This window comes from Dermacentor andersoni, chromosome 2 (assembly GCF_023375885.2).
Source record: "Dermacentor andersoni chromosome 2, qqDerAnde1_hic_scaffold, whole genome shotgun sequence".
Taxonomy (NCBI): Eukaryota; Metazoa; Arthropoda; class Arachnida; order Ixodida; family Ixodidae; genus Dermacentor; species Dermacentor andersoni.
In genome coordinates this window covers 215,700,685-215,772,773 of record NC_092815.1, presented here as the reverse complement: position 1 = coordinate 215,772,773, position 72,089 = coordinate 215,700,685, and positions in this window count along the sequence as shown.

Below are 72,089 nucleotides of genomic sequence, written 5' to 3'. Positions count from 1 at the left end.
CCGTGACGAGCATTTGTGTCACTGGAGATGGGCCACGAGGTATGTGCCCCTTTTCAATAAAGCTTGTGGACCCCAACATGTAGCGCTACGTATCAGCCGCACTTCAATGTAGTGAAATAGGAAGATCTGTCAAGTAGTCTATTATAGAAAAAGAAAGGTGTTCGTGCAACCTTGATTTGACCATTCCGTCTACTCTCACTGGTACGTAAGGTCATTGTTAGCCGCATGGGCCGATCGCTGTGGCAAAAAAATAGGCGTTTTTTTAACAAGCTCGAGAAAAGTATAGTTTCGGAAAAAACGGGGTAGAGTAACGATAGTTTTATCGCCAATAGGGGGGGGCGGTGGTTTTACGTCACAGGGACGCCGTAGTGGAGGTCTACGGAGAATTTTGCCCAACTGGGGATCTTTAACGTGCGCTACGATGCACACGGGCGTCTTCGCAGTGTGCCTCCATTCCAACTGCAATCTCCGGAGCCGGGGATTAGCCCGCAATTTCGAGCCGAGTATACTAGCGCCTTAGGTACTCGGCTACCCCGAAGGGTGACAGAGTAAGGTTATACAGGCATATGAATGTGATGAGTCCAGGTAGGTGGGCAGCGTTTCTCCAGCACTGCGGGTTTAATGTGTGCTTGGCCCAGGTTGTAGAGCTATTAGCTGAATATCTGGGGGTCGTCACGAAAGCGACGGTTTGACATCATTATGGGCAGTTCGTGGATTTTCTCTGCTTTCTGGCCTACATGTACCATCGGGCCATCCACTATCCCCTCACTATATCAGTAATGAGGGGCTGTTTTCATGGCGAAACGGCATTACTAGCCTATAGGCGGAACAGGTTGTGTCCTAGGTATGTGACATGCATATGCGCCTCTCTTAGCTGACCCATTTGACACGATACCTGCTTTATGGCTATATTTCGCTGATTACATGTAGATCTTTCATAAAGTCAATGTGACCTCATTTAAATGCGTTGCCGAGACGGTACGTGCCACAATTTAGTGAACGTATGTAACGGCAATCAGTGTAACTGAAAAGGAGACAGTTTTCATGTGCTTTTCTTCAAAAGACGGGCTCCGCCAGGCTTGCATCAGGGAATAGATGAAAGCAGGCTAGTTCCAGATTATTGTAACTCTTTGACGTAAATCTCGGTCACCGCATATGTGTCACTGCCATGTGCTTCTCTTCAACCAAGCTCATTTCCACATGCATAAATGGGTATACAAAACTAGGTGTGTACGAAGCTGAAATGAACTTCCGTGACGAGCATTTGCGTCACTGGAGATGGGCCACGAGGTATGTGCCCCTTTTGAATAAAGCTTGTGGATCCCAACATGTAGCGCTACGTATCAGCCGCACTTCAATGTAGTGAAATAGGCAGATCAGTCAAGTAGTCTATTATAGAAAAAGAAAGGTGTTCGTGCAACCTTGATTTGACCATTCCGTCTACTCTCACTGGTACGTAAGGTCATTGTTAGCCGCATGGGCCGATCGCTGTGGCAAAAAAATAGGCGTTTTTTTAACAAGCTCGAGAAAAGTATAGTTTCGGAAAAACGGGGTAGAGTAACGATAGTTTTGTCGCCAATAGAGGGGGGGGGGTGGTTTTACGTCACAGGGACGCCGTAGTGGAGGTCTACGGAGAATTTTGCACAACTGGGGATCTTTAACGTGCGCTACGATGCACACGGGCGTCTTCGCAGTGTGCCTCCATTCAAACTGCAATCTCCGGAGCCGGGGATTAGCCCGCAATTTCGAACCGAGTATGCTAGCGCCTTAGGTACTCGGCTACCCCGAAGGGTGACAGAGTAAGGTTATACAAGCATATGAATGTGATGAGTCCAGGTAGGTGGGCAGCGTTTCTCCAGCACTGCGGGTTTAATGTGTGCTTGGCCCAGGTTGTAGAGCTATTAGCTGAATATCTGGGGGTCGTCACGAAACCGACGGTTTGACATCATTATGGGCAATTCGTGGATTTTCTCTGCTTTCTCGCCTACATGTACCATCGGGCCATCCACTATCCCCTCACTATATCAATAATGAGGGTCTGTTTTCATGGCGAAACGGCATTACTAGCCTATAGGCGGAACACGTTGTGTCCTCGGTATGTGACATGCATATGCGCCCCTCTTAGCTGACCCATTTGACACGAACCTGCTTTATGGCTATATTTCGCTGATTACATGTAGATCTTTCATAAAGTCAATGTAACCTCATTTAAATGCGTTGCCGAGACGGTACGTGCCACAATTTAGTGAACGTATGTAACGGCAATCAGTGTAACTGAAAAGGAGACAGTTTTCGTGTGCTTTTCTTCAAAAGACGGGCTCCGCCAGGCTTGCATCAGGGAATAGATGAAAGTAGGCTAGTTCCATATTATTGTACGTCTTTGACGTAAATCTCGGTCACCGCATAGGTGTCACTGCCATGTGCTTCTCTTCAACCAAGCTCATTTCCACATGCACAACTGGGTATACAAAACTAGGTGTGTGCGAAGCTGAAATGAGCTTCCGTGACGAGCATTTGTGTCACTGGAGATGGGCCACGAGGTATGTGCCCCTTTTCAATAAAGCTTGTGGACCCCAACATGTAGCGCTACGTATCAGCCGCACTTCAATGTAGTGAAATAGGAAGATCTGTCAAGTAGTCTATTATAGAAAAAGAAAGGTGTTCGTGCAACCTTGATTTGACCATTCCGTCTACTCTCACTGGTACGTAAGGTCATTGTTAGCCGCATGGGCCGATCGCTGTGGCAAAAAAATAGGCGTTTTTTTAACAAGCGCGAGAAAAGTATAGTTTCGGAAAAAACGGGGTAGAGTAACGATAGTTTTATCGCCAATAGGGGGGGGCGGTGGTTTTACGTCACAGGGACGCCGTAGTGGAGGTCTACGGAGAATTTTGCCCAACTGGGGATCTTTAACGTGCGCTACGATGCACACGGGCGTCTTCGCAGTGTGCCTCCATTCCAACTGCAATCTCCGGAGCCGGGGATTAGCCCGCAATTTCGAGCCGAGTATACTAGCGCCTTAGGTACTCGGCTACCCCGAAGGGTGACAGAGTAAGGTTATACAGGCATATGAATGTGATGAGTCCAGGTAGGTGGGCAGCGTTTCTCCAGCACTGCGGGTTTAATGTGTGCTTGGCCCAGGTTGTAGAGCTATTAGCTGAATATCTGGGGGTCGTCACGAAAGCGACGGTTTGACATCATTATGGGCAGTTCGTGGATTTTCTCTGCTTTCTGGCCTACATGTACCATCGGGCCATCCACTATCCCCTCACTATATCAGTAATGAGGGGCTGTTTTCATGGCGAAACGGCATTACTAGCCTATAGGCGGAACAGGTTGTGTCCTAGGTATGTGACATGCATATGCGCCTCTCTTAGCTGACCCATTTGACACGATACCTGCTTTATGGCTATATTTCGCTGATTACATGTAGATCTTTCATAAAGTCAATGTGACCTCATTTAAATGCGTTGCCGAGACGGTACGTGCCACAATTTAGTGAACGTATGTAACGGCAATCAGTGTAACTGAAAAGGAGACAGTTTTCATGTGCTTTTCTTCAAAAGACGGGCTCCGCCAGGCTTGCATCAGGGAATAGATGAAAGCAGGCTAGTTCCAGATTATTGTAACTCTTTGACGTAAATCTCGGTCACCGCATATGTGTCACTGCCATGTGCTTCTCTTCAACCAAGCTCATTTCCACATGCATAAATGGGTATACAAAACTAGGTGTGTACGAAGCTGAAATGAACTTCCGTGACGAGCATTTGCGTCACTGGAGATGGGCCACGAGGTATGTGCCCCTTTTGAATAAAGCTTGTGGATCCCAACATGTAGCGCTACGTATCAGCCGCACTTCAATGTAGTGAAATAGGCAGATCAGTCAAGTAGTCTATTATAGAAAAAGAAAGGTGTTCGTGCAACCTTGATTTGACCATTCCGTCTACTCTCACTGGTACGTAAGGTCATTGTTAGCCGCATGGGCCGATCGCTGTGGCAAAAAAATAGGCGTTTTTTTAACAAGCTCGAGAAAAGTATAGTTTCGGAAAAACGGGGTAGAGTAACGATAGTTTTGTCGCCAATAGAGGGGGGGGGGTGGTTTTACGTCACAGGGACGCCGTAGTGGAGGTCTACGGAGAATTTTGCACAACTGGGGATCTTTAACGTGCGCTACGATGCACACGGGCGTCTTCGCAGTGTGCCTCCGTTCAAACTGCAATCTCCGGAGCCGGGGATTAGCCCGCAATTTCGAACCGAGTATGCTAGCGCCTTAGGTACTCGGCTACCCCGAAGGGTGACAGAGTAAGGTTATACAAGCATATGAATGTGATGAGTCCAGGTAGGTGGGCAGCGTTTCTCCAGCACTGCGGGTTTAATGTGTGCTTGGCCCAGGTTGTAGAGCTATTAGCTGAATATCTGGGGGTCGTCACGAAACCGACGGTTTGACATCATTATGGGCAATTCGTGGATTTTCTCTGCTTTCTCGCCTACATGTACCATCGGGCCATCCACTATCCCCTCACTATATCAATAATGAGGGTCTGTTTTCATGGCGAAACGGCATTACTAGCCTATAGGCGGAACACGTTGTGTCCTCGGTATGTGACATGCATATGCGCCCCTCTTAGCTGACCCATTTGACACGAACCTGCTTTATGGCTATATTTCGCTGATTACATGTAGATCTTTCATAAAGTCAATGTAACCTCATTTAAATGCGTTGCCGAGACGGTACGTGCCACAATTTAGTGAACGTATGTAACGGCAATCAGTGTAACTGAAAAGGAGACAGTTTTCGTGTGCTTTTCTTCAAAAGACGGGCTCCGCCAGGCTTGCATCAGGGAATAGATGAAAGTAGGCTAGTTCCATATTATTGTACGTCTTTGACGTAAATCTCGGTCACCGCATAGGTGTCACTGCCATGTGCTTCTCTTCAACCAAGCTCATTTCCACATGCACAACTGGGTATACAAAACTAGGTGTGTGCGAAGCTGAAATGAGCTTCCGTGACGAGCATTTGTGTCACTGGAGATGGGCCACGAGGTATGTGCCCCTTTTCAATAAAGCTTGTGGACCCCAACATGTAGCGCTACGTATCAGCCGCACTTCAATGTAGTGAAATAGGAAGATCTGTCAAGTAGTCTATTATAGAAAAAGAAAGGTGTTCGTGCAACCTTGATTTGACCATTCCGTCTACTCTCACTGGTACGTAAGGTCATTGTTAGCCGCATGGGCCGATCGCTGTGGCAAAAAAATAGGCGTTTTTTTAACAAGCTCGAGAAAAGTATAGTTTCGGAAAAAACGGGGTAGAGTAACGATAGTTTTATCGCCAATAGGGGGGGGCGGTGGTTTTACGTCACAGGGACGCCGTAGTGGAGGTCTACGGAGAATTTTGCCCAACTGGGGATCTTTAACGTGCGCTACGATGCACACGGGCGTCTTCGCAGTGTGCCTCCATTCCAACTGCAATCTCCGGAGCCGGGGATTAGCCCGCAATTTCGAGCCGAGTATACTAGCGCCTTAGGTACTCGGCTACCCCGAAGGGTGACAAAGTAAGGTTATACAGGCATATGAATGTGATGAGTCCAGGTAGGTGGGCAGCGTTTCTCCAGCACTGCGGGTTTAATGTGTGCTTGGCCCAGGTTGTAGAGCTATTAGCTGAATATCTGGGGGTCGTCACGAAAGCGACGGTTTGACATCATTATGGGCAGTTCGTGGATTTTCTCTGCTTTCTGGCCTACATGTACCATCGGGCCATCCACTATCCCCTCACTATATCAGTAATGAGGGGCTGTTTTCATGGCGAAACGGCATTACTAGCCTATAGGCGGAACAGGTTGTGTCCTAGGTATGTGACATGCATATGCGCCTCTCTTAGCTGACCCATTTGACACGATACCTGCTTTATGGCTATATTTCGCTGATTACATGTAGATCTTTCATAAAGTCAATGTGACCTCATTTAAATGCGTTGCCGAGACGGTACGTGCCACAATTTAGTGAACGTATGTAACGGCAATCAGTGTAACTGAAAAGGAGACAGTTTTCATGTGCTTTTCTTCAAAAGACGGGCTCCGCCAGACTAGCATCAGGGAATAGATGAAAGCAGGCTAGTTCCAGACGTCTTTGACGTAAATCTCGGTCACCGCATAGGTGTCACTACCATGTGCTTCTCTTCAACCAAGCTCATTTCCACATGCATAACTAGGTATACAAAACTAGGCGTGTGCAAAGCTGAAATGAACTTCCGTGACGAGCATTTGCGTCACTGGAGATGGGCCACGAGGTATGTGCCCCTTTTCAATAAAGCTTGTGGACCCCAACATGTAGCGCTACGTATCAGCCGCACTTCAATGTAGTGAAATAGGCAGATCTGTCAAGTAGTCTATTATAGAAAAAGAAAGGTGTTCGTGCAACCTTGATTTGACCATTCCGTCTACTCTCACTGGTACGTAAGGTCATTGTTAGCCGCATGGGCCGATCGCTGTGGCAAAAAAATAGGCGTTTTTTTAACAAGCTCGAGAAAAGTATAGTTTCGGAAAAAACGGGGTAGAGTAACGATAGTTTTATCGCCAATAGGGGGGGGGCGGTGGTTTTACGTCACAGGGACGCCGTAGTGGAGGTCTACGGAGAATTTTGCCCAACTGGGGATCTTTAACGTGCGCTACGATGCACACGGGCGTCTTCGCAGTGTGCCTCCATTCCAACTGCAATCTCCGGAGCCGGGGATTAGCCCGCAATTTCGAGCCGAGTATACTAGCGCCTTAGGTACTCGGCTACCCCGAAGGGTGACAGAGTAAGGTTATACAGGCATATGAATGTGATGAGTCCAGGTAGGTGGGCAGCGTTTCTCCAGCACTGCGGGTTTAATGTGTGCTTGGCCCAGGTTGTAGAGCTATTAGCTGAATATCTGGGGGTCGTCACGAAAGCGACAGTTTGACATCATTATGGGCAGTTCGTGGATTTTCTCTGCTTTCTCGCCTACATGTACCATCGGGCCATCCACTATCCCCTCACTATATCAGTAATGAGGGGCTGTTTTCGTGGCGAAACGGCATTACTAGCCTATAGGCGGAACAGGTTGTGTCCTAGGTATGTGACATGCATATGCGCCTCTCTTAGCTGACCCATTTGACACGAACCTGCTTTATGGCTATATTTCGCTGATTACATGTAGATCTTTCATAAAGTCAATGTAACCTCATTTAAATGCGTTGCCGAGACGGTACGTGCCACAATTTAGTGAACGTATGTAACGGCAATCAGTGTAACTGAAAAGGAGACAGTTTTCATGTGCTTTTCTTCAAAAGACGGGCTCCGCCAGACTAGCATCAGGGAATAGATGAAAGCAGGCTAGTTCCAGACGTCTATGACGTAAATCTCGGTCACCGCATAGGTGTCACTACCATGTGCTTCTCTTCAACCAAGCTCATTTCCACATGCATAACTAGGTATACAAAACTAGGCGTGTGCAAAGCTGAAATGAACTTCCGTGACGAGCATTTGCGTCACTGGAGATGGGCCACGAGGTATGTGCCCCTTTTCAATAAAGCTTGTGGACCCCAACATGTAGCGCTACGTATCAGCCGCACTTCAATGTAGTGAAATAGGCAGATCTGTCAAGTAGTCTATTATAGAAAAAGAAAGGTGTTCGTGCAACCTTGATTTGACCATTCCGTCTACTCTCACTGGTACGTAAGGTCATTGTTAGCCGCATGGGCCGATCGCTGTGGCAAAAAAATAGGCGTTTTTTTAACAAGCTCGAGAAAAGTATAGTTTCGGAAAAAACGGGGTAGAGTAACGATAGTTTTATCGCCAATAGGGGGGGGGGGGGTTGGTTTTACGTCACAGATACGCCGTAGTGGAGGTCTACGGAGAATTTTGCCCAACTGGGGATCTTTAACGTGCGCTACGATGCACACGGGCGTCTTCGCAGTGTGCCTCCATTCAAACTGCAATCTCCGGAGCCGGGGATTAGCCCGCAATTTCGAACCGAGTATGCTAGCGCCTTAGGTACTCGGCTACCCCGAAGGGTGACAGAGTAAGGTTATACAGGCATATGAATGTGATGAGTCCAGGTAGGTGGGCAGCGTTTCTCCAGCACTGCGGGTTTAATGTGTGCTTGGCCCAGGTTGTAGAGCTATTAGCTGAATATCTGGGGGTCGTCACGAAAGCGACGGTTTGACATCATTATGGGCAGTTCGTGGATTTTCTCTGCTTTCTCGCCTACATGTACCATCGGGCCATCCACTATCCCCTCACTATATCAATAATGAGGGTCTGTTTTCATGGCGAAACGGCATTACTAGCCTATAGGCGGAACACGTTGTGTCCTCGGTATGTGACATGCATATGCGCCCCTCTTAGCTGACCCATTTGACACGAACCTGCTTTATGGCTATATTTCGCTGATTACATGTAGATCTTTCATAAAGTCAATGTAACCTCATTTAAATGCGTTGCCGAGACGGTACGTGCCACAATTTAGTGAACGTATGTAACGGGAATCAGTGTAACTGAAAAGTAGACAGTTTTCGTGTGCTTTTCTTCAAAAGACGGGCTCCGCCAGGCTTGCATCAGGGAATAGATGAAAGTAGGCTAGTTCCATATTATTGTACGTCTTTGACGTAAATCTCGGTCACCGCATAGGTGTCACTGCCATGTGCTTCTCTTCAACCCAGCTCATTTCCACATGCACAACTGGGTATACAAAACTAGGTGTGTGCGAAGCTGAAATGAGCTTCCGTGACGAGCATTTGTGTCACTGGAGATGGGCCACGAGGTATGTGCCCCTTTTCAATAAAGCTTGTGGACCCCAACATGTAGCGCTACGTATCAGCCGCACTTCAATGTAGTGAAATAGGAAGATCTGTCAAGTAGTCTATTATAGAAAAAGAAAGGTGTTCGTGCAACCTTGATTTGACCATTCCGTCTACTCTCACTGGTACGTAAGGTCATTGTTAGCCGCATGGGCCGATCGCTGTGGCAAAAAAATAGGCGTTTTTTTAACAAGCTCGAGAAAAGTATAGTTTCGGAAAAAACGGGGTAGAGTAACGATAGTTTTATCGCCAATAGGGGGGGGGCGGTGGTTTTACGTCACAGGGACGCCGTAGTGGAGGTCTACGGAGAATTTTGCCCAACTGGGGATCTTTAACGTGCGCTACGATGCACACGGGCGTCTTCGCAGTGTGCCTCCATTCCAACTGCAATCTCCGGAGCCGGGGATTAGCCCGCAATTTCGAGCCGAGTATACTAGCGCCTTAGGTACTCGGCTACCCCGAAGGGTGACAGAGTAAGGTTATACAGGCATATGAATGTGATGAGTCCAGGTAGGTGGGCAGCGTTTCTCCAGCACTGCGGGTTTAATGTGTGCTTGGCCCAGGTTGTAGAGCTATTAGCTGAATATCTGGGGGTCGTCACGAAAGCGACGGTTTGACATCATTATGGGCAGTTCGTGGATTTTCTCTGCTTTCTGGCCTACATGTACCATCGGGCCATCCACTATCCCCTCACTATATCAGTAATGAGGGGCTGTTTTCATGGCGAAACGGCATTACTAGCCTATAGGCGGAACAGGTTGTGTCCTAGGTATGTGACATGCATATGCGCCTCTCTTAGCTGACCCATTTGACACGATACCTGCTTTATGGCTATATTTCGCTGATTACATGTAGATCTTTCATAAAGTCAATGTGACCTCATTTAAATGCGTTGCCGAGACGGTACGTGCCACAATTTAGTGAACGTATGTAACGGCAATCAGTGTAACTGAAAAGGAGACAGTTTTCATGTGCTTTTCTTCAAAAGACGGGCTCCGCCAGGCTTGCATCAGGGAATAGATGAAAGCAGGCTAGTTCCAGATTATTGTAACTCTTTGACGTAAATCTCGGTCACCGCATATGTGTCACTGCCATGTGCTTCTCTTCAACCAAGCTCATTTCCACATGCATAAATGGGTATACAAAACTAGGTGTGTACGAAGCTGAAATGAACTTCCGTGACGAGCATTTGCGTCACTGGAGATGGGCCACGAGGTATGTGCCCCTTTTGAATAAAGCTTGTGGATCCCAACATGTAGCGCTACGTATCAGCCGCACTTCAATGTAGTGAAATAGGCAGATCAGTCAAGTAGTCTATTATAGAAAAAGAAAGGTGTTCGTGCAACCTTGATTTGACCATTCCGTCTACTCTCACTGGTACGTAAGGTCATTGTTAGCCGCATGGGCCGATCGCTGTGGCAAAAAAATAGGCGTTTTTTTAACAAGCTCGAGAAAAGTATAGTTTCGGAAAAACGGGGTAGAGTAACGATAGTTTTGTCGCCAATAGAGGGGGGGGGTGGTTTTACGTCACAGGGACGCCGTAGTGGAGGTCTACGGAGAATTTTGCACAACTGGGGATCTTTAACGTGCGCTACGATGCACACGGGCGTCTTCGCAGTGTGCCTCCATTCAAACTGCAATCTCCGGAGCCGGGGATTAGCCCGCAATTTCGAACCGAGTATGCTAGCGCCTTAGGTACTCGGCTACCCCGAAGGGTGACAGAGTAAGGTTATACAAGCATATGAATGTGATGAGTCCAGGTAGGTGGGCAGCGTTTCTCCAGCACTGCGGGTTTAATGTGTGCTTGGCCCAGGTTGTAGAGCTATTAGCTGAATATCTGGGGGTCGTCACGAAACCGACGGTTTGACATCATTATGGGCAATTCGTGGATTTTCTCTGCTTTCTCGCCTACATGTACCATCGGGCCATCCACTATCCCCTCACTATATCAATAATGAGGGTCTGTTTTCATGGCGAAACGGCATTACTAGCCTATAGGCGGAACACGTTGTGTCCTCGGTATGTGACATGCATATGCGCCCCTCTTAGCTGACCCATTTGACACGAACCTGCTTTATGGCTATATTTCGCTGATTACATGTAGATCTTTCATAAAGTCAATGTAACCTCATTTAAATGCGTTGCCGAGACGGTACGTGCCACAATTTAGTGAACGTATGTAACGGCAATCAGTGTAACTGAAAAGGAGACAGTTTTCGTGTGCTTTTCTTCAAAAGACGGGCTCCGCCAGGCTTGCATCAGGGAATAGATGAAAGTAGGCTAGTTCCATATTATTGTACGTCTTTGACGTAAATCTCGGTCACCGCATAGGTGTCACTGCCATGTGCTTCTCTTCAACCAAGCTCATTTCCACATGCACAACTGGGTATACAAAACTAGGTGTGTGCGAAGCTGAAATGAGCTTCCGTGACGAGCATTTGTGTCACTGGAGATGGGCCACGAGGTATGTGCCCCTTTTCAATAAAGCTTGTGGACCCCAACATGTAGCGCTACGTATCAGCCGCACTTCAATGTAGTGAAATAGGAAGATCTGTCAAGTAGTCTATTATAGAAAAAGAAAGGTGTTCGTGCAACCTTGATTTGACCATTCCGTCTACTCTCACTGGTACGTAAGGTCATTGTTAGCCGCATGGGCCGATCGCTGTGGCAAAAAAATAGGCGTTTTTTTAACAAGCGCGAGAAAAGTATAGTTTCGGAAAAAACGGGGTAGAGTAACGATAGTTTTATCGCCAATAGGGGGGGGGCGGTGGTTTTACGTCACAGGGACGCCGTAGTGGAGGTCTACGGAGAATTTTGCCCAACTGGGGATCTTTAACGTGCGCTACGATGCACACGGGCGTCTTCGCAGTGTGCCTCCATTCCAACTGCAATCTCCGGAGCCGGGGATTAGCCCGCAATTTCGAGCCGAGTATACTAGCGCCTTAGGTACTCGGCTACCCCGAAGGGTGACAGAGTAAGGTTATACAGGCATATGAATGTGATGAGTCCAGGTAGGTGGGCAGCGTTTCTCCAGCACTGCGGGTTTAATGTGTGCTTGGCCCAGGTTGTAGAGCTATTAGCTGAATATCTGGGGGTCGTCACGAAAGCGACGGTTTGACATCATTATGGGCAGTTCGTGGATTTTCTCTGCTTTCTGGCCTACATGTACCATCGGGCCATCCACTATCCCCTCACTATATCAGTAATGAGGGGCTGTTTTCATGGCGAAACGGCATTACTAGCCTATAGGCGGAACAGGTTGTGTCCTAGGTATGTGACATGCATATGCGCCTCTCTTAGCTGACCCATTTGACACGATACCTGCTTTATGGCTATATTTCGCTGATTACATGTAGATCTTTCATAAAGTCAATGTGACCTCATTTAAATGCGTTGCCGAGACGGTACGTGCCACAATTTAGTGAACGTATGTAACGGCAATCAGTGTAACTGAAAAGGAGACAGTTTTCATGTGCTTTTCTTCAAAAGACGGGCTCCGCCAGGCTTGCATCAGGGAATAGATGAAAGCAGGCTAGTTCCAGATTATTGTAACTCTTTGACGTAAATCTCGGTCACCGCATATGTGTCACTGCCATGTGCTTCTCTTCAACCAAGCTCATTTCCACATGCATAAATGGGTATACAAAACTAGGTGTGTACGAAGCTGAAATGAACTTCCGTGACGAGCATTTGCGTCACTGGAGATGGGCCACGAGGTATGTGCCCCTTTTGAATAAAGCTTGTGGATCCCAACATGTAGCGCTACGTATCAGCCGCACTTCAATGTAGTGAAATAGGCAGATCAGTCAAGTAGTCTATTATAGAAAAAGAAAGGTGTTCGTGCAACCTTGATTTGACCATTCCGTCTACTCTCACTGGTACGTAAGGTCATTGTTAGCCGCATGGGCCGATCGCTGTGGCAAAAAAATAGGCGTTTTTTTAACAAGCTCGAGAAAAGTATAGTTTCGGAAAAACGGGGTAGAGTAACGATAGTTTTGTCGCCAATAGAGGGGGGGGGGTGGTTTTACGTCACAGGGACGCCGTAGTGGAGGTCTACGGAGAATTTTGCACAACTGGGGATCTTTAACGTGCGCTACGATGCACACGGGCGTCTTCGCAGTGTGCCTCCGTTCAAACTGCAATCTCCGGAGCCGGGGATTAGCCCGCAATTTCGAACCGAGTATGCTAGCGCCTTAGGTACTCGGCTACCCCGAAGGGTGACAGAGTAAGGTTATACAAGCATATGAATGTGATGAGTCCAGGTAGGTGGGCAGCGTTTCTCCAGCACTGCGGGTTTAATGTGTGCTTGGCCCAGGTTGTAGAGCTATTAGCTGAATATCTGGGGGTCGTCACGAAACCGACGGTTTGACATCATTATGGGCAATTCGTGGATTTTCTCTGCTTTCTCGCCTACATGTACCATCGGGCCATCCACTATCCCCTCACTATATCAATAATGAGGGTCTGTTTTCATGGCGAAACGGCATTACTAGCCTATAGGCGGAACACGTTGTGTCCTCGGTATGTGACATGCATATGCGCCCCTCTTAGCTGACCCATTTGACACGAACCTGCTTTATGGCTATATTTCGCTGATTACATGTAGATCTTTCATAAAGTCAATGTAACCTCATTTAAATGCGTTGCCGAGACGGTACGTGCCACAATTTAGTGAACGTATGTAACGGCAATCAGTGTAACTGAAAAGGAGACAGTTTTCGTGTGCTTTTCTTCAAAAGACGGGCTCCGCCAGGCTTGCATCAGGGAATAGATGAAAGTAGGCTAGTTCCATATTATTGTACGTCTTTGACGTAAATCTCGGTCACCGCATAGGTGTCACTGCCATGTGCTTCTCTTCAACCAAGCTCATTTCCACATGCACAACTGGGTATACAAAACTAGGTGTGTGCGAAGCTGAAATGAGCTTCCGTGACGAGCATTTGTGTCACTGGAGATGGGCCACGAGGTATGTGCCCCTTTTCAATAAAGCTTGTGGACCCCAACATGTAGCGCTACGTATCAGCCGCACTTCAATGTAGTGAAATAGGAAGATCTGTCAAGTAGTCTATTATAGAAAAAGAAAGGTGTTCGTGCAACCTTGATTTGACCATTCCGTCTACTCTCACTGGTACGTAAGGTCATTGTTAGCCGCATGGGCCGATCGCTGTGGCAAAAAAATAGGCGTTTTTTTAACAAGCTCGAGAAAAGTATAGTTTCGGAAAAAACGGGGTAGAGTAACGATAGTTTTATCGCCAATAGGGGGGGGCGGTGGTTTTACGTCACAGGGACGCCGTAGTGGAGGTCTACGGAGAATTTTGCCCAACTGGGGATCTTTAACGTGCGCTACGATGCACACGGGCGTCTTCGCAGTGTGCCTCCATTCCAACTGCAATCTCCGGAGCCGGGGATTAGCCCGCAATTTCGAGCCGAGTATACTAGCGCCTTAGGTACTCGGCTACCCCGAAGGGTGACAAAGTAAGGTTATACAGGCATATGAATGTGATGAGTCCAGGTAGGTGGGCAGCGTTTCTCCAGCACTGCGGGTTTAATGTGTGCTTGGCCCAGGTTGTAGAGCTATTAGCTGAATATCTGGGGGTCGTCACGAAAGCGACGGTTTGACATCATTATGGGCAGTTCGTGGATTTTCTCTGCTTTCTGGCCTACATGTACCATCGGGCCATCCACTATCCCCTCACTATATCAGTAATGAGGGGCTGTTTTCATGGCGAAACGGCATTACTAGCCTATAGGCGGAACAGGTTGTGTCCTAGGTATGTGACATGCATATGCGCCTCTCTTAGCTGACCCATTTGACACGATACCTGCTTTATGGCTATATTTCGCTGATTACATGTAGATCTTTCATAAAGTCAATGTGACCTCATTTAAATGCGTTGCCGAGACGGTACGTGCCACAATTTAGTGAACGTATGTAACGGCAATCAGTGTAACTGAAAAGGAGACAGTTTTCATGTGCTTTTCTTCAAAAGACGGGCTCCGCCAGACTAGCATCAGGGAATAGATGAAAGCAGGCTAGTTCCAGACGTCTTTGACGTAAATCTCGGTCACCGCATAGGTGTCACTACCATGTGCTTCTCTTCAACCAAGCTCATTTCCACATGCATAACTAGGTATACAAAACTAGGCGTGTGCAAAGCTGAAATGAACTTCCGTGACGAGCATTTGCGTCACTGGAGATGGGCCACGAGGTATGTGCCCCTTTTCAATAAAGCTTGTGGACCCCAACATGTAGCGCTACGTATCAGCCGCACTTCAATGTAGTGAAATAGGCAGATCTGTCAAGTAGTCTATTATAGAAAAAGAAAGGTGTTCGTGCAACCTTGATTTGACCATTCCGTCTACTCTCACTGGTACGTAAGGTCATTGTTAGCCGCATGGGCCGATCGCTGTGGCAAAAAAATAGGCGTTTTTTTAACAAGCTCGAGAAAAGTATAGTTTCGGAAAAAACGGGGTAGAGTAACGATAGTTTTATCGCCAATAGGGGGGGGCGGTGGTTTTACGTCACAGATACGCCGTAGTGGAGGTCTACGGAGAATTTTGCCCAACTGGGGATCTTTAACGTGCGCTACGATGCACACGGGCGTCTTCGCAGTGTGCCTCCATTCCAACTGCAATCTCCGGAGCCGGGGATTAGCCCGCAATTTCGAGCCGAGTATGCTAGCGCCTTAGGTACTCGCCTACCCCGAAGGGTGAGAGAGTAATGTTATACAGGCATATGAATGTGATGAGTCCAGGTAGGTGGGCAGCGTTTCTCCAGCACTGCGGGTTTAATGTGTGCTTGGCCCAGGTTGTAGAGCTATTAGCTGAATATCTGGGGGTCGTCACGAAAGCGACGGTTTGACATCATTATGGGCATTTCGTGGATTTTCTCTGCTTTCTCGCCTACATGTACCATCGGGCCATCCACTATCCCCTCACTATATCAGTAATGAGGGGCTGTTTTCGTGGCGAAACGGCATTACTAGCCTATAGGCGGAACAGGTTGTGTCCTAGGTATGTGACATGCATATGCGCCTCTCTTAGCTGACCCATTTGACACGAACCTGCTTTATGGCTATATTTCGCTGATTACATGTAGATCTTTCATAAAGTCAATGTAACCTCATTTAAATGCGTTGCCGAGACGGTACGTGCCACAATTTAGTGAACGTATGTAACGGCAATCAGTGTAACTGAAAAGGAGACAGTTTTCGTGTGCTTTTCTTCAAAAGACGGGCTCCGCCAGGCTTGCATCAGGGAATAGATGAAAGCAGGCATGTTCCAGATTATTGTAAGTCTTTGACGTAAATCTCGGTCACCGCATAGGTGTCACTGCCATGTGCTTCTCTTCAACCAAGCTCATTTCCACATGCACAACTGGGTATACAAAACTAGGTGTGTGCGAAGCTGAAATGAGCTTCCGTGACGAGCATTTGCGTCACTGGAGATGGGCCACGAGGTATGTGCCCCTTTTCAATAAAGCTTGTGGACCCCAACATGTAGCGCTACGTATCAGCCGCACTTCAATGTAGTGAAATAGGCAGATCTGTCAAGTAGTCTATTATAGAAAAAGAAAGGTGTTCGTGCAACCTTGATTTGACCATTCCGTCTACTCTCACTGGTACGTAAGGTCATTGTTAGCCGCATGGGCCGATCGCTGTGGCAAAAAAATAGGCGTTTTTTTAACAAGCTCGAGAAAAGTATAGTTTCGGAAAAAACGGGGTAGAGTAACGATAGTTTTATCGCCAATAGGGGGGGGGGTGGTTTTACGTCACAGGGACGCCGTAGTGGAGGTCTACGGAGAATTTTGCCCAACTGGGTATCTTTAACGTGCGCTACGATGCACACGGGCGTCTTCGCAGTGTGCCTCCTTTCAAACTGCAATCTCCGGAGCCGGGGATTAGCCCGCAATCTCGAGCCGAGTATACTAGCGCCTTAGGTACTCGGCTACCCCGAAGGGTGACAGAGTAAGGTTATACAGGCATATGAATGTGATGAGTCCAGGTAGGTGGGCAGCGTTTCTCCAGCACTGCGGGTTTAATGTGTGCTTGGCCCAGGTTGTAGAGCTATTAGCTGAATATCTGGGGGTCGTCACGAAAGCGACGGTTTGACATCATTATGGGCAGTTCGTGGATTTTCTCTGCTTTCTGGCCTACATGTACCATCGGGCCATCCACTATCCCCTCACTATATCAGTAATGAGGGGCTGTTTTCATGGCGAAACGGCATTACTAGCCTATAGGCGGAACAGGTTGTGTCCTAGGTATGTGACATGCATATGCGCCTCTCTTAGCTGACCCATTTGACACGATACCTGCTTTATGGCTATATTTCGCTGATTACATGTAGATCTTTCATAAAGTCAATGTGACCTCATTTAAATGCGTTGCCGAGACGGTACGTGCCACAATTTAGTGAACGTATGTAACGGCAATCAGTGTAACTGAAAAGGAGACAGTTTTCATGTGCTTTTCTTCAAAAGACGGGCTCCGCCAGACTAGCATCAGGGAATAGATGAAAGCAGGCTAGTTCCAGACGTCTTTGACGTAAATCTCGGTCACCGCATATGTGTCACTGCCATGTGCTTCTCTTCAACCAAGCTCATTTCCACATGCACAACTGGGTATACAAAACTAGGTGTGTACGAAGCTGAAATGAACTTCCGTGACGAGCATTTGCGTCACTGGAGATGGGCCACGAGGTATGTGCCCCTTTTCAATAAAGCTTGTGGACCCCAACATGTAGCGCTACGTATCAGCCGCACTTCAATGTAGTGAAATAGGAAGATCTGTCAAGTAGTCTATTATAGAAAAAGAAAGGTGTTTGTGCAACCTTGATTTGACCATTCCGTCTACTCTCACTGGTACGTAAGTGCATTGTTAGCCGCATGGGCTGATCGCTGTGGCAAAAAAATTGGCGTTTTTTTAACAAGCTCGAGTAAGTATAGTTTCGGAAAAAACGGGGTAGAGTAACGATAGTTTTGTCGCCAATAGGGGGGGGGGGGGTGGTTTTACGTCACAGGGACGCCGTAGTGGAGGTCTACGGAGAATTTTGCCCAACTGGGGATCTTTAACGTGCGCTACGATGCACACGGGCGTCTTCGCAGTGTGCCTCCATTCCAACTGCAATCTCCGGAGCCGGGGATTAGCCCGCAATTTCGAGCCGAGTATGCTAGCGCCTTAGGTACTCGGCTACCCCGAAGGGTGAGAGAGTAAGGTTATACAGGCATATGAATGTGATGAGTCCAGGTAGGTGGGCAGCGTTTCTCCAGCACTGCGGGTTTAATGTGTGCTTGGCCCAGGTTGTAGAGCTATTAGCTGAATATCTGGGGGTCGTCACGAAAGCGACGGTTTGACATCATTATGGGCAGTTCGTGGATTTTCTCTGCTTTCTCGCCTACGTGTACCATCGGGCCATCCACTATCCCCTCACTATATCAGTAATGAGGGGCTGTTTTCGTGGCGAAACGGCATTACTAGCCTATAGGCGGAACAGGTTGTGTCCTAGGTATGTGACATGCATATGCGCCTCTCTTAGCTGACCCATTCACACGAACCTGCTTTATGGCTATATTTCGCTGATTACATGTAGATCTTTCATAAAGTCAATGTTACCTCATTTAAATGCGTTGCCGAGACGGTACGTGCCACGATTTCGTGAACGTATGTAACGGCAATCAGTGTAACTGAAAAGGAGACAGTTTTCGTGTGCTTTTCTTCAAAAGACGGGCTCCGCCAGGCTTGCATCAGGGAATAGATGAAAGCAGGCTAGTTCCAGATTATTGTAACTCTCTGACGTAAATCTCGGTCACCGCATAGGTGTCACTGCCATGTGCTTCTCTTCAACCAAGCTCATTTCCACATGCACAACTGGGTATACAAAACTAGGTGTGTGCGAAGCTGAAATGAACTTCCGTGACGAGCATTTGTGTCACTGGAGATGGGCCACGAGGTATGTGCCCCTTTTCAATAAAGCTTGTGGACCCCAACATGTAGCGCTACGTATCAGCCGCACTTCAATGTAGTGAAATAGGAAGATCTGTCAAGTAGTCTATTATAGAAAAAGAAAGGTGTTCGTGCAACCTTGATTTGACCATTCCGTCTACTCTCACTGGTACGTAAGGTCATTGTTAGCCGCATGGGCCGATCACTGTGGCAAAAAATAGGCGTTTTTTTAACAAGCTCGAGAAAAGTATAGTTTCGGAAAAAACGGGGTAGAGTAACGATAGTTTTATCGCCAATAGAGGGGGGGGGTGGTTTTACGTCACAGGGACGCCGTAGTGGAGGTCTACGGAGAATTTTGCACAACTGGGGATCTTTAACGTGCGCTACGATGCACACGGGTGTCTTCGCAGTGTGCCTCCATTCAAACTGCAATCTCCGGAGCCGGGGATTAGCCCGCAATTTCGAGCCGAGTATACTAGCGCCTTATGTACTCGGCTACCCCGAAGGGTGACAGAGTAAGGTTATACAGGCATATGAATGTGATGAGTCCAGGTAGGTGGGCAGCGTTTCTCCAGCACTGCTGGTTTAATGTGTGCTTGGCCCAGGTTGTAGAGCTATTAGCTGAATATCTGGGGGTCGTCACGAAAGCGACGGTTTGACATCATTATGGGCAGTTCGTGGATTTTCTCTGCTTTCTCGCCTACATGTACCATCGGGCCATCCACTATCCCCTCACTATATCAGTAATGAGGGGCTGTTTTCGTGGCGAAACGGCATTACTAGCCTATAGGCGGAACACGTTGTGTCCTCGGTATGTGACATGCATATGCGCCCCTCTTAGCTGACCCATTTGACACGAACCTGCTTTATGGCTATATTTCGCTGATTACATGTAGATATTTCATAAAGACAATGTAACCTCATTTAAATGCGTTGCCGAGACGGTACGTGCCACAATTTCGTGAACGTATGTAACGGCAATCAGTGTAACTGAAAAGGAGACAGTTTTCATGTGCTTTTCTTCAAAAGACGGGCTCCGCCAGGCTTGCATCAGGGAATAGATGAAAGTAGGCTAGTTCCATATTATTGTACGTCTTTGACGTAAATCTCGGTCACCGCATAGGTGTCACTGCCATGTGCTTCTCTTCAACCAAGCTCATTTCCACATGCACAACTGGGTATACAAAACTAGGTGTGTGCGAAGCTGAAATGAACTTCCGTGACGAGCATTTGCGTCACTGGAGATGGGCCACGAGGTATGTGCCCCTTTTCAATAAAGCTTGTGGACCCCAACATGTAGCGCTACGTATCAGCCGCACTTCAATGTAGTGAAATAGGAAGATCTGTCAAGTAGTCTATTATAGAAAAAGAAAGGTGTTCGTGCAACCTTGATTTGACCATTCCGTCTACTCTCACTGGTACGTAAGTGCATTGTTAGCCACATGGGCTGATCGCTGTGGCAAAAAAATTGGCGTTTTTTTAACAAGCTCGAGAAAAGTATAGTTTCGGAAAAAACGGGGTAGAGTAACGATAGTTTTATCGCCAATAGGGGGGGGGCGGTGGTTTTACGTCACAGGGACGCCGTAGTGGAGGTCTACGGAGAATTTTGCCCAACTGGGGATCTTTAACGTGCGCTACGATGCACACGGGCGTCTTCGCAGTGTGCCTCCATTCCAACTGCAATCTCCGGAGCCGGGGATTAGCCCGCAATTTCGAGCCGAGTATACTAGCGCCTTAGGTACTCGGCTACCCCGAAGGGTGACAGAGTAAGGTTATACAGGCATATGAATGTGATGAGTCCAGGTAGGTGGGCAGCGTTTCTCCAGCACTGCGGGTTTAATGTGTGCTTGGCCCAGGTTGTAGAGCTATTAGCTGAATATCTGGGGGTCGTCACGAAAGCGACGGTTTGACATCATTATGGGCAGTTCGTGGATTTTCTCTGCTTTCTGGCCTACATGTACCATCGGGCCATCCACTATCCCCTCACTATATCAGTAATGAGGGGCTGTTTTCATGGCGAAACGGCATTACTAGCCTATAGGCGGAACAGGTTGTGTTCTAGGTATGTGACATGCATATGCGCCCCTCTTAGCTGACCCATTTGACACGAACCTGCTTTATGGCTATATTTCGCTGATTACATGTAGATCTTTCATAAAGTCAATGTAACCTCATTTAAATGCGTTGCCGAGACGGTACGTGCCACAATTTAGTGAACGTATGTAACGGCAATCAGTGTAACTGAAATGGAGACAGTTTTCATGTGCTTTTCTTTAAAAGACGGGCTCCGCCAGACTAGCATCAGGGAATAGATGAAAGCAGGCTAGTTCCAGATTATTGTACGTCTTTGACGTAAATCTCGGTCACCGCATAGGTGTCACTGCCATGTGCTTCTCTTCAACCAAGCTCATTTCCACATGCATAACTAGGTATACAAAACTAGGCATGTGCGAAGCTGAAATGAACTTCCGTGACGAGCATTTGCGTCACTGGAGATGGGCCACGAGGTATGTGCCCCTTTTCAATAAAGCTTGTGGACCCCAACATGTAGCGCTACGTATCAGCCTCACTTCAATGTAGTGAAATAGGCAGATCTGTCAAGTAGTCTATTATAGAAAAAGAAAGGTGTTCGTGCAACCTTGGTTTGACCATTCCGTCTACTCTCACTGGTACGTAAGGTCATTGTTAGCCGCATGGGCCGATCGCTGTGGCAAAAAAATAGGCGTTTTTTTAACAAGCTCGAGAAAAGTATAGTTTCGGAAAAAACGGGGTAGAGTAACGATAGTTTTATCGCCAATAGGGGGGGGTGGTTTTACGTCACAGGGACGCCGTAGTGGAGGTCTACGGAGAATTTTGCCCAACTGGGGATCTTTAACGTGCGCTACGATGCACACGGGCGTCTTCGCATTGTGCCTCCATTCAAACTGCAATCTCCGGAGCCGGGGATTAGCCCGCAATTTCGAGCCGAGTATACTAGCGCCTTAGGTACTCGGCTACCCCGAAGGGTGACAGAGTAAGGTTATACAGGCATATGAATGTGATGAGTCCAGGTAGGTGGGCAGCGTTTCTCCAGCACTGCGGGTTTAATGTGTGCTTGGCCCAGGTTGTAGAGCTATTAGCTGAATATATGGGGGTCGTCACGAAAGCGACGGTTTGACATCATTATGGGCAGTTCGTGGATTTTCTCTGCTTTCTCGCCTACATGTACCATCGGGCCATCCACTATCCCCTCACTATATCAATAATGAGGGTCTGTTTTCATGGCGAAACGGCATTACTAGCCTATAGGCGGAACACGTTGTGTCCTAGGTATGTGACATGCATATGCGCCCCTCTTAGCTGACCCATTTGACACGAACCTGCTTTAAGGCTATATTTCGCTGATTACATGTAGATCTTTCATAAAGTCAATGTAACCTCATTTAAATGCGTTGCCGAGACGGTACGTGCCACAATTTAGTGAACGTATGTAACGGCAATCAGTGTAACTGAAAAGGAGACAGTTTTCGTGTGCTTTTCTTCAAAAGACGGGCTCCGCCAGGCTTGCATCAGGGAATAGATGAAAGTAGGCTAGTTCCATATTATTGTACGTCTTTGACGTAAATCTCGGTCACCGCATAGGTGTCACTGCCATGTGCTTCTCTTCAACCAAGCTCATTTCCACATGCACAACTGGGTATACAAAACTAGGTGTGTGCGAAGCTGAAATGAGCTTCCGTGACGAGCATTTGTGTCACTGGAGATGGGCCACGAGGTATGTGCCCCTTTTCAATAAAGCTTGTGGACCCCAACATGTAGCGCTACGTATCAGCCGCACTTCAATGTAGTGAAATAGGCAGATCTGTCAAGTAGTCTATTATAGAAAAAGAAAGGTGTTCGTGCAACCTTGATTTGACCATTCCGTCTACTCTCACTGGTACGTAAGGTCATTGTTAGCCGCATGGGCCGATCGCTGTGGCAAAAAAATAGGCGTTTTTTTAACAAGCTCGAGAAAAGTATAGTTTCGGAAAAAACGGGGTAGAGTAACGATAGTTTTATCGCCAATAGGGGGGGGGGGGGTGGTTTTACGTCACAGGGACGCCGTAGTGGAGGTCTACGGAGAATTTTGCCCAACTGGGGATCTTTAACGTGCGCTACGATGCACACGGGCGTCTTCGCATTGTGCCTCCATTCAAACTGCAATCTCCGGAGCCGGGGATTAGCCCGCAATTTCGAGCCGAGTATACTAGCGCATTAGGTACTCGGCTACCCCGAAGGGTGACAGAGTAAGGTTATACAGGCATATGAATGTGATGAGTTCAGGTAGGTGGGCAGCGTTTCTCCAGCACTGCGGGTTTAATGTGTGCTTGGCCCAGGTTGTAGAGCTATTAGCTGAATATCTGGGGGTCATCACGAAAGCGACGGTTTGACATCATTATGGGCAGTTCGTGGATTTTCTCTGCTTTCTCGCCTACATGTACCATCGGGCCATCCACTATCCCCTCACTATATCAGTAATGAGGGGCTGTTTTCGTGGCGAAACGGCATTACTAGCCTATAGGCGGAATAGGTTGTGTCCTATGTATGTGACATGCATATGCGCCTCTCTTAGCTGACCCATTTGACACGAACCTGCTTTATGGCTATATTTCGCTGATTACATGTAGATCTTTCATAAAGTCAATGTAACCTCATTTAAATGCGTTGCCGAGACGGTACGTGCCACAACTTAGTGAACGTATGTAACGGCAATCAGTGTAACTGAAAAGGAGACAGTTTTCGTGTGCTTTTCTTCAAAAGACGGGCTCCGCCAGGCTTGCATCAGGGAATAGATGAAAGTAGGCTAGTTCCATATTATTGTACGTCTTTGACGTAAATCTCGGTCACCGCATAGGTGTCACTGCCATGTGCTTCTCTTCAACCAAGCTCATTTCCACATGCACAACTGGGTATACAAAACTAGGTGTGTGCGAAGCTGAAATGAGCTTCCCTGACGAGCATTTGTGTCACTGGAGAGGGGCCACGAGGTATGTGCCCCTTTTCAATAAAGCTTGTGGACCCCAACATGTAGCGCTACGTATCAGCCGCACTTCAATGTAGTGAAATAGGAAGATCTGTCAAGTAGTCTATTATAGAAAAAGAAAGGTGTTCGTGCAACCTTGATTTGACCATTCCGTCTACTCTCACTGGTACGTAAGGTCATTGTTAGCCGCATGGGCCGATCGCTGTGGCAAAAAAATAGGCGTTTTTTTAACAAGCTCGAGAAAAGTATAGTTTCGGAAAAAACGGGGTAGAGTAACGATAGTTTTGTCGCCAATAGAGGGGGGGGGGGTGGTTTTACGTCACAGGGACGCCGTAGTGGAGGTCTACGGAGAATTTTGCACAACTGGGGATCTTTAACGTGCGCTACGATGCACACGGGCGTCTTCGCAGTGTGCCTCCATTCAAACTGCAATCTCCGGAGCCGGGGATTAGCCCGCAATTTCGAGCCGAGTATACTAGCGCCTTAGGTACTCGGCTACCCCGAAGGGTGACAGAGTAAGGTTATACAGGCATATGAATGTGATGAGTCCAGGTAGGTGGGCAGCGTTTCTCCAGCACTGCGGGTTTAATGTGTGCTTGGCCCAGGTTGTAGAGCTATTAGCTGAATATCTGGGGGTCGTCACGAAAGCGACGGTTTGACATCATTATGGGCAGTTCGTGGATTTTCTCTGCTTTCTGGCCTACATGTACCATCGGGCCATCCACTATCCCCTCACTATATCAGTAATGAGGGGCTGTTTTCATGGCGAAACGGCATTACTAGCCTATAGGCGGAACAGGTTGTGTCCTAGGTATGTGACATGCATATGCGCCTCTCTTAGCTGACCCATTTGACACGATACCTGCTTTATGGCTATATTTCGCTGATTACATGTAGATCTTTCATAAAGTCAATGTGACCTCATTTAAATGCGTTGCCGAGACGGTACGTGCCACAATTTAGTGAACGTATGTAACGGCAATCAGTGTAACTGAAAAGGAGACAGTTTTCATGTGCTTTTCTTCAAAAGACGGGCTCCGCCAGGCTTGCATCAGGGAATAGATGAAAGCAGGCTAGTTCCATATTATTGTACGTCTTTGACGTAAATCTCGGTCACCGCATAGGTGTCACTGCCATGTGCTTCTCTTCAACCAAGCTCATTTCCACATGCACAACTGGGTATACAAAACTAGGTGTGTGCGAAGCTGAAATGAACTTCCGTGACGAGCATTTGCGTCACTGGAGATGGGCCACGAGGTATGTGCCCCTTTTCAATAAAGCTTGTGGACCCCAACATGTAGCGCTACGTATCAGCCGCACTTCAATGTAGTGAAATAGGAAGATCTGTCAAGTAGTCTATTATAGAAAAAGAAAGGTGTTCGTGCAACCTTGATTTGACCATTCCGTCTACTCTCACTGGTACGTAAGGTCATTGTTAGCCGCATGGGCCGATCGCTGTGGCAAAAAAATAGGCGTTTTTTTAACAAGCTCGAGAAAAGTATAGTTTCGGAAAAAACGGGGTAGAGTAACGATAGCTTTGTCGCCAATAGAGGGGGGGGGGGGGTGGTTTTACGTCACAGGGACGCCGTAGTGGAGGTCTACGGAGAATTTTGCACAACTGTGGATCTTTAACGTGCGCTACGATGCACACGGGCGTCTTCGCAGTGTGCCTCCATTCAAACTGCAATCTCCGGAGCCGGGGATTAGCCCGCAATTTCGAGCCGAGTATACTAGCGCCTTATGTACTCGGCTACCCCGAAGGGTGACAGAGTAAGGTTATACAGGCATATGAATGTGATGAGTCCAGGTAGGTGGGCAGCGTTTCTCCAGCACTGCGGGTTTAATGTGTGCTTGGCCCAGGTTGTAGAGCTATTAGCTGAATATCTGGGGGTCGTCACGAAAGCGACGGTTTGACATCATTATGGGCAGTTCGTGGATTTTCTCTGCTTTCTCGCCTACATGTACCATCGGGCCATCCACTATCCCCTCACTATATCAGTAATGAGGGGCTGTTTTCGTGGCGAAACGGCATTACTAGCCTATAGGCGGAACAGAATGTGTCCTAGGTATGTGACATGCATATGCGCCTCTCTTAGCTGACCCATTCACACGAACCTGCTTTATGGCTATATTTCGCTGATTACATGTAGATCTTTCATAAAGTCAATGTTACCTCATTTAAATGCGTTGCCGAGACGGTACGTGCCACAATTTCGTGAACGTATGTAACGGCAATCAGTGTAACTGAAAAGGAGACAGTTTTCATGTGCTTTTCTTCAAAAGACGGGCTCCGCCAGGCTTGCATCAGGGAATAGATGAAAGCAGGCTAGTTCCAGATTATTGTAACTCTTTGACGTAAATCTCGGTCACCGCATAGGTGTCACTGCCATGTGCTTCTCTTCAACCAAGCTCATTTCCACATGCACAACTGGGTATACAAAACTAGGTGTGTGCGAAGCTGAAATGAACTTCCGTGACGAGCATTTGCGTCACTGGAGATGGGCCACGAGGTATGTGCCCCTTTTCAATAAAGCTTGTGGACCCCAACATGTAGCGCTACGTATCAGCCGCACTTCAATGTAGTGAAATAGGAAGATCTGTCAAGTAGTCTATTATAGAAAAAGAAAGGTGTTCGTGCAACCTTGATTTGACCATTCCGTCTACTCTCACTGGTACGTAAGTGCATTGTTAGCCACATGGGCCGATCGCTGTGGCAAAAAAATTGGCGTTTTTTTAACACGCTCGAGTAAGTATAGTTTCGGAAAAAACGGGGTAGAGTAACGATAGTTTTATCGCCAATAGGGGGGGGGGGGGTGGTTTTACGTCACAGGGACGCCGTAGTGGAGGTCTACGGAGAATTTTGCCCAACTGGGGATCTTTAACGTGCGCTACGATGCACACGGGCGTCTTCGCAGTGTGCCTCCATTCCAACTGCAATCTCCGGAGCCGGGGATTAGCCCGCAATTTCGAGCCGAGTATACTAGCGCCTTAGGTACTCGGCTACCCCGAAGGGTGACAGAGTAAGGTTATACAGGCATATGAATGTGATGAGTCCAGGTAGGTGGGCAGCGTTTCTCCAGCACTGCGGGTTTAATGTGTGCTTGGCCCAGGTTGTAGAGCTATTAGCTGAATATCTGGGGGTCGTCACGAAAGCGACGGTTTGACATCATTATGGGCAGTTCGTGGATTTTCTCTGCTTTCTCGCCTACATGTACCATCGGGCCATCCACTATCCCCTCACTATATCAGTAATGAGGGGCTGTTTTCGTGGCGAAACGGCATTACTAGCCTATAGGCGGAACAGAATGTGTCCTAGGTATGTGACATGCATATGCGCCTCTCTTAGCTGACCCATTCACACGAACCTGCTTTATGGCTATATTTCGCTGATTACATGTAGATCTTTCATAAAGTCAATGTTACCTCATTTAAATGCGTTGCCGAGACGGTACGTGCCACAATTTCGTGAACGTATGTAACGGCAATCAGTGTAACTGAAAAGGAGACAGTTTTCATGTGCTTTTCTTCAAAAGACGGGCTCCGCCAGGCTTGCATCAGGGAATAGATGAAAGCAGGCTAGTTCCAGATTATTGTAACTCTTTGACGTAAATCTCGGTCACCGCATAGGTGTCACTGCCATGTGCTTCTCTTCAACCAAGCTCATTTCCACATGCACAACTGGGTATACAAAACTAGGTGTGTGCGAAGCTGAAATGAACTTCCGTGACGAGCATTTGCGTCACTGGAGATGGGCCACGAGGTATGTGCCCCTTTTCAATAAAGCTTGTGGACCCCAACATGTAGCGCTACGTATCAGCCGCACTTCAATGTAGTGAAATAGGATGATCTGTCAAGTAGTCTATTATAGAAAAAGAAAGGTGTTTGTGCAACCTTGATTTGACCATTCCGTCTACTCTCACTGGTACGTAAGTGCATTGTTAGCCACATGGGCTGATCGCTGTGGCAAAAAAATTGGCGTTTTTTTAACAAGCTCGAGTAAGTATAGTTTCGGAAAAAACGGGGTAGAGTAACGATAGTTTTATCGCCAATAGGGGGGGGGGGGTGGTTTTACGTCACAGGGACGCCGTAGTGGAGGTCTACGGAGAATTTTGCCCAACTGGGCATCTTTAACGTGCGCTACGATGCACACGGGTGTCTTCGCAGTGTGCCTCCATTCCAACTGCAATCTCCGGAGCCGGGGATTAGCCCGCAATTTCGAGCCGAGTATACTAGCGCCTTAGGTACTCGGCTACCCCGAAGGGTGACAGAGTAAGGTTATACAGGCATATGAATGTGATGAGTCCAGGTAGGTGGGCAGCGTTTCTCCAGCACTGCGGGTTTAATGTGTGCTTGGCCCAGGTTGTAGAGCTATTAGCTGAATATCTGGGGGTCGTCACGAAAGCGACGGTTTGACATCATTATGGGCAGTTCGTGGATTTTCTCTGCTTTCTCGCCTACATGTACCATCGGGCCATCCACTATCCCCTCACTATATCAGTAATGAGGGGCTGTTTTCGTGGCGAAACGGCATTACTAGCCTATAGGCGGAACAGGTTGTGTCCTAGGTATGTGACATGCATATGCGCCTCTCTTAGCTGACCCATTCACACGAACCTGCTTTATGGCTGTATTTTGCTGATTACATGTAGATCTTTCATAAAGTCAATGTTACCTCATTTAAATGCGTTGCCGAGACGGTACGTGCCACAATTTCGTGAACGTATGTAACGGCAATCAGTGTAACTGAAAAGGAGACAGTTTTCATGTGCTTTTCTTCAAAAGACGGGCTCCGCCAGGCTTGCATCAGGGAATAGATGAAAGCAGGCTAGTTCCAGATTATTGTAACTCTTTGACGTAAATCTCGGTCACCGCATAGGTGTCACTGCCATGTGCTTCTCTTCAACCAAGCTCATTTCCACATGCATAACTGGGTATACAAAACTAGGTGTGTGCGAAGCTGAAATGAACTTCCGTGACGAGCATTTGCGTCACTGGAGATGGGCCACGAGGTATGTGCCCCTTTTCAATAAACCTTGTGGACCCCAACATGTAGCGCTACGTATCAGCCGCACTTCAATGTAGTGAAATAGGCAGATCTGTCAAGTAGTCTATTATAGACAAAGAAAGGTGTTCGTGCAACCTTGATTTGACCATTCCGTCTACTCTCACTGGTACGTAAGGTCATTGTTAACCGCACGGGCCGATCGCTGTGGCAAAAAAATAGGCGTTTTTTTAACAAGCTCGAGAAAAGTATAGTTTCGGAAAAAACGGGGTAGAGTAACGATAGCTTTGTCGCGCCAATAGAGGTGGGGGGTGGTTTTACGTCACAGGGAGGCCGTAGTGGAGGTCTACGGAGAATTTTGCACAACTGGGGATCTTTAACGTGCGCTACGATGCACACGGGCGTCTTCGCAGTGTGCCTCCATTCAAACTGCAATCTCCGGAGCCGGGGATTAGCCCGCAATTTCGAGCCGAGTATACTAGCGCCTTATGTACTCGGCTACCCCGAAGGGTGACAGAGTAAGGTTATACAGGCATATGAATGTGATGAGTCCAGGTAGGTGGGCAGCGTTTCTCCAGCACTGCGGGTTTAATGTGTGCTTGGCCCAGGTTGTAGAGCTATTAGCTGAATATCTGGGGGTCGTCACGAAAGCGACGGTTTGACATCATTATGGGCAGTTCGTGGATTTTCTCTGCTTTCTCGCCTACATGTACCATCGGGCCATCCACTATCCCGTCACTATATCAGTAATGAGGGGCTGTGTTCGTGGCGAAACGGCATTACTAGCCTATAGGCGGAACAGGTTGTGTCCTAGGTATGTGACATGCATATGCGCCTCTCTTAGCTGACCCATTCACACGAACCTGCTTTATGGCTATATTTCGCTGATTACATGTAGATCTTTCATAAAGTCAATGTTACCTCATTTAAATGCGTTGCCGAGACGGTACGTGCCACAATTTCGTGAACGTATGTAACGGCAATCAGTGTAACTGAAAAGGAGACAGTTTTCATGTGCTTTTCTTCAAAAGACGGGCTCCGCCAGGCTTGCATCAGGGAATAGATGAAAGCAGGCTAGTTCCAGATTATTGTAACTCTTTGACGTAAATCTCGGTCACCGCATAGGTGTCACTGCCATGTGCTTCTCTTCAACTAAGCTCATTTCCACATGCATAACTGGGTATACAAAACTAGGTGTGTGCGAAGCTGAAATGAACTTCCGTGACGAGCATTTGCGTCACTGGAGATGGGCCACGAGGTATGTGCCCCTTTTCAATAAACCTTGTGGACCCCAACATGTAGCGCTACGTATCAGCCGCACTTCAATGTAGTGAAATAGGCAGATCTGTCAAGTAGTCTATTATAGACAAAGAAAGGTGTTCGTGCAACCTTGATTTGACCATTCCGTCTACTCTCACTGGTACGTAAGGTCATTGTTAGCCGCACGGGCCGATCGCTGTGGCAAAAAAATAGGCGTTTTTTTAACAAGCTCGAGAAAAGTATAGTTTCGGAAAAAACGGGGTAGAGTAACGATAGCTTTGTCGCCAATAGAGGGGGGGGGTGGTTTTACGTCACAGGGACGCCGTAGTGGAGGTCTACGGAGAATTTTGCACAACTGGGGATCTTTAACGTGCGCTACGATGCACACGGGCGTCTTCGCAGTGTGCCTCCATTCAAACTGCAATCTCCGGAGCCGGGGATTAGCCCGCAATTTCGAGCCGAGTATACTAGCGCCTTATGTACTCGGCTACCCCGAAGGGTGACAGAGTAAGGTTATACAGGCATATGAATGTGATGAGTCCAGGTAGGTGGGCAGCGTTTCTCCAGCACTGCGGGTTTAATGTGTGGTTGGCCCAGGTTGTAGAGCTATTAGCTGAATATCTGGGGGTGGTCACGAAAGCGACGGTTTGACATCATTATGGGCAGTTCGTGGATTTTCTCTGCTTTCTCGCCTACATGTACCATCGGGCCATCCACTATCCCGTCACTATATCAGTAATGAGGGGCTGTGTTCGTGGCGAAACGGCATTACTAGCCTATAGGCGGAACAGGTTGTGTCCTAGGTATGTGACATGCATATGCGCCTCTCTTAGCTGACCCATTCACACGAACCTGCTTTATGGCTATATTTCGCTGATTACATGTAGATCTTTCATAAAGTCAATGTTACCTCATTTAAATGCGTTGCCGAGACGGTACGTGCCACAATTTCGTGAACGTATGTAACGGCAATCAGTGTAACTGAAAAGGAGACAGTTTTCATGTGCTTTTCTTCAAAAGACGGGCTCCGCCAGGCTTGCATCAGGGAATAGATGAAAGCAGGCTAGTTCCAGATTATTGTAACTCTTTGACGTAAATCTCGGTCACCGCATAGGTGTCACTGCCATGTGCTTCTCTTCAACCAAGCTCATTTCCACATGCACAACTGGGTATACAAAACTAGGTGTGTGCGAAGCTGAAATGAACTTCCGTGACGAGCATTTGCGTCACTGGAGATGGGCCACGAGGTATGTGCCCCTTTTCAATAAAGCTTGTGGACCCCAACATGTAGCGCTACGTATCAGCCGCACTTCAATGTAGTGAAATAGGAAGATCTGTCAAGTAGTCTATTATAGAAAAAGAAAGGTGTTTGTGCAACCTTGATTTGACCATTCCGTCTACTCTCACTGGTACGTAAGTGCATTGTTAGCCACATGGGCTGATCGCTGTGGCAAAAAAATTGGCGTTTTTTTTAACACGCTCGAGTAAGTATAGTTTCGGAAAAAACGGGGTAGAGTAACGATAGTTTTATCGCCAATAGGGGGGGGGTGGTTTTACGTCACAGGGACGCCGTAGTGGAGGTCTACGGAGAATTTTGCCCAACTGGGGATCTTTAACGTGCGCTACGATGCACACGGGCGTCTTCGCAGTGTGCCTCCATTCCAACTGCAATCTCCGGAGCCGGGGATTAGCCCGCAATTTCGAGCCGAGTATACTAGCGCCTTAGGTACTCGGCTACCCCGAAGGGTGACAGAGTAAGGTTATACAGGCATATGAATGTGATGAGTCCAGGTAGGTGGGCAGCGTTTCTCCAGCACTGCGGGTTTAATGTGTGCTTGGCCCAGGTTGTAGAGCTATTAGCTGAATATCTGGGGGTCGTCACGAAAGCGACGGTTTGACATCATTATGGGCAGTTCGTGGATTTTCTCTGCTTTCTCGCCTACATGTACCATCGGGCCATCCACTATCCCCTCACTATATCAGTAATGAGGGGCTGTTTTCGTGGCGAAACGGCATTACTAGCCTATAGGCGGAACAGGTTGTGTCCTAGGTATGTGACATGCATATGCGCCTCTCTTAGCTGACCCATTCACACGAACCTGCTATATGGCTATATTTCGCTGATTACATGTAGATCTTTCATAAAGTCAATGTTACCTCATTTAAATGCGTTGCCGAGACGGTACGTGCCACAATTTCGTGAACGTATGTAACGGCAATCAGTGTAACTGAAAAGGAGACAGTTTTCATGTGCTTTTCTTGAAAAGACGGGCTCCGCCAGGCTTGCATCAGGGAATAGATGAAAGCAGGCTAGTTCCAGATTATTGTAACTCTTTGACGTAAATCTCGGTCACCGCATAGGTGTCACTGCCATGTGCTTCTCTTCAACCAAGCTCATTTCCACATGCACAACTGGGTATACAAAACTAGGTGTGTGCGAAGCTGAAATGAACTTCCGTGACGAGCATTTGCGTCACTGGAGATGGGCCACGAGGTATGTGCCCCTTTTCAATAAAGCTTGTGGACCCCAACATGTAGCGCTACGTATCAGCCGCACTTCAATGTAGTGAAATAGGAAGATCTGTCAAGTAGTCTATTATAGAAAAAGAAAGGTGTTTGTGCAACCTTGATTTGACCATTCCGTCTACTCTCACTGGTACGTAAGTGCATTGTTAGCCACATGGGCTGATCGCTGTGGCAAAAAAATTGGCGTTTTTTTAACAAGCTCGAGTAAGTATAGTTTCGGAAAAAACGGGGTAGAGTAACGATAGTTTTATCGCCAATAGGGGGGGGGGGTGGTTTTACGTCACAGGGACGCCGTAGTGGAGGTCTACGGAGAATTTTGCCCAACTGGGGATCTTTAACGTGCGCTACGATGCACACGGGCGTCTTCGCAGTGTGCCTCCATTCCAACTGCCATCTCCGGAGCCGGGGATTAGCCCGCAATTTCGAGCCGAGTATACTAGCGCCTTAGGTACTCGGCTACCCCGAAGGGTGACAGAGTAAGGTTATACAGGCATATGAATGTGATGAGTCCAGGTAAGTGGGCAGCGTTTCTCCAGCACTGCGGGTTTAATGTGTGCTTGGCCCAGGTTGTACAGCTATTAGCTGAATATCTGGGGGTCGTCACGAAAGCGACGGTTTGACATCATTATGGGCAGTTCGTGGATTTTCTCTGCTTTATCGCCTACATGTACCATCGGGCCATCCACTATCCCCTCACTATATCAGTAATGAGGGGCTGTTTTCGTGGCGAAACGGCATTACTAGCCTATAGGCGGAACAGGTTGTGTCCTAGGTATGTGACATGCATATGCGCCTCTCTTAGCTGACCCATTCACACGAACCTGCTTTATGGCTGTATTTTGCTGATTACATGTAGATCTTTCATAAAGTCAATGTTACCTCATTTAAATGCGTTGCCGAGACGGTACGTTCCACAATTTCGTGAACGTATGTAACGGCAATCAGTGTAACTGAAAAGGAGACAGTTTTCATGTGCTTTTCTTCAAAAGACGGGCTCCGCCAGGCTTGCATCAGGGAATAGATGAAAGCAGGCTAGTTCCAGATTATTGTAACTCTTTGACGTAAATCTCGGTCACCGCATAGGTGTCACTGCCATGTGCTTCTCTTCAACCAAGCTCATTTCCACATGCATAACTGGGTATACAAAACTAGGTGTGTGCGAAGCTGAAATGAACTTCCGTGACGAGCATTTGCGTCACTGGAGATGGGCCACGAGGTATGTGCCCCTTTTCAATAAACCTTGTGGACCCCAACATGTAGCGCTACGTATCAGCCGCACTTCAATGTAGTGAAATAGGCAGATCTGTCAAGTAGTCTATTATAGAAAAAGAAAGGTGTTCGTGCAACCTTGATTTGACCATTCCGTCTACTCTCACTGGTACGTAAGGCCATTGTTAGCCGCATGGGCCGATCGCTGTGGCAAAAAAATAGGCGTTTTTTTAACAAGCTCGAGAAAAGTATAGTTTCGGAAAAAACGGGGTAGAGTAACGATAGTTTTATCGCCAATAGGGGGGGGGGTGGTTTTACGTCACAGGGACGCCGTAGTGGAGGTCTACGGAGAATTTTGCCCAACTGGGGATCTTTAACGTGCGCTACGATGCACACGGGCGTCTTCGCAGTGTGCCTCCATTCAAACTGCAATCTCCGGAGCCGGGGATTAGCCCGCAATTTCGAGCCGAGTATACTAGCGCCTTAGGTACTCGGCTACCCCGAAGGGTGACAGAGTAAGGTTATACAGGCATATGAATGTGATGAGTCCAGGTAGGTGGGCAGCGTTTCTCCAGCACTGCGGGTTTAATGTGTGCTTGGCCCAGGTTGTAGAGCTATTAGCTGAATATCTGGGGGTCGTCACGAAAGCGACGGTTTGACATCATTATGGGCAGTTCGTGGATTTTCTCTGCTTTCTCGCCTACATGTACCATCGGGCCATCCACTATCCCCTCACTATATCAGTAATGAGGGGCTGTTTTCGTGGCGAAACGGCATTACTAGCCTATAGGCGGAACAGGTTGTGTCCTAGGTATGTGACATGCATATGCGCCTCTCTTAGCTGACCCATTTGACACGAACCTGCTTTATGGCTATATTTCGCTGATTACATGTAGATCTTTCATAAAGTCAATGTAACCTCAATTAAATGCGTTGCCGAGACGGTACGTGCCACAATTTAGTGAACGTATGTAACGGCAATCAGTGTAACTGAAAAGGAGACAGTTTTCATGTGCTTTTCTTCAAAAGACGGGCTCCGCCAGGCTTGCATCAGGGAATAGATGAAAGCAGGCTAGTTCCAGATTATTGTAACTCTTTGACGTAAATCTCGGTCACCGCATAGGTGTCACTGCCATGTGCTTCTCTTCAACCAAGCTCATTTCCACATGCACAACTGGGTATACAAAACTAGGTGTGTGCGAAGCTGAAATGAACTTCCGTGACGAGCATTTGCGTCACTGGAGATGGGCCACGAGGTATGTGCCCCTTTTCAATAAAGCTTGTGGACCCCAACATGTAGCGCTACGTATCAGCCGCACTTCAATGTAGTGAAATAGGAAGATCTGTCAAGTAGTCTATTATAGAAAAAGAAAGGTGTTTGTGCAACCTTGATTTGACCATTCCGTCTACTCTCACTGGTACGTAAGTGCATTGTTAGCCACATGGGCTGATCGCTGTGGCAAAAAAATTGGCGTTTTTTTAACAAGCTCGAGTAAGTATAGTTTCGGAAAAAACGGGGTAGAGTAACGATAGTTTTATCGCCAATAGGGGGGGGGGGTGGTTTTACGTCACAGGGACGCCGTAGTGGAGGTCTACGGAGAATTTTGCCCAACTGGGGATCTTTAACGTGCGCTACGATGCACACGGGCGTCTTCGCAGTGTGCCTCCATTCCAACTGCAATCTCCGGAGCCGGGGATTAGCCCGCAATTTCGAGCCGAGTATACTAGCGCCTTAGGTACTCGGCTACCCCGAAGGGTGAGAGAGTAAGGTTATACAGGCATATGAATGTGATGAGTCCAGGTAGGTGGGCAGCGTTTCTCCAGCACTGCGGGTTTAATGTGTGCTTGGCCCAGGTTGTAGAGCTATTAGCTGAATATCTGGGGGTCGTCACGAAAGCGACGGTTTGACATCATTATGGGCAGTTCGTGGATTTTCTCTGCTTTCTCGCCTACATGTACCATCGGGCCATCCACTATCCCCTCACTATATCAGTAATGAGGGGCTGTTTTCGTGGCGAAACGGCATTACTAGCCTATAGGCGGAACACGTTGTGTCCTAGGTATGTGACATGCATATGCGCCCCTCTTAGCTGACCCATTTGACACGAACCTGCTTTATGGCTATATTTCGCTGATTACATGTAGATCTTTCATAAAGTCAATGTAACCTCATTTAAATGCGTTGCCGAGACGGTACGTGCCACAATTTAGTGAACGTATGTAACGGCAATCAGTGTAACTGAAAAGGAGACAGTTTTCGTGTGCTTTTCTTCAAAAGACGGGCTCCGCCAGGCTTGCATCAGGGAATAGATGAAAGTAGGCTAGTTCCATATTATTGTACGTCTTTGACGTAAATCTCGGTCACCGCATAGGTGTCACTGCCATGTGCTTCTCTTCAACCAAGCTCATTTCCACATGCACAACTGGGTATACAAAACTAGGTGTGTGCGAAGCTGAAATGAGCTTCCGTGACGAGCATTTGTGTCACTGGAGATGGGCCACGAGGTATGTGCCCCTTTTCAATAAAGCTTGTGGACCCCAACATGTAGCGCTACGTATCAGCCGCACTTCAATGTAGTGAAATAGGAAGATCTCTCAAGTAGTCTATTATAGAAAAAGAAAGGTGTTCGTGCAACCTTGATTTGACCATTCCGTCTACTCTCACTGGTACGTAAGGTCATTGTTAGCCGCATGGGCCGATCGCTGTGGCAAAAAATAGGCGTTTTTTTAACAAACTCGAGAAAAGTATAGTTTCGGAAAAAACGGGGTAGAGTAACGATAGTTTTATCGCCAATAGGGGGGGGGGTGGTTTTACGTCACAGGGACGCCGTAGTGGAGGTCTACGGAGAATTTTGCCCAACTGGGGATCTTTAACGTGCGCTACGATGCACACGGGCGTCTTCGCAGTGTGCCTCCATTCAAACTGCAATCTCCGGAGCCGGGGATTAGCCCGCAATTTCGAGCCGAGTATACTTGCGCCTTAGGTACTCGGCTACCCCGAAGGGTGACAGAGTAAGGTTATACAGGCATATGAATGTGATGATTCCAGGTAGGTGGGCAGCGTTTCTCCAGCACTGCGGGTTTAATGTGTGCTTGGCCCAGGTTGTAGAGCTATTAGCTGAATATCTGGGGGTCGTCACGAAAGCGACGGTTTGACATCATTATGGGCAGTTCGTGGATTTTCTCTGCTTTCTCGCCTACATGAACCATCGGGCCATCCACTATCCCCTCACTATATCAGTAATGAGGGGCTGTTTTCGTGGTGAAACGGCATTACTAGCCTATAGGCGGAACAGGTTGTGTCCTAGGTGTGTGACAGGCATATGCGCCTCTCTTAGCTGACCCATTTGACACGAACCTGCTTTATGGCTATATTTCGCTGATTACATGTAGATCTTTCATAAAGTCAATGTAACCTCATTTAAATGCGTTGCCGAGACGGTACGTGCCACAATTTAGTGAACGTATGTAACGGCAATCAGTGTAACTGAAAAGGAGACAGTTTTCATTTGCTTTTCTTCAAAAGACGGGCTCCGCCAGACTAGCATCAGGGAATAGATGAAAGCAGGCTAGTTCCAGACGTCTTTGACGTAAATCTCGGTCACCGCATAGGTGTCACTACCATGTGCTTCTCTTCAACCAAGCTCATTTCCACATGCACAACTGGGTATACAAAACTAGGCATGTGCGAAGCTGAAATGAACTTCCGTGACGAGCATTTGCGTCACTGGAGATGGGCCACGAGGTATGTGCCCCTTTTCAATAAAGCTTGTGGACCCCAACATGTAGCGCTACGTATCAGCCGCACTTCAATGTAGTGAAATAGGCAGATCTGTCAAGTAGTCTATTATAGAAAAAGAAAGGTGTTCGTGCAACCTTGATTTGACCATTCCGTCTACTCTCACTGGTACGTAAGGTCATTGTTAGCCGCATGGGCCGATCTCTGTGGCAAAAAAATAGGCGTTTTTTTAACAAGCTCGAGAAAAGTATAGTTTCGGAAAAAACGGGGTAGAGTAACGATAGTTTTATCGCCAATAGGGGGGGGGGGTTGGTTTTACGTCACAGGGACGCCGTAGTGGAGGTCTACGGAGAATTTTGCCCAACTGGGGATCTTTAACGTGCGCTACGATGCACACGGGCGTCTTCGCAGTGTGCCTCCATTCAAACTGCAATCTCCGGAGCCGGGGATTAGCCCGCAATTTCGAACCGAGTATGCTAGCGCCTTAGATACACGGCTACCCCGAAGGGTGACAGAGTAAGGTTATACAGGCATATGAATGTGATGAGTCCAGGTAGGTGGGCAGCGTTTCTCCAGCACTGCGGGTTTAATGTGTGCTTGGCCCAGGTTGTAGAGCTATTAGCTGAATATCTGGGGGTCGTCACGAAAGCGACGGTTTGACATCATTATGGGCAGTTCGTGGATTTTCTCTGCTTTCTCGCCTACATGTACCATCGGGCCATCCACTATCCCCTCACTATATCAGTAATGAGGGGCTGTTTTCGTGGCGAAACGGCATTACTAGACTATAGGCGGAACAGGTTGTGTCCTAGGTATGTGACATGCATATGCGCCTCTCTTAGCTGACCCATTCACACGAACCTGCTTTATGGCTATATTTCGCTGATTACATGTAGATCTTTCATAAAGTCAATGTTACCTCATTTAAATGCGTTGCCGAGACGGTACGTGCCACAATTTCGTGAACGTATGTAACGGCAATCAGTGTAACTGAAAAGGAGACAGTTTTCATGTGCTTTTCTTCAAAAGACGGGCTCCGCCAGGCTTGCATCAGGGAATAGATGAAAGCAGGCTAGTTCCAGATTATTGTAACTCTTTGACGTAAATCTCGGTCACCGCATAGGTGTCACTGCCATGTGCTTCTCTTCAACCAAGCTCATTTCCACATGCATAACTGGGTATACAAAACTAGGTGTGTGCGAAGCTGAAATGAACTTCCGTGACGAGCATTTGTGTCACTGGAGATGGGCCACGAGGTATGTGCCCCTTTTCAATAAAGCTTGTGGACCCCAACATGTAGCGCTACGTATCAGCCGCACTTCAATGTAGTGAAATAGGCAGATCTGTCAAGTAGTCTATTATAGAAAAAGAAAGGTGTTCGTGCAACCTTGATTTGACCATTCCGTCTACTCTCACTGGTACGTAAGGTCATTGTTAGCCGCATGGGCCGATCGCTGTGGCAAAAAAATAGGCGTTTTTTTAACAAGCTCGAGAAAAGTATAGTTTCGGAAAAAACGGGGTAGAGTAACGATAGTTTTATCGCCAATAGGGGGGGGGGTGGTTTTACGTCACAGGGACGCCGTAGTGGAGGTCTACGGAGAATTTTGCCCAACTGGGGATCTTTAACGTGCGCTACGATGCACACGGGCGTCTTCGCAGTGTGCCTCCATTCAAACTGCAATCTCCGGAGCCGGGGATTAGCCCGCAATTTCGAGCCGAGTATACTAGCGCCTTAGGTACTCGGCTACCCCGAAGGGTGACAGAGTAAGGTTATACAGGCATATGAATGTGATGAGTCCAGGTAGGTGGGTAGCGTTTCTCCAGCACTGCGGGTTTAATGTGTGCTTGGCCCAGGTTGTAGAGCTATTAGCTGAACATCTGGGGGTCGTCACGAAAGCGACGGTTTGACATCATTATGGGCAGTTCGTGGATTTTCTCTGCTTTCTGGCCTACATGTACCATCGGGCCATCCACTATCCCCTCACTATATCAGTAATGAGGGGCTGTTTTCATGGCGAAACGGCATTACTAGACTATAGGCGGAACAGGTTGTGTCCTAGGTATGTGACATGCATATGCGCCTCTCTTAGCTGACCCTTTCACACGAACCTGCTTTATGGCTATATTTCGCTGATTACATGTAGATCTTTCATAAAGTCAATGTTACCTCATTTAAATGCGTTTCCGAGACGGTACGTGCCACAATTTCGTGAACGTATGTAACGGCAATCAGTGTAACTGAAAAGGAGACAGTTTTCATGTGCTTTTCTTCAAAAGACGGGCTCCGCCAGGCTTGCATCAGGGAATAGATGAAAGCAGGCTAGTTCCAGATTATTGTAACTCTTTGACGTAAATCTCGGTCACCGCATAGGTGTCACTGCCATGTGCTTCTCTTCAACCAAGCTCATTTCCACATGCATAACTGGGTATACAAAACTAGGTGTGTGCGAAGCTGAAATGAACTTCCGTGACGAGCATTTGTGTCACTGGAGATGGGCCACGAGGTATGTGCCCCTTTTCAATAAAGCTTGTGGACCCCAACATGTAGCGCTACGTATCAGCCGCACTTCAATGTAGTGAAATAGGCAGATCTGTCAAGTAGTCTATTATAGAAAAAGAAAGGTGTTCGTGCAACCTTGATTTGACCATTCCGTCTACTCTCACTGGTACGTAAGGTCATTGTTAGCCGCATGGGCCGATCGCTGTGGCAAAAAAATAGGCGTTTTTTTAACAAGCTCGAGAAAAGTATAGTTTCGGAAAAAACGGGGTAGAGTAACGATAGTTTTATCGCCAATAGGGGGGGGGGGTGGTTTTACGTCACAGGGACGCCGTAGTGGAGGTCTACGGAGAATTTTGCCCAACTGGGGATCTTTAACGTGCGCTACGATGCACACGGGCGTCTTCGCAGTGTGCCTCCATTCAAACTGCAATCTCCGGAGCCGGGGATTAGCCCGCAATTTCGAGCCGAGTATACTAGCGCCTTAGGTACTCGGCTACCCCGAAGGGTGACAGAGTAAGGTTATACAGGCATATGAATGTGATGAGTCCAGGTAGGTGGGTAGCGTTTCTCCAGCACTGCGGGTTTAATGTGTGCTTGGCCCAGGTTGTAGAGCTATTAGCTGAACATCTGGGGGTCGTCACGAAAGCGACGGTTTGACATCATTATGGGCAGTTCGTGGATTTTCTCTGCTTTCTGGCCTACATGTACCATCGGGCCATCCACTATCCCCTCACTATATCAGTAATGAGGGGCTGTTTTCATGGCGAAACGGCATTACTAGCCTATAGGCGGAACAGGTTGTGTCCTAGGTATGTGACATGCATATGCGCCTCTCTTAGCTGACCCATTTGACACGATACCTGCTTTATGGCTATATTTCGCTGATTACATGTAGATCTTTCATAAAGTCAATGTGACCTCATTTAAATGCGTTGCCGAGACGGTACGTGCCACAATTCAGTGAACGTATGTAACGGCAATCAGTGTAACTGAAAAGGAGACAGTTTTCATGTGCTTTTCTTCAAAAGACGGGCTCCGCCAGGCTTGCATCAGGGAATAGATGAAAGCAGGCTAGTTCCAGATTATTGTAACTCTCTGACGTAAATCTCGGTCACCGCATAGGTGTCACTGCCATGTGCTTCTCTTCAACCAAGCTCATTTCCACATGCACAACTGGGTATACAAAACTAGGTGTGTGCGAAGCTGAAATGAACTTCCGTGACGAGCATTTGCGTCACTGGAGATGGGCCACGAGGTATGTGCCCCTTTTCAATAAAGCTTGTGGACCCCAACATGTAGCGCTACGTATCAGCCGCACTTCAATGTAGTGAAACAGGAAGATCTGTCAAGTAGTCTATTATAGAAAAAGAAAGGTGTTTGTGCAACCTTGATTTGACCATTCCGTCTACTCTCACTGGTACGTAAGTGCATTGTTAGCCACATGGGCTGATCGCTGTGGCAAAAAAATTTGCGTTTTTTTAACAAGCTCGGGTAAGTATAGTTTCGGAAAAAACGGGGTAGAGTAACGATAGTTTTATCGCCAATAGGGGGGGGTGGTTTTACGTCACAGGGACGCCGTAGTGGAGGTCTACGGAGAATTTTGCCCAACTGGGGATCTTTAACGTGCGCTACGATGCACACGGGCGTCTTCGCAGTGTGCCTCCATTCCAACTGCAATCTCCGGAGCCGGGGATTAGCCCGCAATTTCGAGCCGAGTATACTAGCGCCTTAGGTACTCGGCTACGCCGAAGGGTGACAGAGTAAGGTTATACAGGCATATGAATGTGATGAGTCCAGGTAGGTGGGCAGCGTTTCTCCAGCACTGCGGGTTTAATGTGTGCTTGGCCCAGGTTGTAGAGCTATTAGCTGAATATCTGGGGGTCGTCACGAAAGCGACGGTTTGACATCATTATGGGCAGTTCGTGGATTTTCTCTGCTTTCTCGCCTACATGTACCATCGGGCCATCCACTATCCCCTCACTATATCAGTAATGAGGGGCTGTTTTCGTGGCGAAACGGCATTACTAGCCTATAGGCGGAACAGGTTGTGTCCTAGGTATGTGACATGCATATGCGCCTCTCTTAGCTGACCCATTTGACACGAACCTGCTTTATGGCTATATTTCGCTGATTACATGTAGATCTTTCATAAAGTCAATGTAACCTCAATTAAATGCGTTGCCGAGACGGTACGTGCCACAATTTAGTGAACGTATGTAACGGCAATCAGTGTAACTGAAAAGGAGACAGTTTTCATGTGCTTTTCTTCAAAAGACGGGCTCCGCCAGGCTTGCATCAGGGAATAGATGAAAGCAGGCTAGTTCCAGATTATTGTAACTCTTTGACGTAAATCTCGGTCACCGCATATGTGTCACTGCCATGTGCTTCTCTTCAACCAAGCTCATTTCCACATGCATAACTGGGTATACAATACTAGGTGTGTGCGAAGCTGAAATGAACTTCCGTGACGAGCATTTGCGTCACTGGAGATGGGCCACGAGGTATGTGCCCCTTTTGAATAAAGCTTGTGGATCCCAACATGTAGCACTACGTATCAGCCGCACTTCAATGTAGTGAAATAGGCAGATCAGTCAAGTAGTCTATTATAGAAAAAGAAAGGTGTTCGTGCAACCTTGATTTGACCATTCCGTCTACTCTCACTGGTACGTAAGGTCATTGTTAGCCGCATGGGCCGATCGCTGTGGCAAAAAAATAGGCGTTTTTTTAACAAGCTCGAGAAAAGTATAGTTTCGGAAAAAACGGGGTAGAGTAACGATAGTTTTGTCGCCAATAGAGGGGGTGGGTGGTTTTACGTCACAGGGACGCCGTAGTGGAGGTCTACGGACAATTTTGCACAACTGGGGATCTTTAACGTGCGCTACGATGCACACGGGCGTCTTCGCAGTGTGCCTCCATTCAAACTGCAATCTCCGGAGCCGGGGATTAGCCCGCAATTTCGAGCCGAGTATACTAGCGCCTTATGTACTCGGCTACCACGAAGGGTGACAGAGTAAGGTTATACAGGCATATGAATGTGATGAGTCCAGGTAGGTGGGCAGCGTTTCTCCAGCACTGCGGGTTTAATGTGTGCTTGGCCCAGGTTGTAGAGCTATTAGCTGAATATCTGGGGGTCGTCACGAAAGCGACGGTTTGACATCATTATGGGCAGTTCGTGGATTTTCTCTGCTTTCTCGCCTACATGTACCATCGGGCCATCCACTATCCCCTCACTATATCAGTAATGAGGGGCTGTTTTCGTGGCGAAACGGCATTACTAGCCTATAGGCGGAACAGGTTGTGTCCTAGGTATGTGACATGCATATGCGCCTCTCTTAGCTGACCCATTCACACGAACCTGCTTTATGGCTATATTTCGCTGATTACATGTAGATCTTTCATAAAGTCAATGTTACCTCATTTAAATGCGTTGCCGAGACCGTACGTGCCACAATTTCGTGAACGTATGTAACGGCAATCAGTGTAACTGAAAAGGAGACAGTTTTCATGTGCTTTTCTTCAAAAGACGGGCTCCGCCAGGCTTGCATCAGGGAATAGATGAAAGCAGGCTAGTTCCAGACGTCTTTGACGTAAATCTCGGTCACCGCATAGGTGTCACTACAATCACGGCAATCAGTGTAACTGAAAAGGAGACAGTTTTCATTTGCTTTTCTTCAAAAGACGGGCTCCGCCAGACTAGCATCAGGGAATAGATGAAAGCAGGCTAGTTCCAGACGTCTTTGACGTAAATCTCGGTCACCGCATAGGTGTCACTACCATGTGCTTCTCTTCAACGAAGCTCATTTCCACATGCACAACTGGGTATACAAAACTAGGTGTGTGCGAAGCTGAAATGAGCTTCCGTGACGAGCATTTGTGTCACTGGAGATGGGCCACGAGGTATGTGCCCCTTTTCAATAAAGCTTGTGGACCCCAACATGTAGCGCTACGTATCAGCCGCACTTCAATGTAGTGAAATAGGAAGATCTGTCAAGTAGTCTATTATAGAAAAAGGTGGGTAGCGTTTCTCCAGCACTGCGGGTTTAATGTGTGCTTGGCCCAGGTTGTAGAGCTATTAGCTGAATATCTGGGGGTCGTCACGAAAGCGACGGTTTGACATCATTATGGGCAGTTCGTGGATTTTCTCTGCTTTCTCGCCTACATGTACCATCGGGCCATCCACTATCCGCTCACTATATCAGTAATGAGGGGCTGTTTTCGTGGCGAAACGGCATTACTAGCCTATAGGCGGAACAGGTTGTGTCCTAGGTATGTGACATGCATATGCGCCTCTCTTAGCTGACCCATTTGACACGAACCTGCTTTATGGCTATATTTCGCTGATTACATGTAGATCTTTCATAAAGTCAATGTAACCTCATTTAAATGCGTTGCCGAGACGGTACGTGCCACAATTTAGTGAACGTATGTAACGGCAATCAGTGTAACTGAAAAGGAGACAGTTTTCATGTGCTTTTCTTCAAAAGACGGGCTCCGCCAGGCTTGCATCAGGGAATAGATGAAAGCAGGCTAGTTCCAGATTATTGTAACTCTTTGACGTAAATCTCGGTCACCGCATATGTGTCACTGCCATGTGCTTCTCTTCAACCAAGCTCATTTCCACATGCATAACTGGGTATACAAAACTAGGTGTGTGCGAAGCTGAAATGAACTTCCGTGACGAGCATTTGCGTCACTGGAGATGGGCCACGAGGTATGTGCCCCTTTTGAATAAAGCTTGTGGATCCCAACATGTAGCGCTACGTATCAGCCGCACTTCAATGTAGTGAAATAGGCAGATCAGTCAAGTAGTCTATTATAGAAAAAGAAAGGTGTTCGTGCAACCTTGATTTGACCATTCCGTCTACTCTCACTGGTACGTAAGGTCATTGTTAGCCGCATGGGCCGATCGCTGTGGCAAAAAAATAGGCGTTTTTTTAACAAGCTCGAGAAAAGTATAGTTTCGGAAAAAACGGGGTAGAGTAACGATAGTTTTGTCGCCAAAAGAGGGGGGGGGGTGGTTTTACGTCACAGGGACGCCGTAGTGGAGGTCTACGGACAATTTTGCACAACTGGGGATCTTTTACGTGCGCTACGATGCACACGGGCGTCTTCGCAGTGTGCCTCCATTCAAACTGCAATCTCCGGAGCCGGGGATTAGCCCGCAATTTCGAGCCGAGTATACTAGCGCCTTAGGTACTCGGCTACCCCGAAGGGTGACAGAGTAAGGTTATACAGGCATATGAATGTGATGAGTCCAGGTAGGTGGGCAGCGTTTCTCCAGCACTGCGGGTTTAATGTGTGCTTGGCCCAGGTTGTAGAGCTATTAGCTGAATATCTGGGGGTCGTCACGAAAGCGACGGTTTGACATCATTATGGGCAGTTCGTGGATTTTCTCTGCTTTCTCGCCTACATGTACCATCGGGCCATCCACTATCCGCTCACTATATCAGTAATGAGGGGCTGTTTTCGTGGCGAAACGGCATTACTAGCCTATAGGCGGAACAGGTTGTGTCCTAGGTATGTGACATGCATATGCGCCTCTCTTAGCTGACCCATTTGACACGAACCTGCTTTATGGCTATATTTCGCTGATTACATGTAGATCTTTCATAAAGTCAATGTGACCTCATTTAAATGCGTTGCCGAGACGGTACGTGCCACAATTTAGTGAACGTATGTAACGGCAATCAGTGTAACTGAAAAGGAGACAGTTTTCATGTGCTTTTCTTCAAAAGATGGGCTCCGCCAGGCTTGCATCAGGGAATAGATGAAAGCAGGCTAGTTCCAGATTATTGTAACTCTCTGACGTAAATCTCGGTCACCGCATAGGTGTCACTGCCATGTGCTTCTCTTCAACCAAGCTCATTTCCACATGCACAACTGGGTATACAAAACTAGGTGTGTGCGAAGCTGAAATGAACTTCCGTGACGAGCATTTGCGTCACTGGAGATGGGCCACGAGGTATGTGCCCCTTTTCAATAAAGCTTGTGGACCCCAACATGTAGCGCTACGTATCAGCCGCACTTCAATGTAGTGAAATAGGAAGATCTGTCAAGTAGTCTATTATAGAAAAAGAAAGGTGTTTGTGCAACCTTGATTTGACCATTCCGTCTACTCTCACTGGTACGTAAGTGCATTGTTAGCCACATGGGATGATCGCTGTGGCAAAAAAAATTGGCGTTTTTTTAACAAGCTCGAGTAAGTATAGTTTCGGAAAAAACGGGGTAGAGTAACGATAGTTTTATCGCCAATAGGGGGGGTGGTTTTACGTCACAGGGACGCCGTAGTGGAGGTCTACGGAGAATTTTGCCCAACTGGGGATCTTTAACGTGCGCTACGATGCACACGGGCGTCTTCGCAGTGTGCCTCCATTCAAACTGCAATCTCCGGAGCCGGGGATTAGCCCGCAATTTCGAGCCGAGTATACTAGCGCCTTAGGTACTCGGCTACCCCGAAGGGTGACAGAGTAAGGTTATACAGGCATATGAATGTGATGAGTCCAGGTAGGTGGGCAGCGTTTCTCCAGCACTGCGGGTTTAATGTGTGCTTGGCCCAGGTTGTAGAGCTATTAGCTGAATATCTGGGGGTCGTCACGAAAGCGACGGTTTGACATCATTATGGGCAGTTCGTGGATTTTCTCTGCTTTCTGGCCTACATGTACCATCGGGCCATCCACTATCCCCTCACTATATCAGTAATGAGGGGCTGTTTTCATGGCGAAACGGCATTACTAGCCTATAGGCGGAACAGGTTGTGTCCTAGGTATGTGACATGCATATGCGCCTCTCTTAGCTGACCCATTTGACACGATACCTGCTTTATGGCTATATTTCGCTGATTACATGTAGATCTTTCATAAAGTCAATGTGACCTCATTTAAATGCGTTGCCGAGACGGTACGTGCCACAATTTAGTGAATGTATGTAACCGCAATCAGTGTAACTGAAAAGGAGACAGTTTTCATGTGCTTTTCTTCAAAAGACGGGCTCCGCCAGGCTTGCATCAGGGAATAGATGAAAGCAGGCTAGTTCCAGATTATTGTAACTCTCTGACGTAAATCTCGGTCACCGCATAGGTGTCACTGCCATGTGCTTCTCTTCAACCAAGCTCATTTCCACATGCACAACTGGGTATACAAAACTAGGTGTGTGCGAAGCTGAAATGAACTTCCGTGACGAGCATTTGCGTCACTGGAGATGGGCCACGAGGTATGTGCCCCTTTTCAATAAAGCTTGTGGACCCCAACATGTAGCGCTACGTATCAGCCGCACTTCAATGTAGTGAAATAGGAAGATCTGTCAAGTAGTCTATTATAGAAAAAGAAAGGTGTTTGTGCAACCTTGATTTGACCATTCCGTCTACTCTCACTGGTACGTAAGTGCATTGTTAGCCGCATGGGATGATCGCTGTGGCAAAAAAATTGGCGTTTTTTTAACAAGCTCGAGTAAGTATAGTTTCGGAAAAAACGGGGTAGAGTAACGATAGTTTTATCGCCAATAGGGGGGGTGGTTTTACGTCACAGGGACGCCGTAGTGGAGGTCTACGGAGAATTTTGCCCAACTGGGGATCTTTAACGTGCGCTACGATGCACACGGGCGTCTTCGCAGTGTGCCTCCATTCAAACTGCAATCTCCGGAGCCGGGGATTAGCCCGCAATTTCGAGCCGAGTATACTAGCGCCTTAGGTACTCGGCTACCCCGAAGGGTGACAGAGTAAGGTTATACAGGCATATGAATGTGATGAGTCCAGGTAGGTGGGCAGCGTTTCTCCAGCACTGCGGGTTTAATGTGTGCTTGGCCCAGGTTGTAGAGCTATTAGCTGAATATCTGGGGGTCGTCACGAAAGCGACGGTTTGACATCATTATGGGCAGTTCGTGGATTTTCTCTGCTTTCTGGCCTACATGTACCATCGGGCCATCCACTATCCCCTCCATATATCAGTAATGAGGGGCTGTTTTCGTGGCGAAACGGCATTACTAGCCTATAGGCGGAACAGGTTGTGTCCTAGGTATGTGACATGCATATGCGCCTCTCTTAGCTGACCCATTTGACACGATACCTGCTTTATGGCTATATTTCGCTGATTACATGTAGATCTTTCATAAAGTCAATGTGACCTCATTTAAATGCGTTGCCGAGACGGTACGTGCCACAATTTAGTGAATGTATGTAACCGCAATCAGTGTAACTGAAAAGGAGACAGTTTTCATGTGCTTTTCTTCAAAAGACGGGCTCCGCCAGGCTTGCATCAGGGAATAGATGAAAGCAGGCTAGTTCCAGATTATTGTAACTCTCTGACGTAAATCTCGGTCACCGCATAGGTGTCACTGCCATGTGCTTCTCTTCAACCAAGCTCATTTCCACATGCACAACTGGGTATACAAAACTAGGTGTGTGCGAAGCTGAAATGAACTTCCGTGACGAGCATTTGCGTCACTGGAGATGGGCCACGAGGTATGTGCCCCTTTTCAATAAAGCTTGTGGACCCCAACATGTAGCGCTACGTATCAGCCGCACTTCAATGTAGTGAAATAGGAAGATCTGTCAAGTAGTCTATTATAGAAAAAGAAAGGTGTTTGTGCAACCTTGATTTGACCATTCCGTCTACTCTCACTGGTACGTAAGTGCATTGTTAGCCGCATGGGATGATCGCTGTGGCAAAAAAATTGGCGTTTTTTTAACAAGCTCGAGTAAGTATAGTTTCGGAAAAAACGGGGTAGAGTAACGATAGTTTTATCGCCAATAGGGGGGGTGGTTTTACGTCACAGGGACGCCGTAGTGGAGGTCTACGGAGAATTTTGCCCAACTGGGGATCTTTAACGTGCGCTACGATGCACACGGGCGTCTTCGCAGTGTGCCTCCATTCAAACTGCAATCTCCGGAGCCGGGGATTAGCCCGCAATTTCGAGCCGAGTATACTAGCGCCTTAGGTACTCGGCTACCCCGAAGGGTGACAGAGTAAGGTTATACAGGCATATGAATGTGATGAGTCCAGGTAGGTGGGCAGCGTTTCTCCAGCACTGCGGGTTTAATGTGTGCTTGGCCCAGGTTGTAGAGCTATTAGCTGAATATCTGGGGGTCGTCACGAAAGCGACGGTTTGACATCATTATGGGCAGTTCGTGGATTTTCTCTGCTTTCTCGCCTACATGTACCATCGGGCCATCCACTATCCGCTCACTATATCAGTAATGAGGGGCTGTTTTCGTGGCGAAACGGCATTACTAGCCTATAGGCGGAACAGGTTGTGTCCTAGGTATGTGACATGCATATGCGCCTCTCTTAGCTGACCCATTTGACACGAACCTGCTTTATGGCTATATTTCGCTGATTACATGTAGATCTTTCATAAAGTCAATGTAACCTCATTTAAATGCGTTGCCGAGACGGTACGTGCCACAATTTAGTGAACGTATGTAACGGCAATCAGTGTAACTGAAAAGGAGACAGTTTTCATGTGCTTTTCTTCAAAAGACGGGCTCCGCCAGGCTTGCATCAGGGAATAGATGAAAGCAGGCTAGTTCCAGATTATTGTAACTCTTTGACGTAAATCTCGGTCACCGCATATGTGTCACTGCCATGTGCTTCTCTTCAACCAAGCTCATTTCCACATGCATAACTGGGTATACAAAACTAGGTGTGTGCGAAGCTGAAATGAACTTCCGTGACGAGCATTTGCGTCACTGGAGATGGGCCACGAGGTATGTGCCCCTTTTGAATAAAGCTTGTGGATCCCAACATGTAGCGCTACGTATCAGCCGCACTTCAATGTAGTGAAATAGGCAGATCAGTCAAGTAGTCTATTATAGAAAAAGAAAGGTGTTCGTGCAACCTTGATTTGACCATTCCGTCTACTCTCACTGGTACGTAAGGTCATTGTTAGCCGCATGGGCCGATCGCTGTGGCAAAAAAATAGGCGTTTTTTTAACAAGCTCGAGAAAAGTATAGTTGCGGAAAAAACGGGGTAGAGTAACGATAGTTTTGTCGCCAAAAGAGGGGGGGGGGGTGGTTTTACGTCACAGGGACGCCGTAGTGGAGGTCTACGGACAATTTTGCACAACTGGGGATCTTTTACGTGCGCTACGATGCACACGGGCGTCTTCGCAGTGTGCCTCCATTCAAACTGCAATCTCCGGAGCCGGGGATTAGCCCGCAATTTCGAGCCGAGTATACTAGCGCCTTATGTACTCGGCTACCCCGAAGGGTGACAGAGTAAGGTTATACAGGCATATGAATGTGATGAGTCCAGGTAGGTGGGCAGCGTTTCTCCAGCACTGCGGGTTTAATGTGTGCTTGGCCCAGGTTGTAGAGCTATTAGCTGAATATCTGGGGGTCGTCACGAAAGCGACGGTTTGACATCATTATGGGCAGTTCGTGGATTTTCTCTGCTTTCTCGCCTACATGTACCATCGGGCCATCCACTATCCCCTCACTATATCAGTAATGAGGGGCTGTTTTCGTGGCGAAACGGCATTACTAGCCTATAGGCGGAACACGTTGTGTCCTAGGTATGTGACATGCATATGCGCCCCTCTTAGCTGACCCATTTGACACGAACCTGCTTTATGGCTATATTTCGCTGATTACATGTAGATCTTTCATAAAGTCAATGTAACCTCATTTAAATGCGTTGCCGAGACGGTACGTGCCACAATTTAGTGAACGTATGTAACGGCAATCAGTGTAACTGAAAAGGAGAGAGTTTTCGTGTGCTTTTCTTCAAAAGACGGGCTCCGCCAGGCTTGCATCAGGGAATAGATGAAAGTAGGCTAGTTCCATATTATTGTACGTCTTTGACGTAAATTTCGGTCACCGCATAGGTGTCACTGCCATGTGCTTCTCTTCAACCAAGCTCATTTCCACATGCACAACTGGGTATACAAAACTAGGTGTGTGCGAAGCTGAAATGAGCTTCCGTGACGAGCATTTGTGTCACTGGAGATGGGCCACGAGGTATGTGCCCCTTTTCAATAAAGCTTGTGGACCCCAACATGTAGCGCTACGTATCAGCCGCACTTCAATGTAGTGAAATAGGAAGATCTGTCAAGTAGTCTATTATAGAAAAAGAAAGGTGTTCGTGCAACCTTGATTTGACCATTCCGTCTACTCTCACTGGTACGTAAGGTCATTGTTAGCCGCATGGGCCGATCGCTGTGGCAAAAAAATAGGCGTTTTTTTAACAAGCTCGAGAAAAGTATAGTTTCGGAAAAAACGGGGTAGAGTAACGATAGTTTTATCGCCAATAGGGGGGGTGGTTTTACGTCACAGGGACGCCGTAGTGGAGGTCTACGGAGAATTTTGCCCAACTGGGGATCTTTAACGTGCGCTACGATGCACACGGGCGTCTTCGCAGTGTGCCTCCATTCAAACTGCAATCTCCGGAGCCGGGGATTAGCCCGCAATTTCGAGCCGAGTATACTAGCGCCTTAGGTACTCGGCTACCCCGAAGGGTGACAGAGTAAGGTTATACAGGCATATGAATGTGATGAGTCCAGGTAGGTGGGCAGCGTTTCTCCAGCACTGCGGGTTTAATGTGTGCTTGGCCCAGGTTGTAGAGCTATTAGCTGAATATCTGGGGGTCGTCACGAAAGCGACGGTTTGACATCATTATGGGCAGTTCGTGGATTTTCTCTGCTTTCTGGCCTACATGTACCATCGGGCCATCCACTATCCCCTCCATATATCAGTAATGAGGGGCTGTTTTCGTGGCGAAACGGCATTACTAGCCTATAGGCGGAACAGGTTGTGTCCTAGGTATGTGACATGCATATGCGCCTCTCTTAGCTGACCCATTTGACACGATACCTGCTTTATGGCTATATTTCGCTGATTACATGTAGATCTTTCATAAAGTCAATGTGACCTCATTTAAATGCGTTGCCGAGACGGTACGTGCCACAATTTAGTGAATGTATGTAACCGCAATCAGTGTAACTGAAAAGGAGACAGTTTTCATGTGCTTTTCTTCAAAAGACGGGCTCCGCCAGGCTTGCATCAGGGAATAGATGAAAGCAGGCTAGTTCCAGATTATTGTAACTCTCTGACGTAAATCTCGGTCACCGCATAGGTGTCACTGCCATGTGCTTCTCTTCAACCAAGCTCATTTCCACATGCACAACTGGGTATACAAAACTAGGTGTGTGCGAAGCTGAAATGAACTTCCGTGACGAGCATTTGCGTCACTGGAGATGGGCCACGAGGTATGTGCCCCTTTTCAATAAAGCTTGTGGACCCCAACATGTAGCGCTACGTATCAGCCGCACTTCAATGTAGTGAAATAGGAAGATCTGTCAAGTAGTCTATTATAGAAAAAGAAAGGTGTTTGTGCAACCTTGATTTGACCATTCCGTCTACTCTCACTGGTACGTAAGTGCATTGTTAGCCGCATGGGATGATCGCTGTGGCAAAAAAATTGGCGTTTTTTTAACAAGCTCGAGTAAGTATAGTTTCGGAAAAAACGGGGTAGAGTAACGATAGTTTTATCGCCAATAGGGGGGGTGGTTTTACGTCACAGGGACGCCGTAGTGGAGGTCTACGGAGAATTTTGCCCAACTGGGGATCTTTAACGTGCGCTACGATGCACACGGGCGTCTTCGCAGTGTGCCTCCATTCAAACTGCAATCTCCGGAGCCGGGGATTAGCCCGCAATTTCGAGCCGAGTATACTAGCGCCTTAGGTACTCGGCTACCCCGAAGGGTGACAGAGTAAGGTTATACAGGCATATGAATGTGATGAGTCCAGGTAGGTGGGCAGCGTTTCTCCAGCACTGCGGGTTTAATGTGTGCTTGGCCCAGGTTGTAGAGCTATTAGCTGAATATCTGGGGGTCGTCACGAAAGCGACGGTTTGACATCATTATGGGCAGTTCGTGGATTTTCTCTGCTTTCTCGCCTACATGTACCATCGGGCCATTCACTATCCGCTCACTATATCAGTAATGAGGGGCTGTTTTCGTGGCGAAACGGCATTACTAGCCTATAGGCGGAACAGGTTGTGTCCTAGGTATGTGACATGCATATGCGCCTCTCTTAGCTGACCCATTTGACACGAACCTGCTTTATGGCTATATTTCGCTGATTACATGTAGATCTTTCATAAAGTCAATGTAACCTCATTTAAATGCGTTGCCGAGACGGTACGTGCCACAATTTAGTGAACGTATGTAACGGCAATCAGTGTAACTGAAAAGGAGACAGTTTTCATGTGCTTTTCTTCAAAAGACGGGCTCCGCCAGGCTTGCATCAGGGAATAGATGAAAGCAGGCTAGTTCCAGATTATTGTAACTCTTTGACGTAAATCTCGGTCACCGCATATGTGTCACTGCCATGTGCTTCTCTTCAACCAAGCTCATTTCCACATGCATAACTGGGTATACAAAACTAGGTGTGTGCGAAGCTGAAATGAACTTCCGTGACGAGCATTTGCGTCACTGGAGATGGGCCACGAGGTATGTGCCCCTTTTGAATAAAGCTTGTGGATCCCAACATGTAGCGCTACGTATCAGCCGCACTTCAATGTAGTGAAATAGGCAGATCAGTCAAGTAGTCTATTATAGAAAAAGAAAGGTGTTCGTGCAACCTTGATTTGACCATTCCGTCTACTCTCACTGGTACGTAAGGTCATTGTTAGCCGCATGGGCCGATCGCTGTGGCAAAAAAATAGGCGTTTTTTTAACAAGCTCGAGAAAAGTATAGTTGCGGAAAAAACGGGGTAGAGTAACGATAGTTTTGTCGCCAAAAGAGGGGGGGGGGGGTGGTTTTACGTCACAGGGACGCCGTAGTGGAGGTCTACGGACAATTTTGCACAACTGGGGATCTTTTACGTGCGCTACGATGCACACGGGCGTCTTCGCAGTGTGCCTCCATTCAAACTGCAATCTCCGGAGCCGGGGATTAGCCCGCAATTTCGAGCCGAGTATACTAGCGCCTTATGTACTCGGCTACCCCGAAGGGTGACAGAGTAAGGTTATACAGGCATATGAATGTGATGAGTCCAGGTAGGTGGGCAGCGTTTCTCCAGCACTGCGGGTTTAATGTGTGCTTGGCCCAGGTTGTAGAGCTATTAGCTGAATATCTGGGGGTCGTCACGAAAGCGACGGTTTGACATCATTATGGGCAGTTCGTGGATTTTCTCTGCTTTCTCGCCTACATGTACCATCGGGCCATCCACTATCCCCTCACTATATCAGTAATGAGGGGCTGTTTTCGTGGCGAAACGGCATTACTAGCCTATAGGCGGAACACGTTGTGTCCTAGGTATGTGACATGCATATGCGCCCCTCTTAGCTGACCCATTTGACACGAACCTGCTTTATGGCTATATTTCGCTGATTACATGTAGATCTTTCATAAAGTCAATGTAACCTCATTTAAATGCGTTGCCGAGACGGTACGTGCCACAATTTAGTGAACGTATGTAACGGCAATCAGTGTAACTGAAAAGGAGAGAGTTTTCGTGTGCTTTTCTTCAAAAGACGGGCTCCGCCAGGCTTGCATCAGGGAATAGATGAAAGTAGGCTAGTTCCATATTATTGTACGTCTTTGACGTAAATTTCGGTCACCGCATAGGTGTCACTGCCATGTGCTTCTCTTCAACCAAGCTCATTTCCACATGCACAACTGGGTATACAAAACTAGGTGTGTGCGAAGCTGAAATGAGCTTCCGTGACGAGCATTTGTGTCACTGGAGATGGGCCACGAGGTATGTGCCCCTTTTCAATAAAGCTTGTGGACCCCAACATGTAGCGCTACGTATCAGCCGCACTTCAATGTAGTGAAATAGGAAGATCTGTCAAGTAGTCTATTATAGAAAAAGAAAGGTGTTCGTGCAACCTTGATTTGACCATTCCGTCTACTCTCACTGGTACGTAAGGTCATTGTTAGCCGCATGGGCCGATCGCTGTGGCAAAAAAATAGGCGTTTTTTTAACAAGCTCGAGAAAAGTATAGTTTCGGAAAAAACGGGGTAGAGTAACGATAGTTTTATCGCCAATAGGGGGGGGGGGGGGTGGTTTTACGTCACAGGGACGCCGTAGTGGAGGTCTACGGAGAATTTTGCCCAACTGGGGATCTTTAACGTGCGCTACGATGCACACGGGCGTCTTCGCAGTGTGCCTCCATTAAACTGCAATCTCCGGAGCCGGGGATTAGCCCGCAATTTCGAGCCGAGTATACTTGCGCCTTAGGTACTCGGCTACCCCGAAGGGTGACAGAGTAAGGTTATACAGGCATATGAATGTGATGAGTCCAGGTAGGTGGGCAGCGTTTCTCCAGCACTGCGGGTTTAATGTGTGCTTGGCCCAGGTTGTAGAGCTATTAGCTGAATATCTGGGGGTCGTCACGAAAGCGACGGTTTGACATCATTATGGGCAGTTCGTGGATTTTCTCTGCTTTCTCGCCTACATGAACCATCGGGCCATCCACTATCCCCTCACTATATCAGTAATGAGGGGCTGTTTTCGTGGTGAAACGGCATTACTAGCCTATAGGCGGAACAGGTTGTGTCCTAGGTGTGTGACATGCATATGCGCCTCTCTTAGCTGACCCATTTGACACGAACCTGCTTTATGGCTATATTTCGCTGATTACATGTAGATCTTTCATAAAGTCAATGTAACCTCATTTAAATGCGTTGCCGAGACGGTACGTGCCACAATTTAGTGAACGTATGTAACGGCAATCAGTGTAACTGAAAAGGAGACAGTTTTCATTTGCTTTTCTTCAAAAGACGGGCTCCGCCAGACTAGCATCAGGGAATAGATGAAAGCAGGCTAGTTCCAGACGTCTTTGACGTAAATCTCGGTCACCGCATAGGTGTCACTACCATGTGCTTCTCTTCAACCAAGCTCATTTCCACATGCACAACTGGGTATACAAAACTAGGTGTGTGCGAAGCTGAAATGAGCTTCCGTGACGAGCATTTGTGTCACTGGAGATGGGCCACGAGGTATGTGCCCCTTTTCAATAAAGCTTGTGGACCCCAACATGTAGCGCTACGTATCAGCCGCACTTCAATGTAGTGAAATAGGAAGATCTGTCAAGTAGTCTATTATAGAAAAAGAAAGGTGTTCGTGCAACCTTGATTTGACCATTCCGTCTACTCTCACTGGTACGTAAGGTCATTGTTAGCCGCATGGGCCGATCGCTGTGGCAAAAAAATAGGCGTTTTTTTAACAAGCTCGAGAAAAGTATAGTTTCGGAAAAAACGGGGTAGAGTAACGATAGTCTTATCGCCAATAGGGGGGGGGGGGTGGTTTTACGTCACAGGGACGCCGTAGTGGAGGTCTACGGAGAATTTTGCCCAACTGGGGATCTTTAACGTGCGCTACGATGCACACGGGCGTCTTCGCAGTGTGCCTCCATTCAAACTGCAATCTCCGGAGCCGGGGATTAGCCCGCAATTTCGAGCCGAGTATACTAGCGCCTTAGGTACTCGGCTACCCCGAAGGGTGACAGAGTAAGGTTATACAGGCATATGAATGTGATGAGTCCAGGTAGGTGGGCAGCGTTTCTCCAGCACTGCGGGTTTAATGTGTGCTTGGCCCAGGTTGTAGAGCTATTAGCTGAATATCTGGGGGTCGTCACGAAAGCGACGGTTTGACATCATTATGGGCAGTTCGTGGATTTTCTCTGCTTTCTCGCCTACATGTACCATCGGGCCATCCACTATCCCCTCACTATATCAGTAATGAGGGGCTGTTTTCGTGGTGAAACGGCATTACTAGCCTATAGGCGGAACAGGTTGTGTCCTAGGTATGTGACGTGCATATGCGCCTCTCTTAGCTGACCCATTTGACACGAACCTGCTTTATGGCTATATTTCGCTGATTACATGTAGATCTTTCATAAAGTCAATGTAACCTCATTTAAATGCGTTGCCGAGACGGTACGTGCCACAATTTAGTGAACGTATGTAACGGCAATCAGTGTAACTGAAATGGAGACAGTTTTCATGTGCTTTTCTTCAAAAGACGGGCTCCGCCAGACTAGCATCAGGGAATAGATGAAAGCAGGCTAGTTCCAGATTATTGTACGTCTTTGACGTAAACCTCGGTCACCGCATAGGTGTCACTGCCATGTGCTTCTCTTCAACCAAGCTCATTTCCACATGCATAACTAGGTATACAAAACTAGGCATGTGCGAAGCTGAAATGAACTTCCGTGACGAGCATTTGCGTCACTGGAGATGGGCCACGAGGTATGTGCCCCTTTTCAATAAAGCTTGTGGACCCCAACATGTAGCGCTACGTATCAGCCGCACTTCAATGTAGTGAAATAGGCAGATCTGTCAAGTAGTCTATTATAGAAAAAGAAAGGTGTTCGTGCAACCTTGATTTGACCATTCCGTGTACTCTCACTGGTACGTAAGGTCATTGTTAGCCGCATGGGCCGATCTCTGTGGCAAAAAAATAGGCGTTTTTTTAACAAGCTCGAGAAAAGTATAGTTTCGGAAAAAACGGGGTAGAGTAACGATAGTTTTATCGCCAATAGGGGGGGGGGGGGGTTGGTTTTACGTCACAGGGACGCCGTAGTGGAGGTCTACGGAGAATTTTGCCCAACTGGGGATCTTTAACGTGCGCTACGATGCACACGGGCGTCTTCGCAGTGTGCCTCCATTCAAACTGCAATCTCCGGAGCCGGGGATTAGCCCGCAATTTCGAACCGAGTATGCTAGCGCCTTAGATACTCGGCTACCCCGAAGGGTGACAGAGTAAGGTTATACAGGCATATGAATGTGATGAGTCCAGGTAGGTGGGCAGCGTTTCTCCAGCACTGCGGGTTTAATGTGTGCTTGGCCCAGGTTGTAGAGCTATTAGCTGAATATCTGGGGGTCGTCACGAAAGCGACGGTTTGACATCATTATGGGCAGTTCGTGGATTTTCTCTGCTTTCTCGCCTACATGTACCATCGGGCCATCCACTATCCCCTCACTATATCAATAATGAGGGTCTGTTTTCATGGCGAAACGGCATTACTAGCCTATAGGCGGAACACGTTGTGTCCTAGGTATGTGACATGCATATGCGCCCCTCTTAGCTGACCCATTTGACACGAACCTGCTTTATGGCTATATTTCGCTGATTACATGTAGATCTTTCATAAAGTCAATGTAACCTCATTTAAATGCGTTGCCGAGACGGTACGTGCCACAATTTAGTGAACGTATGTAACGGCAATCAGTGTAACTGAAAAGGAGACAGTTTTCGTGTGCTTTTCTTCAAAAGACGGGCTCCGCCAGGCTTGCATCAGGGAATAGATGAAAGTAGGCTAGTTCCATATTATTGTACGTCTTTGACGTAAATCTCGGTCACCGCATAGGTGTCACTGCCATGTGCTTCTCTTCAACCAAGCTCATTTCCACATGCACAACTGGGTATACAAAACTAGGTGTGTGCGTAGCTGAAATGAGCTTCCGTGACGAGCATTTGTGTCACTGGAGATGGGCCACGAGGTATGTGCCCCTTTTCAATAAAGCTTGTGGACCCCAACATGTAGCGCTACGTATCAGCCGCACTTCAATGTAGTGAAATAGGAAGATCTGTCAAGTAGTCTATTATAGAAAAAGAAAGGTGTTCGTGCAACCTTGATTTGACCATTCCGTCTACTCTCACTGGTACGTAAGGTCATTGTTAGCCGCATGGGCCGATCGCTGTGGCAAAAAAATGGGCGTTTTTTTAACAAGCTCGAGAAAAGTATAGTTTCGGAAAAAACGGGGTAGAGTAACGATAGTTTTATCGCCAATAGGGGGGGGGGGGGGTTGGTTTTACGTCACAGGGACGCCGTAGTGGAGGTCTACGGAGAATTTTGCCCAACTGGGGATCTTTAACGTGCGCTACGATGCACACGGGCGTCTTCGCAGTGTGCCTCCATTCAAACTGCAATCTCCGGAGCCGGGGATTAGCCCGCAATTTCGAACCGAGTATGCTAGCGCCTTAGATACTCGGCTACCCCGAAGGGTGACAGAGTAAGGTTATACAGGCATATGAATGTGATGAGTCCAGGTAGGTGGGCAGCGTTTCTCCAGCACTGCGGGTTTAATGTGTGCTTGGCCCAGGTTGTAGAGCTATTAGCTGAATATCTGGGGGTCGTCACGAAAGCGACGGTTTGACATCATTATGGGCAGTTCGTGGATTTTCTCTGCTTTCTCGCCTACATGTACCATCGGGCCATCCACTATCCCCTCACTATATCAATAATGAGGGTCTGTTTTCATGGCGAAACGGCATTACTAGCCTATAGGCGGAACACGTTGTGTCCTAGGTATGTGACATGCATATGCGCCCCTCTTAGCTGACCCATTTGACACGAACCTGCTTTATGGCTATATTTCGCTGATTACATGTAGATCTTTCATAAAGTCAATGTAACCTCATTTAAATGCGTTGCCGAGACGGTACGTGCCACAATTTAGTGAACGTATGTAACGGCAATCAGTGTAACTGAAAAGGAGACAGTTTTCGTGTGCTTTTCTTCAAAAGACGGGCTCCGCCAGGCTTGCATCAGGGAATAGATGAAAGTAGGCTAGTTCCATATTATTGTACGTCTTTGACGTAAATCTCGGTCACCGCATAGGTGTCACTGCCATGTGCTTCTCTTCAACCAAGCTCATTTCCACATGCACAACTGGGTATACAAAACTAGGTGTGTGCGTAGCTGAAATGAGCTTCCGTGACGAGCATTTGTGTCACTGGAGATGGGCCACGAGGTATGTGCCCCTTTTCAATAAAGCTTGTGGACCCCAACATGTAGCGCTACGTATCAGCCACACTTCAATGTAGTGAAATAGGAAGATCTGTCAAGTAGTCTATTATAGAAAAAGAAAGGTGTTCGTGCAACCTTGATTTGACCATTCCGTCTACTCTCACTGGTACGTAAGGTCATTGTTAGCCGCATGGGCCGATCGCTGTGGCAAAAAAATGGGCGTTTTTTTAACAAACTCGAGAAAAGTATAGTTTCGGAAAAAACGGGGTAGAGTAACGATAGTTTTATCGCCAATAGGGGGGGGGGGGTGGTTTTACGTCACAGGGACGCCGTAGTGGAGGTCTACGGAGAATTTTGCCCAACTGGGGATCTTTAACGTGCGCTACGATGCACACGGGCGTCTTCGCAGTGTGCCTCCATTCAAACTGCAATCTCCGGAGCCGGGGATTAGCCCGCAATTTCGAGCCGAGTATACTTGCGCCTTAGGTACTCGGCTACCCCGAAGGGTGACAGAGTAAGGTTATACAGGCATATGAATGTGATGAGTCCAGGTAGGTGGGCAGCGTTTCTCCAGCACTGCGGGTTTAATGTGTGCTTGGCCCAGGTTGTAGAGCTATTGGCTGAATATCTGGGGGTCGTCACGAAAGCGACGGTTTGACATCATTATGGGCAGTTCGTGGATTTTCTCTGCTTTCTCGCCTACATGTACCATCGGGCCATCCACTATCCCCTCACTATATCAGTAATGAGGGGCTGTTTTCGTGGTGAAACGGCATTACTAGCCTATAGGCGGAACAGGTTGTGTCCTAGGTATGTGACATGCATATGCGCCCCTCTTAGCTGACCCATTTGACACGAACCTGCTTTATGGCTATATTTCGCTGATTACATGTAGATCTTTCATAAAGTCAATGTAACCTCATTTAAATGCGTTGCCGAGACGGTACGTGCCACAATTTAGTGAACGTATGTAACGGCAATCAGTGTAACTGAAAAGAAGACAGTTTTCGTGTGCTTTTCTTCAAAAGACGGGCTCCGCCAGGCTTGCATCAGGGAATAGATGAAAGTAGGCTAGTTCCATATTATTGTACGTCTTTGACGTAAATCTCGGTCACCGCATAGGTGTCACTGCCATGTGCTTCTCTTCAACCAAGCTCATTTCCACATGCACAACTGGGTATACAAAACTAGGTGTGTGCGTAGCTGAAATGAGCTTCCGTGACGAGCATTTGTGTCACTGGAGATGGGCCACGAGGTATGTGCCCCTTTTCAATAAAGCTTGTGGACCCCAACATGTAGCGCTACGTATCAGCCGCACTTCAATGTAGTGAAATAGGAAGATCTGTCAAGTAGTCTATTATAGAAAAAGAAAGGTGTTCGTGCAACCTTGATTTGACCATTCCGTCTACTCTCACTGGTACGTAAGGTCATTGTTAGCCGCATGGGCCGATCGCTGTGGCAAAAAAATAGGCGTTTTTTTAACAAGCTCGAGAAAAGTATAGTTTCGGAAAAAACGGGGTAGAGTAACGATAGTTTTATCGCCAATAGGGGGGGGGGGGTGGTTTTACGTCACAGGGACGCCGTAGTGGAGGTCTACGGAGAATTTTGCCCAACTGGGGATCTTTAACGTGCGCTACGATGCACAAGGGCGTCTTCGCAGTGTGCCTCCATTCAAACTGCAATCTCCGGAGCCGGGGATTAGCCCGCAATTTCGAGCCGAGTATACTAGCGCCTTAGGTACTCGGCTACCCCGAAGGGTGACAGAGTAAGGTTATACAGGCATATGAATGTGATGAGTCCAGGTAGGTGGGCAGCGTTTCTCCAGCACTGCGGGTTTAATGTGTGCTTGGCCCAGGTTGTAGAGCTATTAGCTGAATATCTGGGGGTCGTCACGAAAGCGACGGTTTGACATCATTATGGGCAGTTCGTGGATTTTCTCTGCTTTCTCGCCTACATGTACCATCGGGCCATCCACTATCCCCTCACTATATCAGTAATGAGGGGCTGTTTTCGTGGTGAAACGGCATTACTAGCCTATAGGCGGAACAGGTTGTGTCCTAGGTATGTGACGTGCATATGCGCCTCTCTTAGCTGACCCATTTGACACGAACCTGCTTTATGGCTATATTTCGCTGATTACATGTAGATCTTTCATAAAGTCAATGTAACCTCATTTAAATGCGTTGCCGAGACGGTACGTGCCACAATTTAGTGAACGTATGTAACGGCAATCAGTGTAACTGAAATGGAGACAGTTTTCATGTGCTTTTCTTCAAAAGACGGGCTCCGCCAGACTAGCATCAGGGAATAGATGAAAGCAGGCTAGTTCCAGACGTCTTTGACGTAAATCTCGGTCACCGCATAGGTGTCACTACCATGTGCTTCTCTTCAACCAAGCTCATTTCCACATGCACAACTGGGTATACAAAACTAGGTGTGTGCGAAGCTGAAATGAGCTTCCGTGACGAGCATTTGTGTCACTGGAGATGGGCCACGAGGTATGTGCCCCTTTTCAATAAAGCTTGTGGACCCCAACATGTAGCGCTACGTATCAGCCGCACTTCAATGTAGTGAAATAGGAAGATCTGTCAAGTAGTCTATTATAGAAAAAGAAAGGTGTTCGTGCAACCTTGATTTGACCATTCCGTCTACTCTCACTGGTACGTAAGGTCATTGTTAGCCGCATGGGCCGATCGCTGTGGCAAAAAATAGGCGTTTTTTTAACAAGCTCGAGAAAAGTATAGTTTCGGAAAAAACGGGGTAGAGTAACGATAGTTTTATCGACAATAGGGGGGGGGGGGGTTTACGTCACAGGGACGCCGTAGTGGAGGTCTACGGAGAATTTTGCCCAACTGGGGATCTTTAACGTGCGCTACGATGCACACGGGCGTCTTCGCAGTGTGCCTCCATTCAAACTGCAATCTCCGGAGCCGGGGATTAGCCCGCAATTTCGAGCCGAGTATACTAGCGCCTTAGGTACTCGGCTACCCCGAAGGGTGACAGAGTAAGGTTATACAGGCATATGAATGTGATGAGTCCAGGTAGGTGGGCAGCGTTTCTCCAGCACTGCGGGTTTAATGTGTGCTTGGCCCAGGTTGTAGAGCTATTAGCTGAATATCTGGGGGTCGTCACGAAAGCGACGGTTTGACATCATTATGGGCAGTTCGTGGATTTTCTCTGCTTTCTCGCCTACATGTACCATCGGGCCATCCACTATCCCCTCACTATATCAGTAATGAGGGGCTGTTTTCGTGGTGAAACGGCATTACTAGCCTATAGGCGGAACAGGTTGTGTCCTAGGTATGTGACGTGCATATGCGCCTCTCTTAGCTGACCCATTTGACACGAACCTGCTTTATGGCTATATTTCGCTGATTACATGTAGATCTTTCATAAAGTCAATGTAACCTCATTTAAATGCGTTGCCGAGACGGTACGTGCCACAATTTAGTGAACGTATGTAACGGCAATCAGTGTAACTGAAATGGAGACAGTTTTCATGTGCTTTTCTTCAAAAGACGGGCTCCGCCAGACTAGCATCAGGGAATAGATGAAAGCAGGCTAGTTCCAGATTATTGTACGTCTTTGACGTAAACCTCGGTCACCGCATAGGTGTCACTGCCATGTGCTTCTCTTCAACCAAGCTCATTTCCACATGCATAACTAGGTATACAAAACTAGGCATGTGCGAAGCTGAAATGAACTTCCGTGACGAGCATTTGCGTCACTGGAGATGGGCCACGAGGTATGTGCCCCTTTTCAATAAAGCTTGTGGACCCCAACATGTAGCGCTACGTATCAGCCGCACTTCAATGTAGTGAAATAGGCAGATCTGTCAAGTAGTCTATTATAGAAAAAGAAAGGTGTTCGTGCAACCTTGATTTGACCATTCCGTCTACTCTCACTGGTACGTAAGGTCATTGTTAGCCGCATGGGCCGATCTCTGTGGCAAAAAAATAGGCGTTTTTTTAACAAGCTCGAGAAAAGTATAGTTTCGGAAAAAACGGGGTAGAGTAACGATAGTTTTATCGCCAATAGGGGGGGGGGGTTGGTTTTACGTCACAGGGACGCCGTAGTGGAGGTCTACGGAGAATTTTGCCCAACTGGGGATCTTTAACGTGCGCTACGATGCACACGGGCGTCTTCGCAGTGTGCCTCCATTCAAACTGCAATCTCCGGAGCCGGGGATTAGCCCGCAATTTCGAACCGAGTATGCTAGCGCCTTAGATACTCGGCTACCCCGAAGGGTGACAGAGTAAGGTTATACAGGCATATGAATGTGATGAGTCCAGGTAGGTGGGCAGCGTTTCTCCAGCACTGCGGGTTTAATGTGTGCTTGGCCCAGGTTGTAGAGCTATTAGCTGAATATCTGGGGGTCGTCACGAAAGCGACGGTTTGACATCATTATGGGCAGTTCGTGGATTTTCTCTGCTTTCTCGCCTATATGTACCATCGGGCCATCCACTATCCCCTCACTATATCAATAATGAGGGTCTGTTTTCATGGCGAAACGGCATTACTAGCCTATAGGCGGAACACGTTGTGTCCTAGGTATGTGACATGCATATGCGCCCCTCTTAGCTGACCCATTTGACACGAACCTGCTTTATGGCTATATTTCGCTGATTACATGTAGATCTTTCATAAAGTCAATGTAACCTCATTTAAATGCGTTGCCGAGACGGTACGTGCCACAATTTAGTGAACGTATGTAACGGCAATCAGTGTAACTGAAAAGGAGACAGTTTTCGTGTGCTTTTCTTCAAAAGACGGGCTCCGCCAGGCTTGCATCAGGGAATAGATGAAAGTAGGCTAGTTCCATATTATTGTACGTCTTTGACGTAAATCTCGGTCACCGCATAGGTGTCACTGCCATGTGCTTCTCTTCAACCAAGCTCATTTCCACATGCACAACTGGGTATACAAAACTAGGTGTGTGCGTAGCTGAAATGAGCTTCCGTGACGAGCATTTGTGTCACTGGAGATGGGCCACGAGGTATGTGCCCCTTTTCAATAAAGCTTGTGGACCCCAACATGTAGCGCTACGTATCAGCCGCACTTCAATGTAGTGAAATAGGAAGATCTGTCAAGTAGTCTATTATAGAAAAAGAAAGGTGTTCGTGCAACCTTGATTTGACCATTCCGTCTACTCTCACTGGTACGTAAGGTCATTGTTAGCCGCATGGGCCGATCGCTGTGGCAAAAAAATAGGCGTTTTTTTAACAAGCTCGAGAAAAGTATAGTTTCGGAAAAAACGGGGTAGAGTAACGATAGTTTTATCGCCAATAGGGGGGGGGGGGGGTGGTTTTACGTCACAGGGACGCCGTAGTGGAGGTCTACGGAGAATTTTGCCCAACTGGGGATCTTTAACGTGCGCTACGATGCACAAGGGCGTCTTCGCAGTGTGCCTCCATTCAAACTGCAATCTCCGGAGCCGGGGATTAGCCCGCAATTTCGAGCCGAGTATACTAGCGCCTTAGGTACTCGGCTACCCCGAAGGGTGACAGAGTAAGGTTATACAGGCATATGAATGTGATGAGTCCAGGTAGGTGGGCAGCGTTTCTCCATCACTGCGGGTTTAATGTGTGCTTGGCCCAGGTTGTAGAGCTATTAGCTGAATATCTGGGGGTCGTCACGAAAGCGACGGTTTGACATCATTATGGGCAGTTCGTGGATTTTCTCTGCTTTCTCGCCTACATGTACCATCGGGCCATCCACTATCCCCTCACTATATCAGTAATGAGGGGCTGTTTTCGTGGTGAAACGGCATTACTAGCCTATAGGCGGAACAGGTTGTGTCCTAGGTATGTGACGTGCATATGCGCCTCTCTTAGCTGACCCATTTGACACGAACCTGCTTTATGGCTATATTTCGCTGATTACATGTAGATCTTTCATAAAGTCAATGTAACCTCATTTAAATGCGTTGCCGAGACGGTACGTGCCACAATTTAGTGAACGTATGTAACGGTAATCAGTGTAACTGAAATGGAGACAGTTTTCATGTGCTTTTCTTCAAAAGACGGGCTCCGCCAGACTAGCATCAGGGAATAGATGAAAGCAGGCTAGTTCCAGATTATTGTACGTCTTTGACGTAAACCTCGGTCACCGCATAGGTGTCACTGCCATGTGCTTCTCTTCAACCAAGCTCATTTCCACATGCATAACTAGGTGTACAAAACTAGGCATGTGCGAAGCTGAAATGAACTTCCGTGACGAGCATTTGCGTCACTGGAGATGGGCCACGAGGTATGTGCCCCTTTTCAATAAAGCTTGTGGACCCCAACATGTAGCGCTACGTATCAGCCGCACTTCAATGTAGTGAAATAGGCAGATCTGTCAAGTAGTCTATTATAGAAAAAGAAAGGTGTTCGTGCAACCTTGATTTGACCATTCCGTCTACTCTCACTGGTACGTAAGGTCATTGTTAGCCGCATGGGCCGATCGCTGTGGCAAAAAATAGGCGTTTTTTTAACAAGCTCGAGAAAAGTATAGTTTCGGAAAAAACGGGGTAGAGTAACGATAGTTTTATCGCCAATAGGGGGGGGGGGGTTGGTTTTACGTCACAGGGACGCCGTAGTGGAGGTCTACGGAGAATTTTGCCCAACTGGGGATCTTTAACGTGCGCTACGATGCACACGGGCGTCTTCGCAGTGTGCCTCCATTCAAACTGCAATCTCCGGAGCCGGGGATTAGCCCGCAATTTCGAACCGAGTATGCTAGCGCCTTAGATACTCGGCTACCCCGAAGGGTGGCAGAGTAAGGTTATACAGGCATATGAATGTGATGAGTCCAGGTAGGTGGGCAGCGTTTCTCCAGCACTGCGGGTTTAATGTGTGCTTGGCCCAGGTTGTAGAGCTATTAGCTGAATATCTGGGGGTCGTCACGAAAGCGACGGTTTGACATCATTATGGGCAGTTCGTGGATTTTCTCTGCTTTCTCGCCTACATGTACCATCGGGCCATCCACTATCCCCTCACTATATCAGTAATGAGGGGCTGTTTTCGTGGCGAAACGGCATTACTAGCCTATAGGCGGAACAGGTTGTGTCCTAGGTATGTGACATGCATATGCGCCTCTCTTAGCTGACCCATTTGACACGAACCTGCTTTATGGCTATATTTCGCTGATTACATGTAGATCTTTCATAAAGTCAATGTAACCTCATTTAAATGCGTTGCCGAGACGGTACGTGCCACAATTTAGTGAACGTATGTAACGGCAATCAGTGTAACTGAAAAGGAGACAGTTTTCATGTGCTTTTCTTCAAAAGACGGGCTCCGCCAGGCTTGCATCAGGGAATAGATGAAAGCAGGCTAGTTCCAGATTATTGTAACTCTTTGACGTAAATCTCGGTCACCGCATATGTGTCACTGCCATGTGCTTCTCTTCAACCAAGCTCATTTCCACATGCATAACTGGGTATACAAAACTAGGTGTGTGCGAAGCTGAAATGAACTTCCGTGACGAGCATTTGCGTCACTGGAGATGGGCCACGAGGTATGTGCCCCTTTTGAATAAAGCTTGTGGATCCCAACATGTAGCGCTACGTATCAGCCGCACTTCAATGTAGTGAAATAGGCAGATCAGTCAAGTAGTCTATTATAGAAAAAGAAAGGTGTTCGTGCAACCTTGATTTGACCATTCCGTCTACTCTCACTGGTACGTAAGGTCATTGTTAGCCGCATGGGCCGATCGCTGTGGCAAAAAAATAGGCGTTTTTTTAACAAGCTCGCGAAAAGTATAGTTTCGGAAAAAACGGGGTAGAGTAACGATAGTTTTGTCGCCAAAAGAGGGGGGGGGGGGTGGTTTTACGTCACAGGGACGCCGTAGTGGAGGTCTACGGACAATTTTGCACAACTGGGGATCTTTTACGTGCGCTACGATGCACACGGGCGTCTTCGCAGTGTGCCTCCATTCAAACTGCAATCTCCGGAGCCGGGGATTAGCCCGCAATTTCGAGCCGAGTGTACTAGCGCCTTATGTACTCGGCTACCCCGAAGGGTGACAGAGTAAGGTTATACAGGCATATGAATGTGATGAGTCCAGGTAGGTGGGCAGCGTTTCTCCAGCACTGCGGGTTTAATGTGTGCTTGGCCCAGGTTGTAGAGCTATTAGCTGAATATCTGGGGGTCGTCACGAAAGCGACGGTTTGACATCATTATGGGCAGTTCGTGGATTTTCTCTGCTTTCTGGCCTACATGTACCATCGGGCCATCCACTATCCCCTCACTATATCAGTAATGAGGGGCTGTTTTCATGGCGAAACGGCATTACTAGCCTATAGGCGGAACAGGTTGTGTCCTAGGTATGTGACATGCATATGCGCCTCTCTTAGCTGACCCATTTGACACGATACCTGCTTTATGGCTATATTTCGCTGATTACATGTAGATCTTTCATAAAGTCAATGTGACCTCATTTAAATGCGTTGCCGAGACGGTACGTGCCACAATTTAGTGAACGTATGTAACGGCAATCAGTGTAACTGAAAAGGAGACAGTTTTCATGTGCTTTTCTTCAAAAGACGGGCTCCGCCAGGCTTGCATCAGGGAATAGATGAAAGCAGGCTAGTTCCAGATTATTGTAACTCTCTGACGTAAATCTCGGTCACCGCATAGGTGTCACTGCCATGTGCTTCTCTTCAACCAAGCTCATTTCCACATGCACAACTGGGTATACAAAACTAGGTGTGTGCGAAGCTGAAATGAACTTCCGTGACGAGCATTTGCGTCACTGGAGATGGGCCACGAGGTATGTGCCCCTTTTCAATAAAGCTTGTGGACCCCAACATGTAACGCTACGTATCAGCCGCACTTCAATGTAGTGAAATAGGAAGATCTGTCAAGTAGTCTATTATAGAAAAAGAAAGGTGTTTGTGCAACCTTGATTTGACCATTCCGTCTACTCTCACTGGTACGTAAGTGCATTGTTAGCCACATGGGCTGATCGCTGTGGCAAAAAAATTGGCGTTTTTTTAACAAGCTCGAGTAAGTATAGTTTCGGAAAAAACGGGGTAGAGTAACGATAGTTTTATCGCCAATAGGGGGGGTGGTTTTACGTCACAGGGACGCCGTAGTGGAGGTCTACGGAGAATTTTGCCCAACTGGGGATCTTTAACGTGCGCTACGATGCACACGGGCGTCTTCGCAGTGTGCCTCCATTCAAACTGCAATCTCCGGAGCCGGGGATTAGCCCGCAATTTCGAGCCGAGTATACTAGCGCCTTAGGTACTCGGCTACCCCGAAGGGTGACAGAGTAAGGTTATACAGGCATATGAATGTGATGAGTCCAGGTAGGTGGGCAGCGTTTCTCCAGCACTGCGGGTTTAATGTGTGCTTGGCCCAGGTTGTAGAGCTATTAGCTGAATATCTGGGGGTCGTCACGAAAGCGACGGTTTGACATCATTATGGGCAGTTCGTGGATTTTCTCTGCTTTCTCGCCTACATGTACCATCGGGCCATCCACTATCCGCTCACTATATCAGTAATGAGGGGCTGTTTTCGTGGCGAAACGGCATTACTAGCCTATAGGCGGAACAGGTTGTGTCCTAGGTATGTGACATGCATATGCGCCTCTCTTAGCTGACCCATTTGACACGAACCTGCTTTATGGCTATATTTCGCTGATTACATGTAGATCTTTCATAAAGTCAATGTAACCTCATTTAAATGCGTTGCCGAGACGGTACGTGCCACAATTTAGTGAACGTATGTAACGGCAATCAGTGTAACTGAAAAGGAGACAGTTTTCATGTGCTTTTCTTCAAAAGACGGGCTCCGCCAGGCTTGCATCAGGGAATAGATGAAAGCAGGCTAGTTCCAGATTATTGTAACTCTTTGACGTAAATCTCGGTCACCGCATATGTGTCACTGCCATGTGCTTCTCTTCAACCAAGCTCATTTCCACATGCATAACTGGGTATACAAAACTAGGTGTGTGCGAAGCTGAAATGAACTTCCGTGACGAGCATTTGCGTCACTGGAGATGGGCCACGAGGTATGTGCCCCTTTTGAATAAAGCTTGTGGATCCCAACATGTAGCGCTACGTATCAGCCGCACTTCAATGTAGTGAAATAGGCAGATCAGTCAAGTAGTCTATTATAGAAAAAGAAAGGTGTTCGTGCAGCCTTGATTTGACCATTCCGTCTACTCTCACTGGTACGTAAGGTCATTGTTAGCCGCATGGGCCGATCGCTGTGGCAAAAAAATAGGCGTTTTTTTAACAAGCTCGAGAAAAGTATAGTTTCGGAAAAAACGGGGTAGAGTAACGATAGTTTTGTCGCCAAAAGAGGGGGGGGGGGTGGTTTTACGTCACAGGGACGCCGTAGTGGAGGTCTACGGACAATTTTGCACAACTGGGGATCTTTTACGTGCGCTACGATGCACACGGGCGTCTTCGCAGTGTGCCTCCATTCAAACTGCAATCTCCGGAGCCGGGGATTAGCCCGCAATTTCGAGCCGAGTATACTAGCGCCTTATGTACTCGGCTACCCCGAAGGGTGACAGAGTAAGGTTATACAGGCATATGAATGTGATGAGTCCAGGTAGGTGGGCAGCGTTTCTCCAGCACTGCGGGTTTAATGTGTGCTTGGCCCAGGTTGTAGAGCTATTAGCTGAATATCTGGGGGTCGTCACGAAAGCGACGGTTTGACATCATTATGGGCAGTTCGTGGATTTTCTCTGCTTTCTCGCCTACATGTACCATCGGGCCATCCACTATCCCCTCACTATATCAGTAATGAGGGGCTGTTTTCGTGGCGAAACGGCATTACTAGCCTATAGGCGGAACACGTTGTGTTCTAGGTATGTGACATGCATATGCGCCCCTCTTAGCTGACCCATTTGACACGAACCTGCTTTATGGCTATATTTCGCTGATTACATGTAGATCTTTCATAAAGTCAATGTAACCTCATTTAAATGCGTTGCCGAGACGGTACGTGCCAAAATTTAGTGAACGTATGTAACGGCAATCAGTGTAACTGAAAAGGAGACAGTTTTCGTGTGCTTTTCTTCAAAAGACGGGCTCCGCCAGGCTTGCATCAGGGAATAGATGAAAGTAGGCTAGTTCCATATTATTGTACGTCTTTGACGTAAATCTCGGTCACCGCATAGGTGTCACTGCCATGTGCTTCTCTTCAACCAAGCTCATTTCCACATGCACAACTGGGTATACAAAACTAGGTGTGTGCGAAGCTGAAATGAGCTTCCGTGACGAGCATTTGTGTCACTGGAGATGGGCCACGAGGTATGTGCCCCTTTTCAATAAAGCTTGTGGACCCCAACATGTAGCGCTACGTATCAGCCGCACTTCAATGTAGTGAAATAGGAAGATCTGTCAAGTAGTCTATTATAGAAAAAGAAAGGTGTTCGTGCAACCTTGATTTGACCATTCCGTCTACTCTCACTGGTACGTAAGGTCATTGTTAGCCGCATGGGCCGATCGCTGTGGCAAAAAATAGGCGTTTTTTTAACAAACTCGAGAAAAGTATAGTTTCGGAAAAAACGGGGTAGAGTAACGATAGTTTTATCGCCAATAGGGGGGGGGGTGGTTTTACGTCACAGGGACGCCGTAGTGGAGGTCTACGGAGAATGTTGCCCAACTGGGGATCTTTAACGTGCGCTACGATGCACACGGGCGTCTTCGCAGTGTGCCTCCATTCAAACTGCAATCTCCGGAGCCGGGGATTAGCCCGCAATTTTGAGCCGAGTATACTTGCGCCTTAGGTACTCGGCTACCCCGAAGGGTGACAGAGTAAGGTTATACAGGCATATGAATGTGATGAGTCCAGGTAGGTGGGCAGCGTTTCTCCAGCACTGCGGGTTTAATGTGTGCTTGGCCCAGGTTGTAGAGCTATTAGCTGAATATCTGGGGGTCGTCACGAAAGCGACGGTTTGACATCATTATGGGCAGTTCGTGGATTTTCTCTGCTTTCTCGCCTACATGAACCATCGGGCCATCCACTATCCCCTCACTATATCAGTAATGAGGGGCTGTTTTCGTGGTGAAACGGCATTACTAGCCTATAAGCGGAACAGGTTGTGTCCTAGGTGTGTGACATGCATATGCGCCTCTCTTAGCTGACCCATTTGACACGAACCTGCTTTATGGCTATATTTCGCTGATTACATGTAGATCTTTCATAAAGTCAATGTAACCTCATTTAAATGCGTTGCCGAGACGGTACGTGCCACAATTTAGTGAACGTATGTAACGGCAATCAGTGTAACTGAAATGGAGACAGTTTTCATGTGCTTTTCTTCAAAAGACGGGCTCCGCCAGACTAGCATCAGGGAATAGATGAAAGCAGGCTAGTTCCAGATTATTGTACGTCTTTGACGTAAACCTCGGTCACCGCATAGGTGTCACTGCCATGTGCTTCTCTTCAAC